Source organism: Miscanthus floridulus, chromosome 4 (genome assembly GCF_019320115.1).
Source record: "Miscanthus floridulus cultivar M001 chromosome 4, ASM1932011v1, whole genome shotgun sequence".
Lineage (NCBI taxonomy): Eukaryota > Viridiplantae > Streptophyta > Magnoliopsida > Poales > Poaceae > Miscanthus > Miscanthus floridulus.
Window position 1 is genome coordinate 91,729,606 of NC_089583.1, and position 59,772 is coordinate 91,789,377.

Here is a 59,772-nt window from a genome sequence, read left to right on the forward strand (position 1 = left end):
GGGTAGGGCATGGGGGACGAGGGCAGTGCTTCGCTGGCAGCTAGCTACCCTAGGGTTCAATTGGCGCTCGGATTTGGTGATTTGCTTGCTCCGTCTAGTGTCTCCATGTCTGGAGGAGTCTAGCTGAGGTTGAAGCCACGAGAGAAACTTTGGGAGTGGGAAACGTCAAATGGGCCGTCGGGTGTGGGTTGGCCTATGGCCCTGTAGGTTGCTTTGCGTTTGGAATGAAATAAGAAGCAAAAAATAATGGCAACATATCAGATGCAAACCAACCAACCTATATAAACTTGGAAACTATCAATCGGGACCACTAGATGCTGATCCAATGGATGGGGTGAGGGGGTTTAAGCACAAAAAAAGGCCGACGGGTGGAGGGCTTAAGCGCAAAAAAATCCCACCTCTCACCCCATCTATTGGATCAGCATCTAGTGGTCCTGATTGGTAGTTTTCAAGTTTACACGGATTGGTTGGTTTGCACCTAATACATTGTCGAGAATAATAGAGTATCAATTTGAGACTTTAATTGTATTATACATGTATATCCATCTGTAAACGACTAATTTTTTTCCAAAAATGTTGGGTATGCCTGGGAATACCCAGGCACAACAGTGGGTCCGGCCATGATTATACCCCTTAATGATGTAACTAATCTATCATGTAAATAAAGAGTAAATGAACGCTCCCCCGATTGACATTTGTCCCTTGTAAACCTAAGTCTTGGTTTCATCATTGCTTATAGTCTCAAGCTCTGGCTTGACCACCTCTCTTGCACTCAGTATCTTCTTAATGAAGGCCTTGGGATCACCATATGCAATTTCAAATGGTTTGATCCGCTCATACTTTGTATTGATCATCCCATCAGTCACATTCACAATTTCCGTTCCAACTCCAAACTTTTGCTTATTGTTGGCACTTGTGTTCAGCATTGAAGGCATTTGAGGAGATTGGGGTTTGTTGACCCAAGTTTTTTTATCTAATGCAGCAAGTATCTAATGCTAGCCAAAAGTGAGGACTCGATCTTAGAGATAAGTAAATTACAAGAATTATGTATATTCATTCATATCGTCATGTATGAACATGTATATATGTAATCCTTGAATGAAAGGAGTATGAGGGCATTAAATTGACTAGGGTTTGGTTGGCAACTAAACTTAGGCAAGATTCTTTTGGGCTCCATATGTTATAGAGTAAAAAAAATATGGCAAGATTTTCTTAGCATGTCAAAGTATAACTCTCAATTTTTTAGCCACACTTTTTGTGGATTGCCACACTTATCTAAAGTTAGTTGTGGTGGATTGTGGCTGAGAACCAAACAACCTCTATATGTTTCTCAAACATGAGCTGCTGTCGACTTGGTATTGTCATATTGGTCAACGAGCTCCCTTAGCTTGCTGCTATATATGTCACTACTCCTTTCAAATCCCCATAATTTCGTCCTCCTGCACAAAATATCAAAACAAAAATGGTGTTGCATGAAACTCTACGATGACGTTCACGGTGCCATTGCACGAATTCACCCAAGAAAACATGCGGGTAGGAAATGATTTGGTAGAATTGAAGTTTTACATAGGTCAAGACTTACATAGCTGGTTACTCCCATATCACTTTCTTTCTGCAGTGGAGGCCCGAGGGAGTGAAGAAGACCCTCCTAAGAGCATCTCCAAGAGTTCTAAAAAACAATTGGGAAATCCATGAGTTTTCCAAGTAGCACACAAACATCGGATAATTCATATAGAATTTACGGATAATCCATATCTGCTGGATTTTGCCAACCCCGTATCTTACCACCATCCGCACATAATCAGATCCAAATCATTCGTATCAACATAGACATTAAATGATTTTCTCCGTATCTCAAAAATCGGATTTGGATTGGATCGGATCGGATCGGTACCCGCACCACTTTCACCCTACTCCTCAATCATCATTGCAAAGTCTATCGTCTTACAAGACACTAAGCTTGAATGTTCAGATTGTTCGTAAGACAGCTCCTAGTTGCATTCGCAACTATTATTTTCTGCAACTTCCCTCAAGGAACAAAAGAAGACGCACTCACACACGCCCTTGTACAGATGGTGGATGACTTTACTTCATCGCCAAGGAACTCCCCCACCGACCTACATAGAAAACTAGAAAAGAACCAGTCATTAGTGCCTAGAACTGGGCCTGAACCTGTGAAATACGTGCTGTCTGCATTTTCTAGGGCAAAAACTGGGCTCTAGGCCAACTGGACCGGTCGGCCCACCTGCCCAACGCAGTAGAACCATGCCTGGACCGCGCCACTGCCTTCAGGCGCCAACCAGACGCCGCCACCCATCCACCTGGCCGGTCAACGAGCCGCCCCCGCGCTCCTGCCCCAAATTTTTTACTATTTGGCCCTTTTTTCGAAAGTTTCTCTCAAATAGACCCCTGGCAGAAACAATTCCGGAAATGGACCCTTGGCTCGGCGCTAGAGTGAGTGGCGCCGAGCTCGGCGCCATAGTGACTGGCGCCGAGGTCCTGGGCACGGGCAAACGGCCTGCCAAGGGCTCGGCGCCAGCCACTCTAGCGCCGAGCTCGGCGCCGTAGATCTTGGTGCCAGAGTGGCTGGCGCCGAGCCACCTACATTTAACCCCGGCCCAGCCTTCTTCCCCGAGCATTCTTCCTCTTCTTTCTCCTCGGGTTTTTTTCTTGCCACTTCATCCTACCTCACGAATCGACATATTAGACCTTGAAAACCTTGATTTGATCCGTAGATCTTTGAGAGCAAGGTATACTCGCTCACCTCCTTGTTTTTCTCGCATCGATTCGGTACATAATAGTCGGATTTTTGAACCTAAAAATCATCATCACTTAGGGTTTCATTGTATCCCTCAATATATGTATTATACAACCGTAGGTTCATTGCAAGGCGTGGAAAAAGCTAGCAAACCAAGCTGCATGTAGTTATGTTATGGGTTTATTGTTGTGGATGAAATGAGAAACCCTAGGTTTAGGGTATAATGTTAACTGCTTTTGGTTCTTATAACGAAATTGATTGTATTGTAGTTATGGTTCTCATTGATATTTTGTTGTGATGTTTTTATTTATGTTTGTTAAATTACATCCTATTTGTTAGATGCAAGAAATGTTTCGGGAGGAGTTTTGGTGAAAATGGGGTCGTCCTCGAGAATTATACCTCGATGCGTCTAGCAAAGATGCCCCCGTTCCCCTGACTTTCCTGTCCCTAACTGTGATTGTGGTTTCCCGGCCCATGTTTTTCAATCGAAACATCCGGACACAGCCGCGTGTTCCTTCTACACATGTAGTCGGTTTAATGTAAGAAATTATTTATACTATCCTTTTTCTTTATTTGTTTAAGTATGGTACTAATATATTATTGTAATCTCAGTTATGTAGGACCATGAGAGGTGCTTTTTCTTTCAGTGGATCGATGGTGTAGAAAAGTTTGATCCTAGGTACCTCTTTTTCGACGATTGGTTTAGAGGGAGACATCCACGTGAGCACTTCAAGCGGTGGGTTCCACCCCCCCTAACCCTTCGGCAATGACGGCTAAGGAGAAGCACCTAGCCGCAGTTAGACGACTCGAGGAACCTCCTCTGTACGATTACAGAGATCGAGCTATGATAAACCCCGAGAATACATTGAAGTTTGTGTGTCCAAACTAGCATGAAGTAAGTGCAAAGTGTATGTGTTAAAATCTTGAGCCATATGTGTTTATGTACTAATGTCTCATTATTTAGGTGTATTCAATGGCGAAGTGTCATTTCAAGGAGTGGTTGTATAGTCCTAAGAACCAATGGCCAGAAGAACCGTGGAGGGTTAAGGAAAAGAAGAAAGAACGGGTAATCTACAAAGCACCTCCTGTCATGTGCGAATGTGGTGTAAAATCCAACTATGGCCTAGTCCCTTCGGAGCTTGGAATAGGTCATTTTTGCGGCCATATGATTGAGTATGATGAGGTTCGTTATATTTCTGGTAAACATGAAATCGTATTTTGTTTGTTTTCCTAATACATATATGATATAATATTTGTTTTGAACAGAGCACTAGGAAATGCAGTTGGGAATGTTATGATGGTCAAGCTAAGTTCTTGGATGAACTGAAGAAGAGGCAAGTAATTGCACTGAAAGAGGGGATATGGACCTGACTACTGTCAACCTATTCATTAAACATCACAAAGAAAAGATACGTGAGTTTGCTAGACAGCGCGGTATTTATAACCCGATCGATGTTGGGCTTAATAAATAAGATTGGAGAGGCGGACAATGTTAGAGGAGGAGAGGGCAAGGAATGAGGCAAGGGAGGAGACAAGAGTACAGATGCAGGTCTTGAACGAGCATGTTGCTACATTATGTGCCAGTGAGTGCTTGAAAACCTTTTTTCAGTTGCCTAGTTTTAAATGTAATATTATCGAGTTGCTAACTGATTGCTATTTTATACATCAAGGGATTGGTTGCAGCGGGGAACATGCTGCTAGAGGTGGCTCGTGCAAGGTATGAGGAGAAGAAGTTAGATGCCCATAGATCACGAGCTGGTCGCACCGTTCAATCACCGATTGTGCTGTGTGATGATGGAGACGAGGATGAGGACGACACTGGCAGACTGAGTGAGCTCATTGCTCTAGTAGAGGCGAGCATACAGGCGCAGGAGGCTGAGGACAACATAGACAGACTGGGCGAGCTCATCTCTCTAGCAGAGGCAGGCATTCAGGCGTAGGAGGCTGACGACGACATTGGCAGACTGAGTGAGCTCATCGCTCTAGCAGAGGCGGGCTTATAGGCAGAGGAGGATGACGACGCGTTCTTCACTCAGGACGCAGCGGCCACAGATGAAGCGGAGGCCGCTTACTACAAGCGATAGGCAGGTCAGAGTAACGCAGTTGAGCCTAGCCGCAGCAACAGGGTTGTAGTAGAGGACTGGTACTCAGATAATGAGTTGCTTACTTAATACGTTTCAGATTGAGGATTTGGAAGTGCATTTGCCCCTTTGTCTACTGTCGGCACTTAGTTATACTATTAATATGTTATGTAATGTGACATAGTATCGAACTTTTTATTATATGGTTGTTTTCATTATCAATGGTCTTAATATTCCGCTTAATGATACAGACTTATTTCCATATGAACACGTGCTGCAAAAAACAGTTAACGACATAGTTGTCCCACTGATCCGCACAATCCAATTGAGATCATTCGCCTGAAGATGTTCGGAGGACAACCTAGGTGCAGTACACCATCAACTTGCAATGTCATCATCTCCAAAGCAATGCAGCTCCTCCCGAGCCCTTGCAACCATATCACTAAATGAAGGCCTATCATTGAATAGCACAGGCATGCTTTGCATGTCAAGAAACTCAACATATCCATAACGATCGCTTTCAACCGTGCATCCATGATATATAGTCACTAGGTTGTCCATCTATTTCAAAAACGTAACGAAACTCATGTCCTTTAGTCTAAATTAGACGATAGATAGTATCTAACAAGTACTTTCTAACTACAAACTAAGTAATCATGATAATAACTACGTATATATTTATAGTGTACTCACTAAATAGCAAGATCATATGTAATTAACTACAAATATAACTACATATCTAAGTAGCTATCTAACTATATCTATTTACCAATGTATCTATGTTTCTATCTATCTACATATATATCTAACTAAATCAACTAACAAAGTCATCACAGTATAAATAGTAAATAACATACACCAACTAAATAGATACATTGCATATTCATATTTTTACCTTTCCGGGTCGACGGACGATGAGCGTAGGTCTAGACGAATATCTGGGCGGGCGCGCGTAGGTCGACGGACTATATCTATTTACCAATGTGCGGACGGGCGCGGCGCGGCGCGGGCACGCGCGGCACGCGCGGCGCGGGGCGGGCGTGGGCACCGTCGGGCGGGCGTGGGCGCGGGCGCGGCTTGTAGGGCGCGGGTGGGGAAAATATATTTATGCGCTCGGCGTCAGACGGCAGCTCGTCGCTGTCGCGCGATCTGTGCGCTGGGGCGGCGCCGAGCCCTGGCAGGCGTTGCCATGTGGACACGGCGCCCCGTGGCGCCGACTGCGACGGCCACTGTCGCCGGGTAGAGAGCACCGGACCGTCTCCTGCCCGTCGACCGCCTGCGTTCCCGTTGAGCCGCGGCGTGTCAGGAGCCTCGCCTGTCCCCGTTGGGACAGCAGGGACCCGCCTGGCCCACTGGCAGTCACTGTCTGGGTCAACGTCCAGCGCCTGCACTGCATGGCGCTGTTACGGTGGGGCCCGCCTACATGGTACTGTGCATGTGGGTGGGTCCCACCTAAATATGTTGATTTATTTGCGAAATAAATATATTTTCATTCCGAGCTTCAAATATAGCAAATAATATATCTGTTTCGATCATCTCGACGAGCTCTTTCGCAATGGTGCACTCCAACTCATCATTTGAGATAGTTTTATTCAGTGAAAAATTAAATATTCCTACAAGACGAAGTGAGAGCATCAAAACTCGTGGAACTTGTTAGAATCAAACCCTACAACTATAGTTTGTGATTCATTTCATGTCAATTTATGCAATAGTTGATAGTTAGATTTAGAGTTTAATGACCGTCAACATGTACCCGGGTATCATAACCCCGACAATGATATAAATGATCCTTTTTTAGGTGAATGAAGTGGCAAGTAGTTTTTCTTTTTTTTTCGTGCTGGTTTTGAATGTCGGTATGCCTAATGGGTCTGCCATCCTGACACGGCCCATCAAGCTTGATGTGGCCCAGGAAATTTCTTCTCTCTGTTTTTCTCTTTATTTCTCTCTTTCTTACTTTGCTTTGCCTTTTTTTCAAAAATCCATATGAGAGGATTCGTTCGTATATAGGGCATGTTTGCATGTCAAGCAACAGTGACTCCAGGCTGACGAAATCGTGTGTCTGGGATTGCTTGCTTGTGCCTAGCAACAAGTTCTCAAGGCTGCAAGCAAACACACCCATAGTCTTTTCTATGCAAGATACCACTCAAAGTTTATTGTGTTCATAAGCACCTATTACCCAATCTATAGTGTTCTTAACCATTAGAGCAGCCAAGTGTTTCTTTAGATTTAGGGGTTTTGTCATCAAACTCAAAAGGTATGAAGCTTCTTTGCTAAACTTTACGATAGTTTTGAAATCGACATTGTCTAGATAGAAAAAAAAAGATCGCACAACATATTTTGGTGACATAATGACTATGGCCCTGTCCGTTTCGCTGAAAAGTCAGGCTAAAGAGTACTGTTCGCTGATTTGTTGTGAGAGAAAAACACTGTACCATGGCTGATAAGTTCAAGCAAAGAGGGCATATTTTGAAATGCTCAAGTACCTTACATGTAACTGCCCAATAAAAACATATCAAATAGCAAATGGACAAGAAACCTTGATTTAACAACAGTGTATTCAAACAGCAAACACAGGGTGGACAAAAGTCTGTATATCTTCCATGTTTACATCTCTATCAATCGTGTACAATGTTAGAGCAATTCCAGCGGGGCCCCTACTTGAGCCCCAATAGCCAAATACGGGGGCTTAGGACAAAAAATGTGCTCCAACAGGGCCCCTACTCGAGCCCCGAAATTTGGCTGGGCACCCATATTCCCCCTCCAGACCCCATTCCTGTTGGCTCTCGACCTAGCCCCCAAATCCTCCCGCGCGTCTCCTCCAGCCCCGTGACTTCCTCCGGCAGGCCGTGACTCCACCTCCGCGTGACCTTCATCGATCCCCCCGGCCACAGCGAGTTGGCCACGACTCCCATGCCCGACTCCCCCGGCCACCACGAGTCGGTCGCGGCTTCCCGGCGAGCGCAACTCCACAGGGCGAGTGCGACTCCATGACGACGATCGTGGCTTCCTAGCGGGCGTGATGCCACAGCGGTGCTCTTCCCTCGGCGGGGCGGACGAGAGCCGGTGACTGCCCACAACAAGCTCCAGCTGCGAAGCTCGGCGACACCCTCCCCTCTGGCTGCTCCGCCACGCGAGCGGACCCACCCTTCCACAGCACGCGAGCGGCCCTAGCACTCCGCCAACCGCCACACGGGTGTGCTACCCCGTCGCGCAAGCGGCCCCGGCCCTCTGGCGCATGGGTGCAGGACCGCTGCTCCAGTTGAATCTATCTTCGGTCCCTGTACAGAGGAGGAAGAAAGAGGAAGAAGAAAGAGACGATGACGATCAGGTCCCATCTGTCATTCTCTACCGAAATATATTTGGGGGTCAGATTTAGGTGCTGCTGTTGTAGTTAAAGCACAAAACTGGAACCAACAAAAGTAGGGGTAGCACCCAAATCAGATTTGGAGGCCTGATTTGGGTGCCCCTGCTGTAGTTGCTCTTATAGTTATAGATCAGGCACTATCATAGATTTTAGGGCTCCTTTGGAGAATGCAGGAATTTCATAGGAATTCTATAGAAATTTTACAAGGATTTAATTCATTTTTCACGGAAAAACACTAGGAATGGAAAAAAAAAAACCCGCATTGCAAAGGGGCCTTAAACTGATGTGAGACTGAGTCTATGAGTTAACCTACGAACGAGCGGTCTAATTTTGAAGCCCTCCAGCATCAGATGGAGATGCCCGGACGTGATGTCACCCGACCAATGGGAGGCGCCCGAACACGGATCTCCGGGCCCACTCGCATAACCTCTGCAAAGTCATCCCTGTAAATGTTTAAAATTTGAGATAAGTACCTATCAACATGGAAATCAGATCCTAATTAAAATACTTGAAAGGCATGTACTTACCCGAAAAATCATTTCCCGAACCATATAAATCCACAAACCACCCCTGTGATTTCGAAAATCCAAATCTCGAGCTCCCTTCCCTCCCCCTTCCCCTCTCCACTGCGGCTGCTGCTCCAGTCGACTCTCGAAGCCTCTGTCCATCTGTCGAGCCATGGCGAAGGGAAGAGCACACCCTTCGAAGCGACCCACCCACCAACTACTCGTCGCGGCTGTCCTATCCGTCTCCATTCTCCTCCCGATGCTCGTGCCGGCGGCGGCAACCGTGGCGGTGGCGGAGGGGGACGGGGTGTCGGCGCTGGGGGGCGGGAAGCAGTTGGCGGTCGGCAAGGACGAAGGGAAGCTGGTCGCGGAGGGGGATGCTGGTGGAGGCGGGTCGGTGGAGGAGGACGAGTTCGCGGGTGGCTTCGGCTCCCTCGACAGCATGCTGCAGTGGGCGATCGGTACGGAAAACCCAAAGCCCCCTCTAATTTTGTTGTGCAATCTTTCGATTTGCTTTAGACATTTCAATTGGACAGGGAAAGATCACGTTAGTGGATCCTGCAAATCGCTGTATAGTGATAGGATGGCTTCGAGTCGATGTTGCATTTTCGGTGTACAGATTGGTTGGGTTTGGGCCTATGAAGACATGTCTGTATTTTGCTGAATTCTAATTTCTATCTCGTCCTGGTGGGGCAGGAAATTCTGATCCAGAGAAGCTGAAAGAGGAGGCGGCTGATGCGCAAAAGTTATCTGAAGGTGAACTGCTCAAGCGGCGTCAGGACATCAAGGTAAAAAAATGCTGCTTCACTGCTTCAGCGTTCTGACCTCTGGTAATTTATTATCAGCTTTATGGCCTGTTATATTGCTTCATCTTAGTTGTTTTGCTAGTCTGCATACATAAGACTCTGGCATGTTTTTCTGGAGCACTCTGGTGTACTGTACAGCTTATACCTCTAGCAGGTGACTCAGTTCTTTTGTGGTTGGACCTTGGGACATGATTCCTCTTGTGGTTGCTCTGTCATTTGGACTACCACCACATCGACGAACAAACTTTGATCTGTCACGATTGTTGTATAATTGTATTATTTCTGAATTCTCAACATCCTTATTCCTGGAGTGTCTCCAAGTTATTAGCATGTTCTTGCTAGTTGTAAAACTTTGTATGAATTGAATTTTGCTCGAGACATTTGTTTGACCGCAGGCGGTTATTGGCCATAGAAAATATAAAGCTTTTGCTATTAGTCTTTATTTTTGTCAGGACAAATTGGGCATGCAGTCTAATTGTGCACTGTCATAGTCAGGCAGCTGGTCCTTCTCTATTAAGATGAAAAACAAAGCTTAAAGCATGGTTGTACATTATGCTGATTTTTTTTTTTTTTGCAGGAGTTGATGGAGAAGTTAAAGATGCCATCAGATGCTGACTTAATGAAAATTGCAATTGATGACTTAAATAATTTTTCCATTTCACTGGAGGATCGCCAGCGTGCACTGCAGGAACTTTTAGTTCTTGTGGAGCCCATTGACAATGCTAATGGTAATTCTGCCTTTTTTTTCAGTCCATCTGTGTGCTAATTGCTGCTCTGTATATCAACCAAAATATATTTATATTCCACAGAAAACTGAGACATCTACTGTATCACCTTTAGAGTCTAGGGCTCTAGGCTGCTAACATAATGTAGCCGACTGTTTTAGACTTGTGTTAATTTTTTCCCCTAAGATCACCCATGCTTGAAGCATACAATTCACCACTTTCCAGAAAAGGCATTCTTTGAAGTGGTCACTTGCATTGCATTTCTGAAAATGGTTAGCATAACCATAACAACTTGCAAATATGTCTTTCAGGAAAGAAAACAAGGCATGACAGCATGCTCTCCTGTGTATTATTTGATATTTATGAGTGTAACTTCTTCTAAGATTTTCTGATACTATATGTTGTTCCTGCACATTCTTAGATCTTGACAAACTTGGGGTCCTCCTTCCTGTGATTCAAGAGCTTAATAATGCAAATGAAGAAATACGGACCACCACTGGCATGGGTCCTTGGTACAGCCAGTCAGAATAATGAACTTGTACAAAACCAGGTAATTGCATACATCATTGATCATTCAAGAATGCATTCTGATTCCACTATTATGCCGTTTGTATACAGTCATTATCTTGTACAAGTCTTCTGAGTAGATTCTTTCTTAGAATGCAAAATTTGCAGATTCTGATTTGTTTGGTTGGTTGCCAAGCTTTGCTATGGCAAACATTAGCCATGCCATAGTTTCTTAGGTGGAGTGTTTGGTTCACTACCACAATTGTGGTTTGCTGCTTGTTACACTTTGCCACATGTCATAGACATGTTCTTTGGCCAAATCTTGCCTAAGGATGGCAAAGAAGTGTGGTAACATGTGTAAGACAACAAAAAACCATGTTACTGTGATTAGCTTTATAACTTAATTACATGTGTTTGAAAATGATGTTGAGCCTGTGTGGCATTTCGCTCTTGCAATTGTGAATGCTTTCCCTTTTCAATCTTTTTATTGGTAATAAGGTGATCGGTAGATTTCTTACTAGCAATTGTTTCCCTCCTGTGTTTCTGCTCAGATCACAGTGGTGCCTTTCCATTGAAAGTACTTTTGAATTTTGATCATGACTTTCTGCTTGTAGCTGTGCAGTATGTCCTGATGTTACATTTAGGCATTTAGCTAATACTGACCGCTTTATCCTTGGTTAGATCCTTGGTTACTGGAGCTTTGGTGAGGTTGGTGAAGATGGGTTATTCCACATCTACAGAAGAAGCTGCAAAAGCATTGTATGCTATATCATCTTTGATCAGAAATAATGTAAATGGTCAAGAGGCATTCCATTCAGAAAATGGGAGTGCAATGTTGCAGGTAATGACAATTTTTAACTTCAAAATATGGACACAGAATTGGCTGACATCTGACAACTTCACCTGTTCTGCAGCACATATTGGTCAGCAACAATATTGATGTTAGGTTACAGAAGAAGGCAGTGTTTTTAGTAACAGATTTGGCAGACTTTCAGCTAAATTCCGGAATCGCGCAACTTCCTTTCTTGAGTGACCGTCTTTTTCTGAAATCAATAGTCGATATGTTATCAAGGTTTGACCTAGACCTTCAGGAAAAGGTAAGATTGGAATTGCTTCCAGTTCCTATTATTCTGAACATGCTTGTTGTTACCATTATTTAGCTGCGCAGTCACATTTTTTATGAAAGTTATTACTTTAGCATACTAATATTGTCATTTTACCTAAAAAAGTCTGTCAAGCTGATAATCTTGGCACTACATGCTTAAATAGGCATTTTTGGTGATGCAACAAAATTGCCTTGTCATTGGTTGTCGTTGAAGTCTTGAAGATGTGTATTGGTTTTGGAGTTATTGGCATAGGTGCATATGTTACTACTAAACTACTAGTACCTATAACACTTTGTTCATGGTTTCTGTTTTTACCAGTCTATGCAAACAACTTATTTTCTTAGGTTGTCATGCTATTCTCCTTCATTAATTTGTGCCTCAGGCACTCATTTATATCTGAAGCTCTGATTGGGAAGGTCTAGGCTACAAATGTGTCTGGGTGTTCAGAGATCGAGTGGCTACTGCACTTCATGAGATTTATACCGTCCATAAAAACTAGCTTGTTTCACCTACTTAGTTATCTGATCCTTTCCGTGCAGGTTTTATTGGCCATTAAGAGTCTACTGAAACTTTCCTCAACTGATGTGGAGGATTTTGAGTTCTATGATCTCAATAATGTACTGCTCAGACTAGGGGTACAATTGGAGGACTTGACACCAGAGGATCAAAAGGAGTTTGCTGTGGAGGTTGATGCCCTCCGGAGAGAAGTTCAAACGCTCTTCCAACAGAAGCTCAAGCAGGTACATAGTTGACCTTGTACCTTAAACTGAAGTCCAGCTCCAGCAATTTGCTAAGCTAACTTGCATTTCTTCTGCTTACAATCAGGGTAAAGCGACCGTGGCATAATATTCGGATGACCACCACAAGATTTGCCCTTCTAGATGGAAGTATAATGGATCATCTTTTGTGGGATACTACAGTTAGATGGTGGGATTGGGTTTTCTCCTTGCAGTTTTCAAGAACCATTCAGTCGGAGGGGTACGGTGGATGCACTTCGGCAAGGTTGTGTAGCATATGATGGCATGATACATGATAGGTTAGGAAGTAAGGCACGTGCTTATGATGACTCCATTTTGGCAAACTAATTATGACTCTCACAAAGTTCTGTGATATGGGCACTGCAACGAAGCAATTTTTTTCCCTTGTTCCGTTGCAGCAGTAGCTTCGTTTTGAGAACGATTGAACTTGTTGATCAGAACATTTGCGAGGAAGCTAAATTTGAGATCTCTGTGTAAATGTCTTAACAGGGGAGCAGGAGGATTGGTTCTGAATCCAGCCTGTTCGTTTGGTCGTTGTTGGTTTGGTCGTAAACGATCGTAAATTTTCCAGCCTAGAACAATATTTTTTTTTTCACACCAAATCAACCAAGTAGTAAATAATCCATGATCGTTTACGGCTTGTTGAACAGGCTGTGAACTATGTAGCTTCTGTTTGCCGTTTCACACGTGTCATATTGTAGCTAGAAGCCAAAGGGCCTTTAGAGCACCTGAGTAGGCCTAGGTTCGACTTTCAGTGAAGAGCGAATTAAAATGGTCTGGAATAAAAAAATTATATAAAAAAAACAGGTTTCGGTCATATTGTAGCTAGAAAGTGAGTCGGACAGAAGCCCGCCGCCGACCCCCCTGAACTCTTCCGTGAATCTGAATGCTACGAGCGCGGCCCACAAGCAAATCTGGCCCATGCACCGTACGAGCGAACGAGCAACTCCGTTCCCCGACGTCCGTCAGGTACGTAAGTTTTCTCTTCTTTTCTTTTTTTATTATTTCCTATTTCATTTTTTATTATATTTCTTTTTCTTTCAACGTACATTTCTCTCTTTTTTTATTTTGACTCTGAGATGCCGTTCAGGTATATTTTTATTTTTGTCCTTTCTTATTTTTCTTTCTTTTTATCTTTTATTTATTCCTTTTAAAATTTTCTTTTTGTTTCTTCTATTTCTTTTTTCCTTTTCTTTCTTTTTTCAATTTTCTTTTTCGGTGGTCTTTTATTATTATTTTTGTTTCCATTTTCTATTTTCTTTTTCTATTGTGTGTTTTTACTTTTTACTTTTTTTATTTCCTTTCATTCATTTATTTTTCTTTTCTTTTTTCTATTCTTAATTTTATGTTTCACTTTTTTTATTTACAGATACACGCGATGTTCATAAAGTATACATGTGATGTTTTTATTATGTATGTTTTGATGTCCGCGAGTTGAAATGTGATGTTCTACAATGTATTTTATGATGTTCAGTACGCATACATTGATGTTCTAGGATATATTTTGTGATGTTCGGTAGCTTTTTTCTTCTTTTTCTTCGACTCTAATTAATTACTTCATTAATTTTATTATTTTATTTTATATTTTATGATATTTATGATGTTCACGTAGTATACATATGATGTTTCTATGCTATATTTAGTGATGTTCGTGTAGTGTTAATATGATGTTCTAAATATATTTTGTGATGTTCGATAGTATTTTTTTATTTGATTATAATTAATTACTTCACTAATTTTATTTTATTTTTATTTTTTTATTTTTACATTTCATTATATATGTGACGTTCACGTAATATACATATAATGTTCTATTCTATTTTTTGTGATGTTCGTGTAGTGTTAATGTTATGTTCAACGATTTTCTTTAAATACGTATTTATCATGGGATAAATGTTCGTTAAAAAATTTTATTGAAATATATCCATGTAGGGTCTTGTTTTGAAGAGTTTATTGCAAGGAACACGATGGTGTAATCGGATTTTAATTAGGATACTTGGTTTATGAGCTACGGTTTTTTTTACTTCAAAAAGCATGAGGTGTGCTGACGTTAGTTTTTTTTTTTTACTTCAAAAAGCATGGCTGTTGCTTTGGTGGGCTGCGCTGTGCGCGGAAGTAGTGAATTCGGCCTAATTACGCGTGGGCAGCAAATTATATTCGGTTGGGGGAGGGGGTCGGCAGGCGGATAGCCGCCACCCGGGTTGGCACCTAGACGCTGGAACAAAACAGCAGGGTGATCCTTTCTGACCAAGATATACTATTCGCTTTGGGTCTTGTATTTTCACACGTTCGACGAATAGTATATGCGGAATGCACGGTGTATCCGTACGTTCTTTTGGAAGGGAGACCATTTCTCATGCACGCGCACTCAGCCTGTTTCTGAATCTCCTACGACTAAAAAAATAAAGCGTGAATATTTTTTTTATGGGATATTTGTTTTGGTTCGTGTCCTGCTCTCGAGCGTGCGATACCTCGATCGCTTCGTCCACAAGCCCGCCGTCGACGCCTCCCTGCGCCGGCTCGGCGTCGAGCGCCTCAGCATCGGCGACGTCCAGCGCCTCGAGTGGGACGCGCTCGAGGCCAAGATCCGCCGGTGGATCCGCGCCGCCGTTCGCGGCGTCTTCGCCGGCGAGCGCCGCCTCTGCTTCCACATCTTCCACGACCTTCCCATCTCCAGTGCCACCATCTCCGCCGCCTCAGCGCCCGCCACGCACGACACCCCCTTCGCCGAGGCCGTCAAGGGCGCCGCGCTGCAGCTCTTCGGCTTCGCCGAGGCCATCAGCATCGGCCGCCGCTCCCCTGAGAAGCTCTTGAAGATCATAGACCTCCACGACGCGCTCTCGGACCTCCTCCCCGACATCTCCGACATCTTCGCCGCCTCCAAGGTCGCGGAGTCCATATACGTGCAGGCCGTTGAGATCCGGTCGCGCCTCGCCGATGCCGTCAGAGGGATACTCTCGGAGTTCGAGAACGCCGTGCTCCGCGACCCGCCCAAGACGGCGGTGCCTGGCGGTACCATCCACCCGCTCACTCGGTATGTGATGAACTATAGCAGCCTCATTTGCGACTACGAGGTCACGCTCTCCGAGCTGATCATATGGCGCCCATCAGCTAGCGCTCGTCTTTCTGCTGAGGGCAATGAGCTCGCGCCGTCCTTGGCCGACCTCGAGCTCCCTGAGCTTGAGAACCAGTTGCCACTTGCCTCTCACATTGTCTGGATCATTGTTGTTCTTGAACACAACCTGGAGGGCAAGGCCGCACTCTACAAGGATCCAGCTCTCTCGCATCTGTTCATGATGAACAATGCACACTACATTGTACACAAGGTGAAAGATTCGCCGGATCTCTGGGGCATGATCGGTGATGATTACTTGAAACGGCTTACTGGCAAGTTCACAGTGGCGGCCACAAACTACCAGCGCACCTCATGGTTGAAGATCTTGAATTGTTTGCGCGATGAGGGGCTCCATGTAAGTGGTGGCTTTTCGTCAGGGATATCCAAGTCGGCGCTGCGGGAGCGGTTCAAGTCCTTCAATGCTGCATTTGAGGATGCACATAGGGTGCAGTCGGGGTGGTGTGTGCCAGACAACCAGCTGAGGGAGGAGCTCAGGATCTCAATTGCTGAGAAGCTGCTGCCAGCATACCGGTCATTCCTTGGCAGGTTTCGACATCATATAGAGAATGGGAAGCATCCAGAGCTGTACATTAAGTACTCTGTTGAGGACCTTGAGATAGCAGTGGGTGATTTCTTTGAGGGTGTTCCTCCTTCCCCACATAACAGGAGGAGATCACATTGGATGAAGGACTTGTACCTCCTCAGGTATTCAACTAGCTGATGTTGCTATTTATTCTTTTATTCTTCACAAGGAAGCTGGCCTCTGGGCTCGATTTCTGCTGTCCTGATAGATGTGAGTATAAATTTGGTGATCTTCAATCAAAGATGGCAAATATGAATACATTTTGGGATCTTTCTGAAGCTGTCAATCGGCCCAGTGGTTCCTACTCTGTAAGAGAAGTTGTTCATTTGCTACACTATTATTATATAAATTTTGCAAGTAGCATGTCCATATAGGAAATTCTTTCAGTAACATTGGATAGTTGGAACTCATGGCATTCCTGTTTTGCACCATTTTGTTACCCTTTTCATTGTTAACAATTATCCGAAGATCTATGCTTTGTGGATTTGGTGTAAAAAGATTTATATGACTCTCGTGTACCACATGATTTTGTAATATGGTAATATCATGCTCCCTATTTTTTGTTTGTTATTAAATTTTTAGCCATATTCATTCTGGTAGCCTCAGATATTTAAGCTGCTTCTCATATTGCTTACATCAATTGTCTGACAGTGAACTTGGCTTTGAGATCGAACCTGAATGTCTCATTTAGTTAGGTATAGGTTACTTGGATGCATCTTACAAAGTTTAATAGATTCATGGTCTATTTTTATATTTTTGGGGTGCAGTTCAATTTTATTGTTTTTGTATTTTTGATGCTCCTATAAGAAAACTTACAAGATTAAGTTGCTTTATAGCTGGCTGCTTTCAGCACCTATTATTGTACATGTCAGTCTGTCTACCACAACTCTGAGTACCTTCCACATTGAACTTCTGATATGCAGGTATAGGTATATGTGCATTGGATGAATGATTACATTCTATGAACTTGTGATTCACATGTGCTCTATGCTCAGCACACCAATGCTTTTTGTACACTAGGATAAGACTTATTACAAAGAGATGAAATAAGCAGGTACAGTGAACTCAACTCCAGACCCACTTACCATGGTCCTTAGATTTCAATGTGACATTTTTAGATTATATGCGCCTTCTCTATTTATCATATGGAATATCTGCTGGTTTTGAAATTAACATTTTGCATTTTGGTTTATTCTAATTTCATATCAAAGGTTGTTTTGCATTTCAGTTTATTGTAATTTTACGCCTATCACTTTAATTGGACACCATGTATACTATATGACTCCCATACATTTCTTTCTTTAATTAAATGCTATTTTTGGCACTTACTTTGAGGTTTAAGGTCCCATCAATCGTCTTCCTGGTAGTTTTTGTCATGCAATCTACATGTCGTTGCTCAAAATACCAATTAAGTCCACCTTTGCAGTGGTATAGGAAGTTAATCTAAGTGATTTTTTTTGTTACCTTACAGCCTTGTGATCTGATTTCTTCAACTCAAGATTCCTAAAATTTCATGTTCATTTTCTTCAACTCAGCTTCCAAAACTTGGAGATTTATGACATTCCACAGTAGGTGAATTGTACAGTCATGACAGTTGCAGTTTGTCAATGGTACCAACATTACCACCACTACAAATAAATAGGTTCGTACAATACACTTGATTATATATTTTGTTTTCCTGATATATAAAACAATAAACTTGGCTTCAATGTATAATAGTTACTTGAAAAAGCTCTTGAAATGAGTTACCCTACTATCTATGATCACTTTTGCGACTACTACTTATGATTGGTTATAACGCTTGGCATGTAATTCAAAACATCAGATTTATTGTGCTACCTAAGCTGAATCTTAGCTATTACACATTAATTATAGGTTAATCTTAATTACTGATTGATCGTGCCATTCTCCTTGATTGAATATTGTCTGTCATGTGATAGAGTAATCACGACAAAATAGGAAGTAGAAAATTATTGTGCTATCCATATACACATTTCATGTTTGCATGCACCAGCATACATGGCAACGAGCAAAAGAAAAGAGAATTAACATAGAAGGAAAGAGAATTAAGACAACAGAAAAGAGAAAGACTGCTATCAATCCTCTGCTATGAATCATGTGGTCTCGCCATAGCGCCCACCCTCGCCAGCTGAGCTCGCCCTCGCTCGCACCGGCCTCCGCCCTCGCGCCCTCCCTCGCGCACCGGCTATGCTTCGTCATAGTGCAGTCGCCATCGTCGTCGCATGCTGCCATCGCCTTCGCCGTCTTGCTGTGCCCTCGAGGAGGACTGCGGACTGTATAAAAATACTTTCTGCCCATCCAAGCGGTGAACGCATCCAGGTGACCACCACCATCCCCTTTTTCTGCTCTTTATTTACGTTCCTGCGCATCGGCACAAGCAAGGCAACAAGGAAAATGATTATTTTCAATACTTGCTAATTGGAAGAGTGAAAAAATACTCAAAACCGAACTGAACTGCTGCTATGCCAAACCGAAATGAACTGCTGCTATATAGCTACACATATATGAGCTGAAACACATGCATATATTTTTAATCGGCAAGAGCACGATAATGAAGTACAGGATGGTATGGAGATGCGACGGAACTTATTCATGAATTTATTGGCGCACTGAAAGAAATGGATATCGGAGATTTCTTCCTACCGATATAAAACATTATCTTAGGCGCATCACGGAAAGGTCTATAAAGTAGAGTTTGTACGCCGGTGACGCCGCGCTCTCCGTGACTTGTTAATTTCACAAACTTTGTTTTTTTTGGATTAACTGTAACTTTAACGTTGGTATTTAATTTTATAGTATTGTTATCTTATCGTGCGATCCATGTGTTTTTAGTATAAAAGTTTAGTTGTCCCGTAGCAATGCACGGGCACACTACCTATCTCTAATGAAAATTGGACCCAGAACCGGTGAGATCCAGCAGCGAAAGCAGAAGCAAAAATATTCACTAATTACAGATTAATTAGATTTAATAGATTCGTTTTGCTAATTAGTCTACCTCTATGCAATTAGTTTTGGATCCAGGGGTTAAAGTTTAGTCGTGTCACATCAGACGTTCGGATGCTAATTAGGATGACTAAATATGAGCTAATTATAAAACTAATTGCACAGGAGTAGACTAATTAGCGAAACGAATCTATTAAGCCTAAGTAGTCCATAATTAGTAAATATTTTACTGTAGCACCACATTGTCAAATCATGAACTAATTAGACTTAATAGATTCGTATTACAGATTACTCTCCATCTATGTAATTAGTTTCATAATTAACCTATATTTAATACTCTTAATTGGTATCTAAAGATTCGATGTGACATGGACTAAACTTTTGCCAACCGTAAACAAACACAGTTCCCTCTCCTTAAACTTTAGTCCCTGTCACATCGGGATGTTTAGACATATGTATGGAGTATTAAATATAGACTAATTAGGAAACTAAATGCGCAGATTGAGACTAATTTGCGAGACAAATTTTTTAAGCCTAATTAGTCCATGATTTGACAATGTTGTGCTACAGTACATGTGCTGATGGTGGATTACTGTTGATTTCTTTAATTTATTTTATTATTACTATCCGAATACTCGATGTGACACTCCTATGTAACCTCTAATGTGACACCTCTAAACTTTAGCCCTTGAATTTAAACACTCTCGTCTAAAAGTTCACAACCTGCCAAGTCAGGCACACGTGGTTCCCAGGTCAACTACTCAACTCACCAACACCATCAAGTAGTGGAAAGATCAGATGGCCACGGCCTTGTCACATTCCCGCACCCATCCGAACACGCCACCTTTCTCGGTAGCTTGACCGTGACTGGCGACCGTAGATCCCACCGGCAAACTCCACCAAAATGGCAGCTCAACTCAATCCACCACCTTTGCCACCCAACCTGCACCAACCCCCGCGACGCTTCACACTGTAGCAGGTTCACGCCCAGCGTGGCAGCGCGTACGCGGCTTAGTTGGCTATGCACGTCATGGCCGGCTCCCGCGCGTGACCCACGCACGCGCCCACCACTAGGATGATTTTTTTAATTTTAACATTTTTTTATAACTAATTTTAAATCTAACACTATTTTTTTCTTCAAAACTAACACTTTTGACCACATCTATTGCCATGGCGCAGCGAAATGCCTGTGCCGCGCCATGCATGGTGGTGCAGTAGGAGGATGACGTGGCGATGACCGGGGTTGCTGACCGGTGACGTGGCAGGGTCTGTCGCCACGCAGTAGTCCCAGGTAAATATCGCCCGTGAGCCACCCTCCCTTTGTCTGCCTGCCGCTGTCGTGCACGCCCGCCCGCCCGCACGCCGCGCAGCGCTCCGCCGGCAGCGCTCGCTGCCCCGACGACCGGCCACGCCCGCCACGCAGCGCCCGTGTCGACCGCGCCACGAATGCCGACACATCACGGTCGCCGGCCGCTCGCTCATATCAAGGTAGCTCCCTCTTTCAATTTCATGTTATTATGATTGATGTTTTAGTTAGGGTTAGTGATTTAGGATGGCCCCTCACACGCAGCACCCATTGTACCCCCTTCTTGAGGTGGAGTACGACGAGCCGTACCGAGCACACATCTTGAGTGACATCGACACAGAGGTGCCATCGCCTCCTTTGAGGCCCCACATGCACACCAGTGGGACGAGCGTTACGCGTCGTACATACGGCGTGTCGGTTTCCTCGAGCTTGTCCGTGTTGTTAACTATGGTCTTCCGCCCCTTCACCCAACACTACTTACTGCAGCTATAGACAGGTACGAGTGCCTTCATTGTATGTAAACATTCGTATAACAAATTTAAGGCAACTAACAGTCGTTCTATTCTTATAATAGGTGGAGGCCTGAGACCCACATGTTCCACCTACCTTGACCATGCAGGACATAAAGGCTATATTTGGCCTTCGGTTAGGGGGACTTTCAGTGATAGGTATAGTTGACAACGATCACTGGAGGGAGCTGGTGGCTTAGTTCACTGGCTTTCTTCCACCAGACGATGATGTTTCAAACAAAAATAAGTGAGCAATTCAAGCCTATTTAATACTTGTATTGCTTTCCTACAACCATCGGGTCTCATTTTTTTGGTGAATTTCAGGAAAAGTTCTGGTGTTTTGTCGTCGTGGATCACAGAGCGCTATGATTACTTGGACCCACAAGCTGATGAGGCTCAGATCGATAGGTTAGCTAGAGTGTGGCTCTAGCACTTTCTTGGTGCTTTCCTCTTCCCAGACGTCTCGGACAACACCATTAGCTAGATCTTCCTTGACATACTACGCCAGCCGTGGGATAACATAGCTGAAAGGTCCTTGTGTGGTTTTGGTAATTGAGTGACAACCTAGGTGGACTAATTGTGTTTATATGAGATACACAGGTGATTAGTCCATAGGTACATATGCGAGCAACATATGCCATGAAGGTGAAAATGGCTTGGAGATGTTGCAAAGCTCACACATATGATGATGAAGGAGCTCATTGCAAATGAGATATGACATTGAGTCATGTGATCAAAGTGGAGAAGATTAAGACATGACTTGGCTTGATAGACCAGTTGCAAGCGTGAAGGGCAAGTCGGAGGCTTTGAAGCGATAGACCGCGTGGCGGTGAAGCTTGAGCAAGACTTGGCGCCAATGGATGAAGGCAATGGTGAAAATCAAGTGAAGTTAAGATCGATGAACCAATATGATCACGTGATGATATGAAGTGGATCATATCATTATTGATCATGTTGGTGTATGTGTTGCATCGACATTGGAGGAGATGGAATGAAATGCACAAGGCAAAGGTATAACTTAGGGCATTTCATTTCATTGGTCATAGGTGTGTAGAGAAGTTGATGACCAGGTTTAGGATAGATGGTCGTACTATTAAGAGAGGCAAACTTGTTTGCATATCGGTCATCTAGTGCCACTCGAGTGATCTAACTTTGCACCGTCGCTAGGATTGAGTGGCATGGCAAGTTGAGTGGCTAATCCTTTGGAAAATGATTGTGAAAATACTAACACACATACACATGATGGTGTACACTTGGTGGTGTTGGCACATTTATAAAAGAGATAAAGTTGGAGTTGATGTGGATCAACTCGGCGATGAAACGGAGGCGAGAAGGGTTAGGAACTCCACCGGTAGAGTTTCCGCCCGTAGAGTGTGGACAGTCCGACGGTACCATCGACGCCCTACACAGAAAAGATAGGGTCTCATAGAGTGCGGTAGAGAACATGCAGGCGTCGGTCTTCGACCGGACGCTGGCACTAAAAGTGACCAGACGCTGGCAGGGTGCGTCCGGTCAGGCTGACGAACGGTGACGTAGGCGATGCAGAAAGGTTGGAAAAGGATCGGACGCTGATGCTACGTCCGATTGTGATTTATCAGACGCGTTCGGTCACAACTGGTACCTTACTGGAAATGATCGGACGCTGGGGTTGCTGCGTCCGGTCACTTTGAGCAGCTACATCCGGTCATCACTTGACCGTTGAGATCACGTGACTGAGGTTGAACAGAGGCGATATGTGGTGAGCATCCATTGATCGGACGCTGAGGTCATGCGTCCGGTCGATACGACCGAAGTGTCTGGTCGTCCCGAGTTTTGTCCAGTGAAGGAGTAACGGCTAGTTTAGCTCATGGGACTATAAATAGAAGGTGGTCTCAGCCATGGCTGGCACTGAGCACCTCGAGGGACTTTATGTCCATGCTTGAGAGTGTTTGGGAGCCCTCCATCTCACATATGCTTGATAGTGATCATCCGATTGTGTGAGAGAGCGTTTCTAGTGCGATTACATCATGAGGTTGTATCGAGTGGCACTAGGTGATCGAGTTGCAAGCCGGTGGTGATTGTTACTCTTGGAGGTTGCCACCTCCTAGATGACTTGGTGGTGGTCTTCGTCGAAGCCCGCAAGAAGCTTGTGCGCTGCTCTAGAGAAGAGCTTTGTGAGGGGCATTGTGCTCGCCCCGTGGGAGCCACGAAGAGCAACTCTAGTTGAGCGTGTCATTGAGCTACCCTTACTTTTGGGGTAGGTTCTTGCGGTGCTCGACGTGCGGGCTTGGCGGGTGATGCCAATTAGCCACCGAACCACCAAATGAGCGGTCGACACAACAGGGACTAGCGTGTTGGCAAGCACGTGAACCTCAGGAGAAAATCACTATGTCAACCTTGTTCTTCCCGTTGGTTTGCATCCTCGTTACACAAGCTTGTAATTACTTTCATATACATTGTGCTTGTGTAGTTGCACTTGTAATTAGTTAGCTTATGTAGCTTACTTGTTACCTTCTTGCTTGTGTAGCATAGAAGTAGCTCCCTTACGTGGCTAATTTGGTTTGTGTAACCTTGTTAGTCATATTGCTTAGTTTGTGTAGCTAAATATTTGCGCTCTCTAATTTGACATTGGTTGTCTTGCTAGTGAGCATTGCTAGTGAGCTTAGGTGGCTTTGTGCTTTTGCTTACTAGCTTGTGTAGGAGATCCTTTGTTGCTTCAAGTACTAGTGGCATAGGTTTATGTGACCTTGCTTCTAGAATTAGTTAGGTGAGCTCTAGCTAGCCCAGCACCTTTGTTGCTTAATTAGTATCTTTGGAAGGTGCTAGAGAACATAAATAAAGGGGTGTAGTCTTGGCTAGACCGATAGTTTTAATTTTGTACTTGTTTTAGTTAGCCGACGCGATTAATTTTAGAAAGAACTATTTACCCTCCCCCTCTAGTCCGCCATCTCGACCTTACAATAGCGGCGTACAGCTAGGGCAGCGTAGCCCTGGCATGGATATATCAACAGCTATGTGTTGCCTGTCATCGCACCTCAGGGTATGTGAACCTTGGGGGTTGCTCCTACCTACTCCAGGTTTGGTGTTGGGAACGATGGCCCATTGGGAGGCCCCTTAATATTGGTTTACCGGTAACTACTTTGGTTCACTATATTCTTCGAAATAGTTACATATGATTAAATTATTAATAGCTAATTCATTATTGTATTCAATGCAGCATTGAAACGGGCAGGATGCACTCCCTATAGCTCTGTATATTTAGACGCAAGTAGAGTTAGTTGGAGGGAATACGAGGCATAAGTACAGGGAGTACACGGGTGGTCTCGACGTCCTGACACAGCACCTAGGTTACGCTCTCTTAACTATCATACATGTGTCTTGTTCGATGTATATTATATCACAACCTAACTCAATTACGAAATGTTCAGGTGCATTGATATCCTTGGGATGCTTCGGGGCTCGAGTACTATCTGAGTCCTATCATTAGGGATGAGTCAGACGAGTATCTCTGCAACGTCCTCATATTTTCTTCCACGTGGTCGAGATTCACTTGCCCATCAGGATTTACAGGTAGTTTAGAAGAATGACATGCTACTCATCACCGTTTTACTCCACCAACCATGAATTGCACGTGTGCGTTATCGATTAATAACAAAGCTATAATTTAGAGGTGTGTATGGTACAACTAACAATCAGTTTTGTTGTAGGTATGACCTATAGGAAGAGGTACAAGACTAAAGATTGGCGTGTGACACAACTGCGTACATCCAGTTGTGGTAGAACAGGGACTGGCAGCCGGTCCATGCGGGTCCCCCACACGACCAACACACCTTCAACGAGTATCTGCGGTGGCTTCATAGGTCTACGAGGACACATATCAAGCCCCCATACACTCAGGAGATGATTGACGAAGACTCAGAGGAAGATGTGATCGAAGATGTGTACGACTATTGCCACTAGGGACGACACACAACTACAGAGAGCCTCGGTTCAAAGATACGTGGTAAGATACTCGAATGGTATAATTTATTATCCACTTGGTATTAAGTATATGTACTAAAACTGTTCAATAGCGTTTCTGTACCCAGACGACATAATTGTCAAGGATGTCCAACGAAGCAGCGTTTGGGCTTCACGAGTCTAGAGGGCAGGGGCCAGACAGTTCTCGAGGCTTTTATAGAGTTAAACATAAACTTGTCTGTTTCAAAAATGTTTCTTTAGTGTATATGCATTTGGAAAATACACTAACTTTAATGTTTATTTATGCAGAAGGTGAAGCGGAGCTGCAGGAAGCTAGCTCAGAAACTGAACTGCATGGACACTCCTTGGGTAGAACCGGCTGTCCCGGTGCGGTTGGGTGGCACGTCTTCTGGCTCTTTGAGGACACCAGCCGGCTCTTTCACAGTACATACACCACCACATTATAGCGCTGGAAAGAACCCTACAAACGAGGACGACGATGACGACGACGACGACCCCTCAGGATTTCACAGACAGCACCACCAGTGGGACGATTGGCCGTAGGACGAGATCGGCATGTCTCAGCTAGATGATGCCCCGTTTGATACCCAAGGAGCCTCACATGTAGTAGCAAAGGTAGTTTCTTTAAATACGTAGGCTCCATAAACTAACGATCATAAAGATTATAAGTAATCGTGCATATCATATACTTACAGAGTATGAGCCGTACGCACCGGCAACATGACCACACCGACGTTGGCTATACTCCCAATGTGTTGCCAACAAATTCGAAGAGACAGAGGCGTCCGAGGGATCCTTACACTCCCGGATCTTAGTTTGTTAGGTCGAACGAATATTGTCGTCTGAAACTTGCAGACTTAGTTGGTTATGTTATGTCGAACCAATAAAAATGTTATGTGGCAGCTTGTCAACTTGCTCACGGACTTCATTTATTTGCTTTATATTCATTTCAATGCATCGCGGCAGCACTGCCCGCGAGATTAACTAGCAACTAGTTTGGGAACCGACAGTCCCGGCGTATCTCGCCGCCGGTGGCCGGCGTCTTGACCCCGATCCTCCCGAGCTTTGTCATCGCCGCCACGAAATCGTCGAAGAAGGCACCCTGATTGAACGCGCAGTAGTCGACCGTGCTGCGCAACCTCATGTCGAACTAGAGCACATGCTCGGAGCCCACCGGTAAGGGGTCGAGGAAGGCGAAGGCGTTGGGGTCAGAGCTGCAGGTGCCGTTCAGCTACGACGCGAAGCCGGGGTCTATGGTCGCGTCGCTGTCGATCCTCACCGACAGCAGCCGATCTTCTGTCTGCGTCCAGGTCCTGCTGCGCCGTGTTCTATGGCGCGGTAAGACCCTGCCACATCACCGGTCAGTAGCTCCGGTCGTCGCCACGTCATCCTCTCGTCGCGCCACCATGCATGACGCTGGTACAGGCGTTTCGACGCGCCATGGCAATAGGTGCGGCCAAAAGTGTTAGTTTAAAAAAATTAAACAGTGTTAAATTTAGAATTAATTTAAAAAAGTGTTAAAAATAAAAAAAATCGCCAGGACAGGGACCAGGCCATCCGTTCTCGTCCGGTCCCCCACAGGCCCCGCGCGCAACACAATACCGCCGCCCCCGCGCACGGCGGGGCTGGCGCGCTCTCTAGGAGGTTTTTTTTTTTTGGAGATTCCATAGTCAGAATCATCTATGCGAATTTGCAGCTATTTAGCCTGTTGATGGGCGTAGGTAAATTGACGCTGAGAGGGTGTTTAGTTGGGTGAATTTTGGATTTTGGGTTACTGTAGCACTTTCGTTTTTATTTGGTAAATAGTATTCAATTATGGGCTAATTAGGCTTAAAACGTTCGTCTCGCAATTTCCAACCAAACTGTGCAATTAGTTTTTTTTCGTCTACATTTAATGCTCCATACATATATCACAAGATTCGATGTGATGACTACTATAGCATTTTTTTTAAGTTAAGGTGAAAACTAAACACGCCCTGAGAACACGCATTTCATGGGATGGAACGGCTTTGCATTGAATATATATTGTGCGCATTTCATGGGATGGAACGGCTTTGCATTGAATATATACGGTGATATGTCATAGGATTCCAACTGTAGCATTAACTACTCCGTAGGTTGGTCAGCCTTCTTATCAATCACTAGTAGCTGTAATTTGTCGTACCATCCTTCTAAGAGCACGTTTGGTCAGGTTGATGGTGGTGTTGATTGCTGCTGTATTTTCTGCAGTTTCAAGGCTCCATTCCAATGGATTATCAGAAGTTTCCTGTATAACTTGTTATTCCAATAAGTTTTTTTTAGAGAACATGTGCGTAGCCAATGGTCAACTGTTCCATAGTACGTTGAATGAGTTCTGAATTTTAAACAGGTTGGCTGTTCGGTTGGTGTCGATGTTTTACCACCGATAGCCTGCCACAGGGGTATCTGGGACAGTTGTTCGGGCTTCGGCGAATAGCGGAATTCGGCGGTTACGCAAAGAGATTCACGATTTATATTAGTTCAGGTCCTCGACTTGGTCGAGTAATAACCTTACGTCCAGTTTTGGCGTTAGCCTGTTTGCGTTGTATTGCTTTGAGTATCGGGTATGCGTTCTCCTCTTACAATGGGTACCCTCACCAGCCCTTTATAGTCCAGGCGTTGAGAGGCATTGTTTATGTCCTATTCGGATACAAGGTCAGAGTCCTAAGCTACGCTTCAGGCGTCTTTCCTTGTATAGTTTGAGTTGGAGTTTCGGTTTTGCACGTTGCTTTACTCCGCGTTCTTCTTGGCGATTGGGTTGTAGGCCTTGTTACCAAGGCCTACCTCCCTGCAGTATGGCCTATGGGGGGCCCGTAGGGTTCCCCTTCGACAAGTCCCCGAGCATTTCATGATTGAGCTTCAAGGGCTGAGTTGTTGTAGTCTTGATCCGGGTCCTTCTTGAAGTGAAATCTTGAGATGGTCTTCTTTGATTCTTCTTTTGGCTTATGTGCACTTTTGCTTGATGTCCTCCGGGTTCTTTTTCCTTTGAGTGCAGCGAGTGCAATTTTGCAAAAATTGCACTCATTGAATGTAGCCCCCGAGCCTCTTGTTTTTTGGTACAAAAAGCTAGAGGGTCAAAAAATTTGAAAATATGTTTTTCTGTGGTAGGTACTTGCAGCCTCCGAGCCTTCTCTGGGTTCTTTTCTGTTAAAAAGAAGCCAAAAGAAGGGTCTCGATTTGTACTCCTTTGATCTTTGTCTTTTGCTGGTCACGGATGGGTCTTGTATAGCCATGAGTGAGCGTCTTATTTTACTTTTTGGCAGGAATCTTGCTTTTGGGTACTATTCACCTTTGTTGCTTTGCTCTTTTGTTCTTTTCCTCTTTCTTTCTTGTGATCTTTAGCCTTGTTTACATCTGGTTTGCTATAAATACCTTTTTTTGTTGGTTGTGGTTCTTCCTTGAGTAGAAAATTTCTTCTTCAATTCTTTCTTCATTCGTAGATATGCTGGTGTGTGAGGTTGAGCAGCCCTCGGGCTTATGCTTGCTTGGTAATGAACATGCTGCTCTATCTGTTCTTCTGCATCCGGGCTGCCGCTGCTGTCGCCATTGGGTTCCTTGTTGTAATATTTAAGAATCTTGTCTCTATCTTATGTCTGAGTTTATCTGGTCCTGTTTGGCCATCTGTAACCTTTGTATTTGTCTTCGATCAATGAGATTTATAATTTTTCTTCGTTCGAGTTCTTTTTCAACTGTAATCCTTTGACACTGTAATTTTGTATGTGATCCTTCACACGTCTCTGAGTTGTTTGTTCAGCTGCTTATTACTACTGTCATTCTGGTTGTTAGAGAATTCAATGTGTCTTCACGGGTTGTATTGCTGCTTGTGGAATATTCTCTTGGATATGCTAGTCCTTGAGTGCCGTTCTTTCACGTCGGAGTCCTCTTTCATTGAATTCTATCTTTTTATTGTGTCCTTTGTTAGATTTCTTCTGTTGGTGCTCCTAGTCCATGTGCATCACTTCATTTGCCTATAAATGCCCTTTTGGAGTGCTGTTTTGATTCATCAAGCCTTTTGTTGCCTGTTCTGAAGTCTCTGTAGTTACGAATATAATAGTGTGTGAAGTAGAGCAGCCCCCTGGACAGTATTTTATAGTTCTTGTATATTTTATTGTAGTTGGAGGAAGTCTTATGATAGGAATTAGAGGTAGACTAATTCCGCAGTGGCATTATACTTGGAAGTACGTGGTGGTAGTTGAAGGAAGTCTTGTGATGTGGGCTTCGTTCCTTTATCCGGCAGTTCTAGGTTGATCCTCGCCATCTGTCTTGAGACTGTCCGGTGCAGATCAACACCTGATCCTGCATCACATCAGGCTTGGGTAGACAGATGCCTGCCAACTTCCCCTGGTCTATGTTGTCCCGTCGTGCTGCTGATTTCCGCCTTGAATGCACTACATCCATTCTTTGAAGAAAACAGTGTAGCCGAGCACGATTTGTTTTACCGAGTAGCAAATTGGAGCACATAGTCGTTCCAGAGCCTATTTGTGTCCGGGCTCCTTTTTGCTACCTTGCTTGTCGTAATGCTGAGTTTATTGAGTCTTGTAAGATGTGTAATCTTCTATTTTTGAAGCCATTTGTAATGGAAAGAATCTTGTCTTCAGAGTTGTCATTCATTTTTTTGTTGTAATCCTAGTTATTTATGAGGCTCCTGAGTTCTTTCTTTAATAACCGGGTTCTTTTGTTCCTTGCGAGGTGGCCCTTCAGTTTCTTCATGGTTGACGGGTTGTTCTTGTAGTAATCTGAAAAACTCTGCCGTGGTGCTGGATGGATAAGTCTGAAATCTGCCCGTTGGATTGTACCATTGTGTAGATTTGTGCCTTCCGTCATTTTAGCTGTGTCAGTAAATGGATCGTCGCGTGGTTGACGGTAGAAGCCGAATCGCCATATTGGTTTTGATGAAGGAATTAACTCCGCACTTAACCTTTTATGAAGAAAGTTTTAACTCCATCCTTATCTCGAGGAGGCTGTTGAACTGCCTTGGATGGTGATTTGGTCTCTATTTAACTGGCCACTCCGTAATTGTTTTGCCATAGCCACAATGACGAAGAAGAAGTTCATCCATAGGCAGAGTGTCCATAAGGTGTCGCGTTCTTTGCTTGTTTGCTCTCTGAGGACGGCCGTGGTGGAGTTATCGAGCGGAAGGTCTTCATCGTCGCCTTCATTGCTAGCCCCTCCGGTGGTGGGGAAGGCTCCCCTTGTTGGGACATCAGCACCGGTTGTCCCTCTGCAGAAGGAGGATCCCTCGGCTGCTCCTGTGGTCACTCTTGTCCCCCTCTCTGCTGCTGACGCTACTTCGACAAGGGCAGATTTGATCATCCTTAGTAGTGACAGTGAAGATGAGGTTGATTAGGAGGCGCTCGCCGCTGAAGATGAAGTCGACTGGGGCACCCTTGCTGTCGAAGATGACGATGATGTTGAATCTGTGGGTAGCGGGTCTCCGGCGAGGAACTGATGATGGCTGGATGTGTTGTCATTAGCCCTCGCTTTGATGTTGGCATAAAGGATATCGAAGGGCAGGTTGTCCGGTCGTAGATTTATCTTGGTAATTTGATGTATGTAGTAGTCGTGTTCTTCTATGATCATCATAAACTTTGTTTCCCCAACTTCTCTTTTCCTTTTCTTTTGATGTGGCTTCTTTTGTTTCTCTGTGTGGATGTCTCTGCTTTACTTATTCGTCAGACGAATTGTGTGAGTGATCAGGATTTCTTCTGAGTAGTTGCTTCGTGGTACATATCCATAGCTTTGAGTAGACGAGTTGTTTCCATTTGTCGTGAAATGACTCTTTGATAGGTGGAGTGCTTTGTCTGTCTTTCGTTTGCGCCATGTAAACAACTCGGTATGTGTAGAACGTCGTCTTGAGAGACTGTCTTCGAGTGCTTTGTCTGGCTCTCGTGCAAACAACTCAGTATTTGTAGATTATTGTCCTAACAAATTGTTTTCGAGTGCTTTGTCTGGCTCTCATGCAAACAACTCGGTATAAATTGTTGTTTTGTCAGACTTCATGTTCTTGCTAGTACTAAAAAGACTTAGGATCGACGATCTTGAGATTGATAAGCCTCTGAGTACTTCATGGTGGAGTTCTGGGAACTTCTTCTTGATCCTTCAGGTCTTTGCCAAACAGGGATTACTGGTGCTTTTTTCCTAGTTTTATGATTTTTGTGAAGGGTGGCTTTTACCGGTGCATCAACAATGTGGTTTCGTATGTTCGGGTTGTTGCCCCTGATGCTCCTTTTGAGCGGATTACTGAAGCTTCTGTAATGGCTGAGTTTTCAAGACACTGGGAGGAGGCCAAAGTATAGCTTAGTGGTCTATCAGACCAAATTCTTGATCAAATGAATGTACTTCCTCCTTCTCTTCCGTCTTCTTGAACAGATGTGAAAAGTCAACCTTCTTTTGTTGTCATTGTAATATACTTTGTCTCTGAATTTTTAAGATGTGAGCAGGCTTCGTCCTGTCTTTCTTTTCTTCTTAGATGTCTTTGAATAATATGGACAAGTTTCGCCCTGTCTTTCCTTGTGGCTTTTCTCTGCTTTGCCATAGCTTATTTCGCTCTTTGGGTCGGCAACCGAGTTGTTTGGAGTGTTTGTGCCGCTCTTTGGTCGAAGTAGTCGATTGTACCACTCTTGGGGTAGACGATCGAGTTGTTGGAGTGTTTGTGCCCCTCCTTGGGCAACGTAGTCGATCGTGCCACTCTTGGGGTAGGCGACTAAGTTGTTGGATTGCTTGTGTCCCTTTCTAGGTGAAGTAGTTGATCATACCACTCTTGGGGTAGGCGACCGAGCTGTTGAAGTGCTTGTGCCGCTTCTTGGGCGAAGTAGCTGATCGTACCACTCTTGGGGTAGGCGACCGAGCTGTCGGGGTGTTTGTGCCGCTTCTTGGGCGAAGTAGCCAATCGTACCACTCTTGGGGTAGGCGACCAAGCTGTTGGAGTGCTTGTGCCGCTTCTTGGGTGAAGTAGTCGATCATACCACTCTTGAGGTAGGCGACCGAGTTGTTGGAGTGCTTGTGCCGCTTCTTGGGCGAAGTAGTCGATCGTACCACTCTTAGGGTAGGCGACCGAGCTGTTGGAGTGCTTGTGCCACTTCTTGGGCGAAGTAGTCGATCGTACCACTCTTGGGGTAGGCGACCGAGTTGTTGGAGTGTTTGTGCCGCTTCTTGGGTGAAGTAGTCGATCGTACCACTCTTGGGGTAGGCGACCGAGCTGTTGGAGTGCTTATGCCGCTTCTTGGGCGAAGTAGTCGATCATACCACTCTTGGGGTAAGCGACCAAGTTGTTGGAGTGTTTGTGCTGCTTCTTGGGCAAAGTAGTGGATCGTACCACTCTTGGGGTAGGCGACCGAGTTGTTGGAGTGTTTGTGCCGCTTCTTGGGCGAAGTAGTCGATCATACCACTCTTGGGGTAGGCGACCGAGCTGTTGGAGTGCTTGTGCCGCTTCTTGGGTGAAGTAATCGATCGTACCACTCTTAGGGTAGGCGACCGAGCTGTTGGAGTGCTTGTGCCGCTTCTTGGGCGAAGGAGTCAATCGTACCACTCTTGGGGTAGGCGACCGAGTTGTCGGAGTGTTTGTGCCGCTTCTTGGACGAAGTAGTGGATCGTACCACTCTTGGGGTAGGCGATCGAGTTGTCAGAGTGTTTGTGCCGCTTCTTGGGCGAAGTAGTCGATCGTACCACTCTTGAGGTAGGCGACCGAGTTGTTGGAGTGCTTGTGCCGCTTCTTGGGTGAAGTATTCGATCGTACCACTCTTAGGGTAGGTGACCGGACCCGTATAGCACAACCGTTTCTAGGTTGGCTGTTTGCAGGGTAAGTAAGCAATCGTACCAGCTCTTGGGGTAAGCGATTGTGCCCGTATAGCAACAACCATTTTTAGGTTGAGCTGTTTGTAGGGCTACCCCTTTTTCCCCAACCTGATTACGGGTTGGTTCTATCCATTGGATAGGGCTGTCAGTCGTACCATCTCTTTATGGTAGAGTGACAAATGCTAGCTTGGGTCTCCTTACCCAATAAGCTATTTGGCTGTTAGTCGTTAGTCAGACCATCTCCATATGGTTGAGTGACAAGATTGCCCATGTAGCGCAACCATTTTCGGGTTGGCTGTTAACAGGGAAGCCCCTTTTTCCCCAACCTAATTATGGGTTAGTTCTGTCCGTTGGACAGGGCTCATATTTGAAGCTGTTCTTCTTGAATAATCTCTGTTTTATTTCTCTTGAAACTTGAGTACAATCTATTGTACTTAATTGTAGAATCTTTTGAGCTGGCTGATATGCCAAGTGTTCTTTACAGGTATTTCATCTGGAGTCATCAACTCGTATGTGCCGGGTCCTGTTGCTGTCTTCACGATGAAGGGTCCTTCCCATAGACTGAGTAGTTTGTGTCGTCCATCTTTCTTCTGGATTAGTCATAGTATCGAGTCCCCTAGCTTTAGTGATCAGGGTTGAGTACTTTTGTCATAATGTCTTCGTAACCCTTGCTGATATCTTGCATTTTGTATGATTGCACTGTCTCTTATTTCTTCTATTGAATCAATTTCTAACTGCCTTGTTTCTTCTGCTTTGCCTTCTTCATATTGTTCTATTCTTGGAGATAGCCATATTAAGTTGGCTGGTAGTACTGCCTCTGATCTATAGACCAGAAAGAACGGTGAGTATCCAGTTGCTCTGCTGATCTAGGTTCTTAGACCCCATACTACTTTTGGTAATTCATCAATCCATTTTCCACCATAATCTTTCAAATCTTCATATAATCTTGGTTTTAAACCTTGTAATATGAGTCTATTTGCTCTTTCGACTTGTCCATTGGCCTACGGGTGTGCTACTGATGCAAAGTCGATTTCTATCCCATAATCTCTTGCCCAGTATTGGAATTCTCTTGCTGTAAATGGTGAACCAAGATCTGTGATTATTCTGTTGGGCATGCCGAACCTATGCATGATGTCTTGTATGAATTCCACTGCCTTTTTTGCACTATATTTGACCAAAGGTTTGTATTCAATCCACTTTGTAAATTTGTCGATTGCCATAAATATGTATTCGAAGCCTCCTTTTGCTTTTTTGAGTGGTCCGACTTGATCCAGCCCCCAGCATGAGAACGGCCAAGCTAGCAGTATGCATATTAAGTTGTGAGCCGGCACATGTGATTGCCTAGCAAACATTTGTCAATTCTTGCATGTTCTGACGAGCTCTTCTTCATCTTTGAGTGCTATTGGCCAATAGAAACCGGTTCTGAATGCTTTGCCGACTAGTGTCTTAGAAGCTGCATGATTTCCACAGCATCCTGAGTGGATTTCATCCAAGATTTCCTTTCCTTTGTCTGTTAGAACACATTTAAGCAGTACTCCTGATGATGCTGCTCTTTTGTATAGTTTATCCCCCACCAGAACGTAGTTTTTGCTTCTTCGTACAACCTGAGTTGCTTCTGTTTTGTCTTCGGGTAGTTTCTTCTCTTTGATAAAATCAATGTATGTTTGTCTCCAATCACTTTGTATGACCATGATTTGTCTTGACTGGTCTGGTTCTTCTGCTTGATTTGTTTGTCTCCTTCTCTTTTTCTGTCTTTCTGAGTTGTTTGATGGATGGGGCTGTGAGTTCTTCCACAAATATACCGGGTGGTACTTTTGCTCTATCTGATCCTAATTTAGCTAGCACATCTGCTGCAACGTTGGAATCTCTTAGTACATGATGGATTTCGAGCCCTTGGAAAATTTTCTCCAATTTTCTGACTTCTACACAGTACGCATCCATATTATCTTTTATACAATCCCAATCCTTGTTGACTTGATTGATTACTATAGCTGAATCACCGTAGACAAGTAGTCTTTTGATCCCAAGCGAGCTTGCAACTCTTAGACCGTGTATTAATGCTTCGTATTCTGCCTCATTGTTAGTTGCCTACCAAAGTATTTGTAGCACATATTTTAACTGTCTCCCTTTTGGTGGTATGAATAGTACTCCTGCTCCAGCTCCTCCTAACTTTAGGGAACCATCAAAATACATTTTCCAATGATCAAGTATTGGTTCGGATTCTTTTTTACTGATTTCTGTCCATTCAGCAATGAAGTCGGATAATGCTTGAGATTTGATTGTTGTTCTTGGTTTGAAGTCTAGGTTGAGAGCACCGAGTTCTACTGCCCATTTTGATATCCGACCTGTTACATCTTTGTTGCGTAGAATGTCCTGAAGTGGAAAATTAGTTACCACTGTAATCTTGTGTTCATAGAAATAATGTCTCAGCTTTCTTGATGATATCAACACTGCATAAAGTAGTTTTTGCACGTGTGGGTATCTCACTTTTGATTCTGTTAGTACTTCGCTTATGTAATAGACTGGTCTTTGCATTTTGTATGCGTGTCCAGGTTCTTCTCTCTCAACCACAATTGCTGTGCTGACAACGTTCTTGGTTGTTGTAATGTATAGCATCATGTCCTCTTTGTCTTTTGGTGGTGTCATTACTGGTGATGATGCCAAGTATTCTTTTAACTTTTGGAATGCTTCTTCTGCCTCTTCTGTCCATTCAAAATTTCCTACCTTTTTCAATAATTTGAAGAAAGGTAGCCCTTTTTCTCCTAGTCGGGAGATGAATCTATTGAGTGATGACATGCATCCTGTAAGCTTCTGTATGTCTTTAACTTTCTTTGGAGGTTTCATATCCATGATGGCTTTAACCTGCTTTGTACTTGCTTCAATTCCTCGGTTACTAACTAGAAACCTGAGTAGTTGTCCTGATGGTACCCCAAAAACACACTTTGTGGGGTTTAGCTTCCACTGCCATACTTTTAGATTCTTGAAAGTCTCCTCGAGGTCTTCTATCAATGATCTGGGTTCTTTTGTCTTGATTACTACATCATTAATGTATGCTTCTACATTTCTTCTGACTTGACTCCCCAAGCAAGTTTGAATTGCTCTTTGATATGTTGCCCCAGCATTTTTTAGCCCAAAAGGCATTGATTTATAGCAATACGCCCCAAAGGGTGTAATGAACGAAGTCTTGCTTTGGTCTTCTTCTCTTAAGAATATTTGATGATAGCTTGAATAGCAATCTAGAAAGGATAACAGAGCTGATCCTGCTATCGAGTCGATGATTTGATCAATCCTTGGTGGGACATATGGATCTTTTGAGCAATGTTTGTTGAGGTCTGTGTAGTCGATGCACATGCGCCATTCTTTTGAATTCTTCTTCTCTACTAGGACCGGGTTGGCAAGCAAATCCAGGTTGATTATTTCTCTGATGAACCCTGCTGCCATGAGCTTGGTGATCTCTTTTTTGATTGCTGCTTTTCTGTCTAGAGCGAATCTTCGTAACTTCTGCTTAACGGGTTTGGACCTTTTGTTCACATCAATTATGTGCTCAGCCAACTCCCTTGGGACCCCTGGCATGTCTGCTGGCTTCCAAGTGAAAATATCTTTGTTGTCCCAAAGAAAGTTGGTGAGCGCGAGTTCCTATTTGGGGTCGAGATTTGCACTGATGATTGTCGTCTTCTTTGGATCACCAGTCAGTAGGTCAATAGTCTTGGTAGCGGCTTCTTTTGGTGGTGCGAAGTTGCTTGGCTTCTTAGCCGGTATCTTAATCTCATCTGGGTTCATTTCGTTGGCCAGCATTGCAATCTCCTTTCCTTCCTTTATATCTTGTAATCTTTCGGATATTTGTACTGCTTGTATGTCGCAATCATGTGCTTTCTTTAGATCTCCTTTCAATGATAATACGCCCTTTGTTGTTGGCATCTTGAGCAGTAGGTATGGATAATGTGGTACTGCCATATATTTTGTTAAAGTTGGTCTCCCAAGTATTGCGTGGTAGCATGATTCAAAGTCTGCAACTTCGAATTTGATGAATTCCATCCGGTATTTGTCTGGTGTGCCAAAGGTGACGGGTAGGGTTATCTGTCCGAGGGGCATAGCTGCTCTGTCGGGTACTATTCCATAGAATTGTGTGCTTGTGGGTGTCATTAGACCTTCATAATTCAGATTCATCCTTTTAAGAGTATCTGTGAAAATTATGTTAAGCCCGGCTCCTCCATGGATGAGTACTTTAGTTACTGCTACTCCTGCGATAGTCGGACCCAGTACCAGCGGGTAGCATCCTGCGTTTGCTGCACTAGTCCATTGGTCTTCTCTTGTGAAGTGGATGGGGTACTCTGACCAATCTAAATATCTTAGGATGGCTGGTTCAACTGCCATGATAGCTCGGTGAGCTAGTTTCTCTTGTCTTTTGCTTCGTGTGTTAGGAACACCTAAAAATATCACCGATAATTGGCATTGGGGTTCTTGATAATCTCCTTCATATCTCTTTTCCTCCTTCTTGGATTCTTCTTGCTTTGGCTCCGAGTTGTTTTGATTCATGTTTTCTCTCTTCATGAATTGCCGCTAAAAAGTGCTGCATTCAACTAACTTGTGTCTGGCCCCTGGGTGTATGTGACACGGTATGTTTTCTATGTTTTCCGGCACTCTTCCTCGGTAGTTGTTACTCTGATAGTTGCTATTACTGTTGTAACCGCTGTTGTTACGGTTGTTGCTATTGTTGTAGTTGCCATTGTGATTGCTACCATTGCTATCATTGCCGTTGCCATTGTATCTTCTTTTGTTGTCTATGGTTGCCACCATATTGTCCTACCTTGGTCTTTTGTCTTGTTGTCTGTAATCAGGTCTTCTATTCTCTGGGTTGTCCCTAGCAAATCTGTGTCGAGTTCTTTCTTCTGATGAAATTAGCTTCTCAACAACCCTCTTAAAGTCTTCATTTATTCTTGGGTTCTCATTGAAATAGTCCTTGTATTGCCAGTTTGCCCAGATTCCTTCTGCAAAGGCCTCTATCACCTCCCTATCAGTAATGTCGTGGACTTGAGCCCTAAATTCTCCAAATCTTCTATAGTATTCCCTTAGACTTTCTCCTCTCCTTTGCTTTACTCCTTTCAATTCGGCTGTAGTCATTGGATGGGTAATAATGCCTGCGAAGTTGTTGCAGAAAGCTTCTTGCAAGTCTTCCCAATACCTGATTGATCTTGGCCTCAATTTGTTAAACCATTGTAGCGGCATTGCTTCGAGGGCCATTGGGAAGAATAGAGCCTTGATATCGTCGTCTCCTCCAACTAATTCAATAGATTGGGAGTAAACCCTTAGCCATTGTTTTAGTTCGACTTTGCCATTATACTTGGAATAATTTGCTGGTTTAAACTTGTGCGGTAGCTTTAAAGTTTGTAGTCTTTCTGCGAAACAAGGGAATCTATCGTATGGTTCCGTTCTTCCATAATCTGGCGATCTTGCCCTTCTATAATAAGACCTGTCTTCTTTTAACTCAGACTCTCCGTAGTCATCTTCTTTGTCAAATCTTCTTGATATTTCTTGGTAGCGTTGGCTCAATTCTGGTTTGTCTCTTTCTTGTTGCTTTGAGTAGTGTTCCTTCCTTCCATTGATATCAGCGCTTTCTACTGGTCCTATCCTTTGAAAATTCGATTTTTTGGGTGGCTACTGGCTCCTGTGGAATTTCTTCGCCGGGTTGTTTTTCTGATCCCCTGACTTCTTTCTCCTGGTCTTCCTTTGCTTTCCCGTTATTCGTGAGGGTGTACAACTCCTTTGTTAATTCTTCAATTCTTTCCCTTTTTTATTTTTTGTGGCTTCTTTTTCCGCCTTCTTTCTGTTGTATTCCGTTAGCTCCGCTTTGTATTTATTCTAGACTTGCTTTCTTTGTTTAGCCCGGTTCCTCCTTCCAGCTTTCAATTTGTTCTTCTTTAGCCTTCCTAGTCTTTGTTCATCATTTTCGTTGCTGTCGCTTTTCTCATCTGGCGAGATGTTGCCTTCTGATTCGTCTGAAGATTTTATATCTGGTATCTATGGTGGTTCCAAAGGTTGTTCTAACTACTCCGCCATGTATACAGTATACCTCTTCTGAGCTCTTCTTGTATGGTATTCCATCCTTCGTTTGGTTGAGCTGTCTGTAGCTTCTGAATTGGATCCGAGTTCTTTTCCCTCTTGATAAGGTAGTTCTTCAACGCGCGTGCCAGTCTGGACTTTGCTTAAGGTGAAAGAACCTGGCCAATGCACCACACAATCTTGTGGGGTCACTGTCATGATCATCCCTTCTTGTGCTCCCTGCAGGAGTATTCTTCTTGCTGAGTTCATCTTGTTTTGGGTAAAGTGTTGATAGACTGATGCCGCGTTGCGCAGTCCGTAAGTTCCCAAGTTCTTCTTTGAGTTGTACGGGTCGTATCCCTTTGCGATCGTTGTTGTGTCTCCGAGTCCAATTAGGCTTGGCTCTTGTGCCGTGAAGATTGTCTTGGAATTGGATTATATCTCTTTTTCAGAGTCGGTTTCGTATCTGCTTTCTTCCTTATTCCGAGTTGTATCTGAAGTTGAGAGTTTCGTTATCTTCTCGGCGAGTTTGTATTGAACTTCGTCATCGAATTCTTTTTCTTCTTGGAGACAGGTACGAAGCTTGCCGTAGCCGTCAGCCTTGCAGATCCAGGATCCGAAGACAAAGGTCGATGTTTTACCACCGATAGCCTGCCACGGGGGTACCCGGGACAGTTGTTCGGACTTCGGCGAATAGCGGAATTTGGCGGTTACGCAAAGAGACTCACAATTTATATTGGTTCAGGCCCTCGACTTGGTCGAGTAATAACCTTACGTCCAGTTTTGGCGTTAGCCTGTTTGCGTTGTATTGCTTTGAGTATCGGGTATGCGTTCTCCTCTTACAATGGGTACCCTCACCAGCCCTTTATAGTCCAGGCGCTGAGAGGCGTTGTTTGTGTCCTATTAGGATACAAGGTCAGAGTCCTAAGCTACGCTTCAGGTGCCTTTCCTTGTATAGTTTAAGTTAGAGTTTCGGTTTTGCACGTTGCTTTGCTCCGCGTTCTTCTTGGCGATTGGGCTATAGGCCTTGTTACCAAGGCCTACCTGCCTGCAGTATGGCCTATGGGGGGCCCGTAGGGTTCCCCATCGATAGTTGGCTGATTCATATCGTTGCTGGTTCGTAAAAAAGTACTGCTAGCTGGTTTGTGTGAGAGAAAAATACTATTCTGACTGAAAATTTACGATTTTTTACGATAAACCATGGCTAAACGAACAGGCAGTGCTGGGTCGCTGTTCTTTTGTTTAGTTTATTAAAAGGGATCTCTCTGACCTTGGAATCTATGCCTGGTCATATCGACCTTTTCAAATCAACCTACCTCGATTGAAGCTGATCTTTTGGGGTTGGTCTTAAAAAACCATGTCTTCATTTTTTTCACTGTACAAATTTTAATGTGGTGCCATATATAACTACACAAGCCTAAAATTAGCTTGATATAAACTGTCCTACTCAGTTCAACCTCTTTATCATTGGTCTAGCCATCGATCTCTTCAGCCAGTAAATAAAATTAAATAGTATATGATTCTACTTTCTTCCATTTCATAACACATGGATAAAATGTTGTTAATATGTACATCCACATTCTCCATGCTGAACCAGTCGTCCTGTCTACTTGTGTTACATCATAGCATTTCTTCTGTCATGAGTGTGTATTTGCTGGATGCATAATTACTTTGGTCATCCAACACTGCTTCTATTCTCTTGATATGCAAGGCTGTAGGTATATATGTCCTTGGTTGTGATGACAAGGGACTGTTCAAGAATGAATTAACACACAGCACAATCATTTACACTTGACACTACTTGTGCTAAGTATTAACATGGTTTCTCTCTTTACATACAAGAAGGTTTTTCACTTATTTAAGTATTTGTCTGATGCTTATCTCTCAATTAATAGGCAAGAATGTGCCATGCTCAAGGATACTGATACTGATTGCATCTTGATTGTGCAGGTACCATGCCAACAGAATGCTTAGCTTTTACGCACCAGGTGAGTTCTCTTTAGGATTTGAAACCGTTTTATGATTTGTTTTCAATTAGCAGAAATTTGATTCCCCCCTGCTAATTTGATTTTAGAGTAGTTATTAATTGCTCGCTTATGGCTTAATCATACAACACTGGTTCTTCAAGCTTGTGTTTTGGATGCATGTTATTGTTATTTAGTGTGTTCATAGATTTCGTGCTCAGCTGTGCAAATAACTAGCTTATAGCCTTATACCATGCCACACTTGTTTTAGAGAACTGAAGATAGCTTTCTCCACTTCACAGTCATTGTAGATGTTTATGTAATGTTTTACCCCATTAAGTCATTGCTTGTCTAAACTATTGCTTAGATGTTTTAAATGCATGTCTGTTGGATATCTGAACTGTTATGACTGGAGACAATGGAATAACAAACATATGTGCTCTCTCAAAAAATTGTGCAGCTGTATAGCTAGGTGCTGGTTTCTTGCAAAAGCACCTGTCTGTGTTCAGAGAAGTCACTGATAATTCCTATTTTCAGGTTGGTGTGGAGAAGTTCGTGACGTTATTTATTCTGAGAATGGAACTGTAACCGTGGTATATCGAGTGATACTTAAAGGAACTGATGGAGAGGTACCCATTTGTTTTATCATCTTTCATTGTGGTCCTGTTGTACTGATGCAAATTTAAAGTGGCAATTTCAAGTTACATGGCCTAACTGCGTCATCTTTTTTTCTTTCTTTTTAGACCAACTAGAATACATTGGAAAAAAAACATCTTTATCAACTAGTGTACTTGCATCTTTGTGGGTGTAGGCATACAGAGATGCCACGGGTACAGCACAGGTCCATGAGGGGCGCAGGGAAGATGCTGTTGCCGCCGCGGAGGAAGCTGCATTCTGCAAAGCCTGCGCGCGGTTTGGTTTTAGCCTGTACCTGTACCACCAGGATGATACTCATCACGACGACCACTTCCATTGAGGCTCAGTCTGCATCAGAGCTGGTCATAAGTTGCAACGTGCGCAGGATATGCCCCTGGAGAACTTCGTGTCCAGAATCAATTTTTGCTCTTTGCGTAGTATCATATTCATATCACAAGCGACAAGGCATGCTTCCACCTGAATGTGATTGTAGGTAAAAAGAAGGCCGTAACTTGTTTCTGTTGTTCTCGTTGGTGGCTCGATGCCATCCTACAAGAACCTATCAGCGTGATGGGTTGTCCGAACTGGGTCGTTATATGGCCCATCCCGTATCTTTTGGTGCATTTCGCCCGTGTTTGGATGCTCTACTCGTACTTTTCTCCTGCTTCCTCTCGTGCAGATGCCCTCCTCCATCCCGGACGGCGCCGTCTTCTCGATCCCCACTTCCCTCTCGGTGCAGGCCCGCGCGGTGCTTGGCGGGAACCTTTTCGGAGAGCGCGGGAGATGAGGTTGTCCTGGCGATAAAAGCGCGCGCGCGGGTCGCGGCTAGGGTTGCCGCCCTCACTCTTCGCCTCTCCTTCTGCCATAGCTCTAGTGCGAACTCCCCTCTAGCTCCCCCTCGACCTCGGTAGCCTTACCGAGGCGATCACCGCCGGCGAATTTCTCTCGGTCCTCCGGCGCTTCGATGGTATATGCCACCTGCGCTCTTCCCCTCCTTCTTCAGTCTCAATTTTGTTGATTTGTCTGTGGATTTTGCTTGCAATGCCAAGAAATTAGGGTTCTTGGTTTGACATCCTCAGATCAGTGCGATGCTATACCTGATTTACCTGTTTCTAGCTCAGATCTGTACATGATGCTTCGTATTTGGTGTATACCTCATATTTTCTGTAGATCTTGTACATGCTGATGCATATTTTGTTGTACACACTGAGCAAAGTGCCTAGAGGTCAGTGATGTTGATTGTATAATAATATACGCTGGAGGAGCACCCTTTGGTGTGGCAGCCGCGTCTTTCATAGTTCATTTTGTCTGATTTTTGCTTGCTAAGCAGTACACACCTATGTTGCATGCCCCCTTTCTAATGTTGCCTCCATCCTGTTGGTAGACATGGTCTTTGAAGCTAGGCGCAGGGCTGCCGCTGCTGTGGTTGTTGCAGTGGCTGCTTGGTTTTTCATGTGGTTTAGGAGGAGAGTTGAAGATTCCCGCTCAGTCACCTATAATCCCATGGCTAAGAGGGACAAATAGAGGATGAACAACCTTAGATACATCTATGAATCTGATGATGTGCACTGTGCCACTTGCACTTATGTTTTGTTGATTTAGGACTACATAGGAGCAAATGATGGTACTCAAGTCTTGCTAGAGTACCTGTGAAGATGCAATCTGAGGTGGCTGTGCTTATTATTCATGTTGCTGCTTTATTGTGTTCCACGCTTCCATGGCAGCCATGAACTTGCCTCTCCACATTTGTGTTCTTATTTGCGACATGGGATGATTGCATATGTTCTCAAGTTTGTTTGCAGTTAGTTGAGGCCTGCATTGTTTCTAGGCCCCGTTTACGTGCCCTTAAACCCGGCTTGATCCGCTTCTTTTTTCATCCGGAACAGTGTTTTTCTCTCACAAATTCCTCCAGTATTCCTTCAAACCATCCAAATTCCTCCAAGCGATAATTTCTATCTTGACTGAGGCTGGTACAATTGTGAGATTTTTTTTCATGCCTATGATGATAACAGTGCCGGTTTGAGTAATGGATTATAAAAACTAACGACCTTGGACTTGTGAGGTACTAGAGGATTATTTCTTCTATCTTCTACTTATGGTTCCTTGCCTGTCATGATGTTGGGTTTGTACTATCTGTTTGAGATTTGATGTTGTCTATGTTCCTTAAGTTCCAAGTGCAAGGTCAAATGAGATGGCAATTAAATCTGAGGTAAATCGATTGGTATATCGGTTGAACTAACCCTCATCTTATCAACATCTTATACTTGGTTTTATGTGTTTTTTTAAAGAGCACATGGCTTGGTACGTTGTCTATCGGGGAAAGGAGCCTGGGGTCTATGCAACATGGCCTACATGCCATGCTTAGGTATCTGGTTTTGCAAACTGCTGCTACAAGTGTTTGTGAAACCTCCTTGCAGTGCTTCGGGCAACCAATCAAGCCCTAAAATACCTTGGTTACTGGCTATTGCTTTGGTTCAGTCGTTTCTTTTGATGGTGCTTGTCTTTTTCATTGCTAAGCATTGTTGTAGGTGCCTCAAATTATTTTATATTGCCTGTGGTGGTTTCAAAATATCATGAACACGTGTAAAGACAATGACCTTGTGAGGAACTGTGACTTTTGTTGCTCATGATTTGCTGGGAGTACTATTGTCAGGTTTACTTATGTCATTAGAAGCTCCAAGGTCATTGTCAATGCCAAGCTTGTTGAACTGAGGCAAAGTTATCTCTGTTTCCTTCTATTGTTCTTCATTCTGCAATAGCTGGTGGTAACCACACCAAAACGGTACACGGGTGCTCGCACCTCAGGCCGTGCGCTCAACCAAACACAAACGCTACCACCACTTCATATAGTAAAATGATCAACGGGGGCAACCAAATAGAATCAATGTCATCCAGGACAGCTAAGCTAAACCAAACCAAACAAGGTGGGTGAATGCTTTTATGCCGGCTCGGAAGAGCCTGGACAAGGCCACCATCCCGGACCGCCGACCTCGGAGCAACCAATCACGCCCTATGAACCCAATCCAGATAGGAAATCAGTATGGAAATTCTGCTGTTGCCTACTTACCTGATTGTAGTATTCCTTCATCTCATGAGGTGTAGCTGTGTAGGTGCATTTGTTCCTTCTTCCATGGTGCCAGATTCTATTTGCTTGTCTCTTTGTGTGCACATGAGACGATCATATTTAGTTAGCTGTTAATGTTGCAGACTCCTGCCTTTTCCTTATCGGCGGTCATATTATATTATTATGTGATCGCCGGGCACCATTGTCTTTTTGAGTATGATGAAGTCTGGTTATTATTTAAATGAGTATATTAGTTTTGTGATTATGATATTTTACTACTCTCTCCATTCCAAATTATAAGACGTTTTAATTTTTCTAAATACATTGCTTTTACTATGTATTTAGATATAACGTATATCTAAGTGCATAGCAACATCTATGTATCTAGAAAAACAAAAACGTCTTATAATTTAAAACAGAAGGAATGATGTTGAATTACAACACGAATGGATGATGAACATTAATCCATTTTTGACGTCTCCAAAAGCATGCTCTTTTTTTTCCCTTCTGTACAGTTTAACTCCCTTGGAGACCAAGGCAAATGACACATTGCTATCACACTCTATTCTTCTATAAATGAATGCAGAGCTCTCATGCTTCTTTTCATTTTATTCTTTAAGAACAAACTGAAAGGAATAAACCGTTGCGAGTTCCACCTTTATTTAGTTTCAGATGGCTAAGGGTTAGGCGCACATGCTGTTAGAGTTTCTCACGACTAGAGTAGAGTTAGTTGGGAGTATGATCTTGCGTACTAGCTTAACCCCAAAATCATGTAAACTTTTTGTATACCGCTCGAGAGGCTCAGTAATGCAATTATATTCCTCTTACATAGTATCACAAATTCAAGTTCTAATCTAGGACACAATATATCGCTTCCATATATACCTTATGCCGTGGGGGAGATTGATCTCCATTGTCGGCAGCATCCCGTGGCAAAGTGCTTCTGCTACACTAGTTAATAATGGAGGTTGGGTGGAGAATCTTCCATGGATGAAGATTGGCAAGGTGGATTTAAAGTGGCAGCCCATGTATGCGAAGAATATGAATAGGTGGAGTGGGATGTGGGAAGAGAAATTCAAAGATAGTGGTGGCACTTAGGAAGGGCTCTTGATCGAGTAAATAGGGAGATACACATATATGATTATTGAGCCAAATAATAGACGATTAAAATGGAGATACTACTTGAGATCTGGTGGCTAAAATAATAGTGATTAGTGTAGTAATTAATGATTGCTGTTTTTTGAAGTACATGTTTATTTGAAGTAAGTCTCCATTCATATATGTATAGTATAGGAATTATGTTTGTAAGATGAATGAGTTTGGAGGGTTAAAAAATTGTTGGTGATCCCATCGTCGTTCCGTAAACCGTTTACATCTATCTTTTGGCTTTGCTCAAAAGATTGGAGACTTGTTTCCTATAACTAACTCTTAGAAATTACTCAATCCTCATGTATTATCCATCATTGAGCCTAGATGGTTACCTTCTCCTAAGGGTTTGTTTGTTTGCCAAAGATTTGACAAGCCATGACTTTGGCTAGTATTTGGTTTGATATCAAAACTTGACAAACTCTCACATTTGGCTCGCCAAGTCTATGTTAATTTTTTTGTCCAACTTTTGGCTTGCCAAATCTTTAGCATGACAAATTTTGAGAGTCAACTAAGCAGACCCTCAGCTTTTTGCCGGCTTCTGTAAGCTAGAAACCCGAAGCTGAAACAAACAGCCTAGCTAGATTTTTTTTTACAAAAGTCTAGCTAGTTGTTGAGTGATTTTTGAAAAGCTAGAAAGCTAGCTACCAGAAAAATAAACTAAAAACAGAAAAAAAAACCATATTGAGAAGAGCTTTTCTCACTTTTAGTGTACTGAGAAATTAAAAATTTATTACAAAAGTCAAAATCAACAATCAGAAGTCAAAACAAAAAAAAACAACTTCTAAGCTAAGCTTAAAAGAAACAAACAGACCTGATAAACATTAGAGCTTACTTCACTTAACTGTTTTTTAAGCATCTCCTCAGAAGCTTTATAAAATCTACTCTAATGTGAAGTAAGCTAGCTACGAGTCGATTTTATTGAGTATGGATCTAGCCTTTCACTGAAATTTAGCTTATGTTGATGCTTATGCTGAAATATTATGAGAGAAAAATAATATTCGTTCGCTGGAAAGTACTGTTGAAGAAGTACCGACGAAGAGGACATAAATCTCCCAAACAACCCTGGGTGCAGCGGACGAAGCTGCAGTGCGAAAGCTAATACTCCATCCATCCCACAAAATATGTAAATCTCATTTTTCAAGGTCACACTAGTGAAGGTGTGAAATTATGTCTATGCCCCTGTTGTCTCCTTCTTGATAGGTGCCTGGAACTCAAAAAACCATCTAGAATCTTCCACGAAAAGTGTAGAGTTAAGATGGACTAGTCCATTACGCGCGCCATCGCACACGCCGGCAAATCACCTGGTTAAGGCGCAAGTAAAAAACATGTTTAATCTTTGCATGGAAGCAATATTAGGAGTTTAATGTAGATATGTCATGCACAAAAACTGAAAGACAAAGATCGTCAAACAGAAATCCCACTGGCCGCTGGGAAGAAGGCCTAAGCAATAGAAAACAAGGCAAGATGACCTAAGAAGCGGTGCATCAAAGTCAAGGGGCAGCTTCTTGGAATGTTCCAACTCGCCAAACGATAGGAGAAACTCCCTGGAGCACACTATCCTCATCGTCATCCTGTCATGGATACAAGGGTAGACCCAGTAAAGGATATAGGTGTACACATGTACACCTGAAAGTTCTGCAGAGGAAAATTGGAACCGGTAACATATCGAAAAAAGAGCGTACATATATGGTGGTGAAACAGGATGTAAAACAGAGCCATCAAAAAAACTGAAAGAATCGTCATAAGGGATCCTAAGACTTTGACAAGAACGACATCTCATTTCTGTGCCATCTCATGTATAATAAAACAAAAGGTTAATGTTGTGGTGCTTGGATCTCCAACTTCTTGTCATTTGTCCTTTATGACATTGACCTGCAGCAAACTTGACCTCATGTACTAATCAGTTGTTTAAATAGAACATCAGTAAACATGTTGACCAAATTATATGAGTCTAGGAATGAAAATTAATGGAACCTAGCAGTGCAGATTGTTTCTCTGCCAAAAGAAAGTGCATAGTAACACAATATGACAAAACATATCCCCTTAAAAATCATTTAGGCATTCCCTTGAAAAAAAAACAAAACTATAAGGCAACAAAGAACTATTAGATTATTTCTTATTGTCTAGTACAATAAATGGAGGGAGTGTGTAGATTCATGTTGATCACTGTGAATTCAAAAGAAAACAACATACCTGACTAAAACTACAAGCGATGCAACATTCTCGATTGCCTATCAAAAAATTTATCACCTGAAATCCCCCTACTACAGTTATCCTACTTTTTCCCCATCTTAATTTGAGATGACCCGTTGGCATGTTACACATTAACATGCATAATCAATAGCTCGGCAACTATTATGAATATATATGTTGCTATATATAATAAATCAACAACTGAACTATGCGAATCAAGATTGTTTTACATCATGCCTCCAAGTTAAGCTAAAGAATTAACTTTAGCAATTCAGTGGAGGAGGAAAATAAGGTAGTGTAATAGTGTTTTTGATCATAGGTCGATCAGAAAGGATACTAAGGTGCAGAAATTGTTAGGAAAGGAGCACTAATTGATTTAGATTCAGGGAATGACATACTCCTTGGATCTTCTTGCTCAAGTCAGGCTGTGTGCTGTTCCTGCTCTCCCCACGTGACAGGTGGCTGAAGATGCCCGCGTGTGCCCCTGCAAGAAGCAGCAGGAAGGACCACCTAGACCTAAAAAAGGTGGCGTGCAACTGACTTGCCCGACGCACCTTCTCCATGGTGGTACCCCGCTGCACAGCCAAATAATGTGATGCCCGTGACTTAAAACAGGGAGATTACAATTTAGTTCCACAGTCTAATACTGTCAATCTTCTATTTCGAAGTTGTAACTCTACTACAGTCAAGCAATGAAACCTAAATAAAGCTACTACACATGTTGCTCAAAATCAGGTCCATGAAATGCAAATCATATAGTACGCATCCAGCTCATACAATCAATTCACAAATCAGAAGGCAGTGGCACAACGTAAAGAGAAACCAGCTGATAACATTCCGCAAACATTGATTCGGAGTAAGGCTGATCAACACACGATAGGCAGATGATATGAACAGACATCTGAAGCAGACATCAAGATACAGGTGCATTCATGGTAGCAGCAGCACACATTTCTTTGACTCTATGAGCATCAGAATGCATGAACAAAATGAACCTCACATGAGTAGTAGTACCGGTACCACATGGAGGAAGAGCACTAAGCCGATATTGTGACAGACAAGGGGTAACGAAAGAGAACGGCTAGCAAAATGGGAACAAACACATGAGAACATATGGTGTGGATGTACACACTAAGGCGCCAGCAAATACACAACTACATCGAACGGCATTAGCATACAGACAAACGGAAGCAAAACCTATGGATAAAAAACAACGCTGAAGGCCACCAAATTAACGATACCACCTTAACAAATGGGAAGCACCTGTGGCCTTGCGCAAAGGCCAACCATAGGTGAGCACACAGGGCACGCACGCAACATGTGTAGCCGCGCACAAACAGACCAAAACCCATAGCTAAGCGTGTCTATTGTAAAGAGCAGTGAACTGCGATTACCCGTACAGCAGACGCGGAACCGATACGAGGCGTGGCGGTGATAGGTAGACGACCGCAGCAGACGGTACACCTGTGGCCATACACGGTGCAAGCAAAGGCATCAACACGGAGTAAGAAACTAAACCCTGACGCCGAGGGACGTTCCTGGATGACGCCGGCGCCACAAGAAATTACCTACATAACCGCTCCGCGCCGTTGAACCGACAGCACCGAACCTGTCAATCAAGGCAAACATCAACAGAGCAGTGAACATGGCGTCGCATGTGGAGCACGAAGGGGAAAATGCGTAAGCAAAAAAAGGGAACGCAAAGAATCAGGCAAACAAAGCGTCGAACAAGACAAGGGCAAGCCCAGCAAAAAAAGCAGGGGAAACACGATGGGCGGAGGCGGCGCAGCGGCGGCGCGCACTGTAGTGACGAACCCTAGGAGGCCAAAATAGACGCGGAGAGGTAGGAGCACCGCGAAGAACCGGCGAGAACTCAAGAGAGGACGAAGGCGCAGGGCAAAACGGAACCATAGAAACGAGAAAGCAAGCAACGGATGGAGAAGGACGAAACCACGGCGGCCAAGAAAGGATCGACCAGCAACAGTAGAAGGAATCGTAGACGGAAAGGAAGGCGAAGATGACTGCAGCCTACCACGCAAATTGAATGGGAGAAGGAAGAGGCCCGGCGGCGAGGCGAACGACGGCGACGATGATGAGGACGGACGGAGCGCACGAAGACGCGACACCGAGGAAAAGCGAAGCGGAGAAAGGGGATGGGGAGGGCGAGACCTGGCGGCCCAATCGGCCGGCCGCCGCCGAGATCGAGAGGGAGAGGGAGGGAGAGAGAGGAAGAAACGACGGGGCGGAGGCGGCGGAGGCGCGGTTCACATGAGGAAGGGCGGCGGCCTCGGGAGAGCCCGAGAGAGGGAGACGAAGGGAGGCTTCTTTCTTTTTTTTGCGATCTGGGACGAGGAGGGGAGAGACGGCGATGTTTTCGTGGAGGGGGCTCTGCGCTGGAGCGAGCGGCCAAGTGAATCTGGAGCGTCGATTGCAAAATCGAACGGCCGAAGGATTTTAGGTGACGTGGATAGCCTGGTTGACGGCCAAAGCTTCCTGCTCTGATAATAAGAGATATGGTTGTACGGTAAGATAATTTTTTAATTGCATGTATATTTTTTTATTAGTGGGTCTTACCATAAGGTTGATCACTAACCTAGATTTACATGTTTTGTGACCGCATGATCATATGTTTTTTTGTACGGAGGGATTAGTTGGATTTGGGCCCAACTGGAATGCTCTGGCCCCTGCCAGAAACCGAACCCTCCACACAAACCCAACGCGCACAGGTAGTATAAAGCTAGGTCAGCTCAACGCGCACGCGTCCAGCCAACACAGCGCGACGCAACCGACCCCACCGTCCCTTTACGCGAAGCATCACCGCGGAATCTAACTCGCCGCTGATACGCGAGTCGTCCTCTTCGTCTTCTCTCGGCGATCGATCGAAGAGGGGGAGGGAGAGATGGCCGAGAACCCGCAGCTGTTTGGGAGCGGGATGCCGGTGCCGTTCTACGGCGAGACGTTCGTCCTCGCCCGGGACGGCGTCGAGTTCCACGTCGACAAGATCCCGTCGTAAGCAACCTCCCGCCTGCTGATTTTGCGATGAGGATTTAGGGATTGCCAGACCTAGTTTTCTAGGTTTTCTTGGGGTGGAAAATAGTCGGTTACAATGGATTCCGGTTTCCGGATGGGGATTTAGGGATGACCGGAGACTATTTAGTCAAATACAATGGATCGAAGGGGACGTGGAGTCGGCCCAGCATCGAGGGTGGTGCTGGATGGGTACGCTAGAGGTGGCGTGGTGGCCGGCCTGAATTTAGCCCCTCGGAGGGGTTTTCTGCTTGGCAGGTCCTGGCGCGGATGGCCATTGGTCCTGCTTCTGGCCCTTCGTCTGGTGACGAATCTGGTTGGTTGGTATATTTCATCGATATGTTTATGCAAAATAAAGCTACGATGTGAATTTGAGTATGATCTGTACAATTTCATCTATTTACTTTTTTAGAGAATTTGGAGCGCCGGGTGGGAAGAATTGTTGTTATATGAGAAAGGGGAAACTGTCTATCCTCGTATGGTTGATATTTAATTAATCTTTCATAGGCTACAACAGAAGTACAAAAAACAGTAGTAAAATAGTTTTTCTTCTTACTTGTAAGATTGAGCATCATTTGCCATCTCATTTGCCCATTGCCCACTTTACTTGATAGGTGGATTTAATCTCCGGATAAGTCTTAAACCTATGCTTATGTTGGAAGCTTCGTCTTTTTAATAGTTGCTCTCGGCAAACATACCTAACCATTTGTTCCTAATGCTGCTTCTCTTGTTATTATCAATCAGAGCTCCTGGCGGTCAAGTGAAAACTAAAGGCACAATTTACCTGTCTAATATAAGAATGGTGTTTGTTGCCAACAAGCCTGTTGGCAACTTCTTTGCTTTTGATATGCCACTGGTAAGTAATGCCATTCTAAAAGTTGGTTCTTTGTTTCTGCTCTTAGAAGGGCGGGCCTGTTGCAAGCGGTAGAGTCTTACCGCCTATGACCGGAAGGTACCGGGTTCGAGTCGCGGTCTCCTCGCATTGCACAGGCGAGGGTAAGGCTTGCCACTAACACCCTTCCCCAGACCCCGCACAGAGCGGGAGCTCTCTGCACTGGGTACGCCCTTTTTGTTTCTGCTCTTATATTATTTGAACAAAATGCAAAGGGCAAAAGCACAAAACAAAAAAGGATAGAAAAAAAAGTGCAATGGTACCAAAGCTAATGTTGCGCATATGACGATATGACGATTCACCCTTTTGTCGTATGTAATGCTGTTTTAGGAGAAGGTCCCCAGCATATGCTAATCTTTGTATCTTGATGACTTGTACTATTGACCTCATTCTTAAGTTTTACTGCATTTTTCTTAATAAAATTTGCTTGATAGTGGAGGCATTTCACTAGTATGTTATTACAAAGAAAATAGTCTCTCCAATCCTGTCCAAAGTGCCTGGAGGCAAAGCAAAACCTATAAGACAGATGCTTATGTGTGCTCAAACATCTAGGTGAATGTAGTATCTTGCTAGCCAAGTGAAACAAAGAAATGGAATGAGCTAAAAGAGTAAAAAGAAAGGCCCTGTTGAATCTAGTTCAAATCAGTTTTTAGCTATAAAGGGCTTTTCCTTGAAGTGGTGCCTGCTAATATCACACATTGTATTGCTACATGGATAATCTCATCCACTGAGATCCAAAAGACATTCAAGGACATTGTAGCGATCAAGCATTCATCAAAAGTAATATAATTTCCTCGAATGCTTAATGGATTTTATTGGACAACAATTGTTTATATATCAGTGCAATGTGGGGTTTTACCATATGCTTTTTAAATGAAATTGCAAATGGTATGGCACTTCTTTACTAAATTTAGAAGGCCTTTTTGGCTTGTTGCTTCCTTATCTTGCAACCTGGCTTTTGTTGAGCACGTGAGCTTGTGGGCTGTTACTGTATTAGGTGATTATCGAGCAACATGGGGAATATTTGGTCTACCGATATGGTGATTGTTGGTGGTTGTGGTGTCTACCGTGTGTCATGGTGGCTAGCCCATTTTATTAGGTGCTCAAGTGCTGGTTCTTTTTTTTTTAAAAAAAAGCCTAGGTGCTTTTGCTTGATTCAGGGTTACTTTACATGTTGGGACTTTTAAGAAATGGTTTCTTCACAATATCAGTCTAAATGCTCTTCCTTGCTTAATTCTGCAGTTGTTTGTGCACGGTGAGAAGTTCAACCAGCCCATATTTCACTGCAACAACATCTCTGGATTCGTTGAACCAGTGAGTATGATGGAATGCTTGGCAGAGAATACAACTGAGATTCAGTCACTAACATCGAATGTTCCAATGCAGGTTGTTCCAGACAATCAGAACAGGGCCCTGTACTCAACTCACACCTTCAAGATCTTGTTCAAGGACGGAGGCTGTGGTACTTTTGTTCCTCTCTTCCTGAACCTGGTTGCATCTGTGCGGCGCTACCACCAGTTTGAAGCCCAGTCTGCTGCTAACATGGCACCGCGTGTGGACCCTCTGCAAGCGGCACAGACTCCTGTTGATGACATGATGCGTCATGCGTAAGTGCTCACAATCTAACAACTTTTACTCTTGGCTATCCGCTGTGAACTCATGTTAGTTGATATATGTGCGCAGGTATGTTGACCCAAATGATCCTACCAAGATTTTCCTTCAGCAACCTGCGCCTGAATCGCAGCTGAGGAGGAGAAACTACCATGGCCCAGCTGATGCGAATTAGCCCTTGGCTGGGTTGGCAAAACTCATGCTCAATTAACTGTTGTGTCCATTTGAGCATTTCACCTATCCCTGCCGTTTATCACAACTGACTTGCATATTCGGGTGTCCCCGTGTCCAGTGACCTTACATCGTACATAATGTTGTGAGTTCTCTCAATAAGTGATGTACATAAGCAGTGGCGTGTTGTCGTTCAAATATTATTGCTGGACGGATATAGTTGTTGCTTGTATTTTGGCCGTGGACTTGGATATTGCTGAGGCAACAACTATTGTGCTGGTGCTTCATGTTTCTCTGAATCTATCCTTGTTCGGGGCTTGTTGGAAACTAGGAATCGTATATGTGTATATGTTGATATCGTGGTTTGACAAACCAAAACTGTTTTTTCATTCGGTCGCTAATGGCCAGAAACAGGACATGCATGTTTTGTGATCATCATCATCATATTACTGATACTGACCATCTCGGTTTAATCTATGCGAATGTTGATCACCTGACGAGGCTGGTGGAATGCTGGCCAAATGGCCGTTGTGCCAGTTCTTCCGCTCCTCGGTCCCTAACGCTATCGCCCCTAGTGCCAGTCCCGAGTGGATTATGCAGTCTTCGAAGTCATATTTGGTGAGGGTGTTTGTAGGTGTCATATTTAGCGAGAATGTTTGTAGGTGGTTATTTTCTTGCTGTTTTTACAGTGCGATCGTAGGTGCCATATTTAGCGAGAATGTTTGTAGGTGGTTATTTTCTTGCTGTTTTTACAGCGCGATCTTTAAGGCTCTGGCCCGCAGCGGACGTCCAAAGAAGAAGACCGACCAATTTGGTGTTTGATATACTCTTGGTTTTGTGTCCTTTTGTCCATCGTTTGAACTAGCCTTTATTTTTTTTTTAGATATATTAGATCTGAAACACTCTTTTGAGTGTTTTTATATATATATATAAGTTTTTTTTTCTGCTCCTCCTTCCCTCGTGGTCTGAGCACGTTCGAGGGTCTGAGCACGTTCTTCCACTCCTCTCCCCACCATTGTCTGCGCGAAGGCCGTGGGCGTCATTGCCTGCCTGGACCGAAGCGGGTTGGGCGAAGGCCGTGGGCGTCATTGCCTGCCTGTCCCGCTTGGTTCGCTACCAAAAATTGCCATGCCAAAGAATTGATAAGAAAAACATGCTAAAATTAGGGCAAAAATATTTGCCATAGATTTGGCACACTAGATGTTAGTAAATTTGGTAGGAAACTAATAGCTGCCATGGTACAGTCCGCCTTATGCCTTATCAGCCATGGTATGGTGTATAATATTTTTCTCTCGTAATAAAACAATCACAGCCGGTTTATTAGCCGCAAAAACCATCAGCCAAACTGCTGCTCGGCTTGCCTAAGTTTTGGCTAGCAAAATTTTGGTCGTCAACCCATCAGGACCTGCAGCCCGTACGCTCATGGAGGCCCGTTCTGGGGTGAACGGGGCCTGATCTGACACAGTCCAACTTATTTACGTTGTTGCACAATTGCACGAGCCCAACAGGTAATTAGCCCATCAATAATCATCTGCGTCTAATAAAAAGGAAATACCCTGAAAAAAATAAAAATAAGCAAATTGTACTGTAAACTAATCAGTCCTCGTCTTGTCGCCAAGCTCACCAGGGATTTCCTCTCCGAGTCCTCCCTCGCCTCTCAATCTCTCATCGCCCTCGCAAGGATCCCCTCTCGCCGGCCCGGTCGATTCCGCCATGGCTTCCGGTAACTGCTACCCCCGGGCGCCCCCAATCCACCTCAGCACCGCTAGTCCCCGCAGCTCTCGCTGCTGTCTGTTGTGGTGCTTTGTTTGGTCGCGTTATTTGGTTGTCCGTGTGACTCCTTGGCGCGCTGCCTGCAGCTTAGATCCGCACGGGGCTCTATTTTTTAAGTTCCTTCTTTGCTTGTTTGGGGCATTTGATTTGTATGGATAGGTTTAGATCGGTGCGGCAGGGGAGGGAATTGCTTGCAGGGGACAACGTTTCTGGGCCGGGGAATTAATCTGCGTGCTGAATCAGTACGAGGGACCGAGGGAGGGTAGTTGGCATCTGGTGGTGGATTTGGGATTTACCTTGGTGCAAATTTCGTAGGTCATGTATCGGTTTTCTTACATTACCACTGTTCCGTTCACTGATTGCTTTATGAATAATGAGCGATTTATATTAGATGATGCGTACACAGAAACTTATCAGTGTGCTTAGTGACATGGAAGCTTAATAAAGGTGCTTATATCCTGGTCCTCAATACAGGCCTAGTTGGGGAAAAAACTGAACCATTCTGTGCTGTTGCTTGATGCGTCTTAGAGCTTTTTGATCAGGGGAACTATAGTAATTCTATGCGGGCATTGTTTGCTACAAGTTAGGATTGTCGAGTATGCGATTTTGGCTGTGTGAATGATTAGGCTACAAGAAGTAATTATCGTATGTGTATTGTTTGTAATAGATAATTTTGTGATCTCTAATATTCTCCCTTTTGGTCTACGCAATTATCTTTCAGACGAGAGCAAAAATTCAAAACCAGAGAAGCCGTCTTCAGCAGCTGGTGCAGGCCTCCCCAATCCTTTTGATTTTTCTTCTATGAGCAGCTTGCTCAATGTAAGCTCTCTTGCTATTGCCTTAATATGTTTTGTTAAGATGTTTATGTTGTAGGTGTACAATATTTTTTCTCCTGGCCGAGTCACATTCCTCTTAATTCATTTTGTTAATTTTACTATATACTAATATGCTCGTCATGTGCAGGACCCATCAATAAGAGAGATGGCGGAGCAAATTGCAAGTGACCCTGTGTTCAACCAGATGGCTGAACAACTTCAGAAAAGTGCTCAGGGCGCTGGAGAACAGGATATCCCTGCATTGGATCCTCAACAGTATATGGAAACAATGCAACAAGTCATGCAAAATCCTCAGTTTGTGTCAATGGCTGAGCGTCTCGGGAATGCTCTTATGCAGGTACCATGCTTTGATTTCCCCACTTGCTGCCAGGGTTATACCCAGATGGCGATTTCCCTTATGTTTTCTCCTTTTGTGACAGGATCCTGCTATGTCCAGTATGCTCGAGAACTTGACCAGTCCAGCTCATAAGGAGCAGCTTGAGGAGAGGATGGCCCGTATCAAGGAAGATCCATCCTTGAAGCCAATTCTTGATGAGATAGAGAATGGGGGTCCATCTGCAATGGTGAAGTAAGTGTTGTACTATTGTCTACTATTGTTATCCACGAGATCTGGTAGCTTTAAATTGCTGATATAATTTTCTTTACTAAATTGAGGTATTGGAATGATCCTGAGGTTCTTCAAAAGATTGGCCAGGCAATGGGTGTTAACCTTCCCGGAGATTCTAGTGCATCCACTGTGCTCTCTGGACCCGAAGAGACTGAGGAGGAAGGAGGGGACGACGATGAGTCCATTGTTCATCACACTGCAAGTGTTGGTGATGAAGAGGTAATGAGTTAAAAGTGACTTTTGATCTGACTTCTAAAAGGATTGAACAGCGTTGACGTATGTGAGTTGGGGCCTGTTTCTCTTGATAGATTTATGTTATAACTGGCTTTCTTGGGCGTTTATCTCTTTGAGTCTTGCTTGTAAATGAGCAATTGAAACTGTAGATCCTGCTTATTTGGTATGGATCCTGCAAGTCAGTCTTCATTCCTTGAATTAAAGTAGATCCTGCTTATGCTTGTATCTGATAAATTCAGTTCTTTCCTCTCTCTTTTTTTGAATTAGGAAAATCTGTGGTTAAATTATGAAAGAACTTTTCATCTGGTTAGCAGTATTTGGGCCCATTTGGAGAACGAATTCTCCGAAACTCCTAATTGCTGTTTATTTTCTAAATGGATATTTTCCCTGAACATTTTTTTATATAAAACAACAATCTTTTATATGCCCGGATGCCCTTTAAATGCTTGCCACTAACACCCTTCCCCAGACCCCGCACAGAGCGGGAGCTCTCTGCACTGGGTACGCCCTTTTTTTTTATGCCCTTTAAATGCTTGTACTCGTTCTTTCTTAAGGCTGCATTTACAATTTCGATAACACAACAGGGTCTGAAGAAAGCTTTAGATGCTGGAGCAGACAAGGATGAAGAAGATGCCGAGGGAAGAAAGGCTTTACATTTTGCATGTGGCTATGGTGAGGTAAGTGAATCTGTTAAACTTTCTTAAATGGGAAATGGATTATGCAACATGCCAGCTAATGTGAATATACTTATGCCGCAGGACTTCCACTATTTTTTTTCTTATTTGTCACTACTATTTGTATGTTCCATGAGTTGATCAACAAACATTGTTTGGTTGAAATTTTATTTCTACCAGTGCTTCTTGTTGCTGCTCAATTGTTTTACTTTGTGTTATGCAATTTCTTCATTTAACAAATGTTTTATTTTATTGCAAGGAATTTTCTGCACTTTTTGATCCTTTGTTGTGATATTTCTGTGCTGTTGTATAGTTTTAGATATATGTAGTGTTCTGATTTAGTGGCCACATGTGGTTATATCATGACATGTCTAATAGAATTAGTTTTCAATGTGTGATCACAAATACAATCTGGAGCATGCTGTAGTGCTGCATTTCTGTTTGTTTATTTGCATATTTTAGATGTCTTTATTAGTGGCAACTAATTGAGTGATGTTCTGTATATTTAGTTGAAGTGTGCGGAAATCCTCCTGGAGGCGGGGGCTGCAGTTGATGCGCTAGATAAGAACAAGAACACTCCGTTGCACTACGCTGCTGGGTATGGTCGGAAGGAATGCGTGGATCTTCTGTTGAAATATGGTGCCGCTGTGTAAGTCAACCATCTGTTTTTCTTCTTTCTTAACATTGGTGATTCCAATCTGCCATTTGTGCTTAACTTGTTGAGACGATTACAGCACGCTCCAGAATCTGGATGGGAAAACCCCCATCGAGGTTGCCAGGCTCAACAGTCAGGATGAGGTTCTCAAGTTGCTAGATAAGGACGCATTCCTATAGAGAACCGCCAGGCTAAAGTGTATCAAGCCGTCAAACTATTGGTGTTACATTGGTTTATTTATCTCGGTTTGGTGTGGTTGCGTCTGTAACTTGTGATTTTGATGTTCTTTTCATAGCGAATGCCGTGTTTCAGCTAGTCCCATGTGTCTGAAGTGCCTGGGCCTGTTCTTGTGCTCCATATGGATCTGTCGTCACAGTTGTTCGTTGTCTCAAGAATCGATTCGATTACAACCATTACAGTCATTCTGAAGGCTATTTTCCTCAATGTTTTCTTGGGGTGGGACCGTGGGGGGTAAAGGACTGACTGTAGTAGCCCCGAGGTCCTGAAATCAAACGGTGCAGTACAGCCGCAGCCTCCGGGGGCAACAGTTTTTATCAGGTATAGTACAGGCAGAAATGGTGCTTACAGCTTGGTGCTGCATCACCGATCAGCGATTTTGGATTTGTTGCGCGTAACTGATGCGTTCTCCTACAGAGCTGTCAAGCTGCACCGGTATGCAAATGGCGACGGATGTCCTACAAGCTGTATGTAAGCTAGCGAGATCGTACAGGCCGCCACCACAACACCAGGCCCGTCCGTCGTAGTAGACGACAGCACTCCCCTGCGGCTGTCCGAGAATCCGAGATGGAATTGCTAGGCCTGGCCGCCTGGGCAGTGTCGTCTCCGTTAACGACGCCGTAAACAGATAGGCGTATCGGTTCTTCGTCGCAGGCACGTACGTCGCCTCGCTAGTCGCTAGGCGTCACCTTCTACGCAGATCAGCCCAGGCAGTCTCCTCAGCTGAACGTCGAGCCGCGCCTGCTCTCCGCTGCTCGCCTGCTCCGCTTGCGCATCGGTGGTTGCTCTCCAGGTAGACTTGCCATGATCGAGCTGCCTATTGCTCTGTCCATTTTAAATTACAAGACACTTTACAGAAAAAGTGAATGTGTTTACATGTTTGTGTTTGCACCGTGATTCACAATTTCAAAAAAGGTCAAATAATCCGCTTTGAATTATAGATAATCCAGAACAACAGATTCCGTTAATGCCACGTCCTACCTCACATCTGCGTATAATCAGATTTTGATTATCCATGTCATGCATGTCTAAAGATTAAGAGCATCTCTAAATCATTTTGTAAAGCTAAGGGCTTGTTTGGATGGACTAGAACTAACAACTAGTCATATTAGCTCCTATAAGTAGACTAGTGAACTAACAACTAGTCCAT

General features: G+C 43.8%; 4 protein-coding genes and 1 pseudogene across 5 annotated transcripts; all 5 read left to right on the forward strand.

Moving 5' to 3' along the window:
• Window positions 1-8,809: 8,809 nt before the first annotated feature.
• Window positions 8,810-13,102, forward strand: LOC136552109 (hsp70 nucleotide exchange factor FES1-like; annotated as a pseudogene).
• A 1,812-nt stretch (window positions 13,103-14,914) lies between these two features.
• LOC136548817 (exocyst complex component EXO70A1-like) lies at window positions 14,915-16,734 on the forward strand. Its single transcript, XM_066540202.1, has one exon. The coding sequence runs from the start codon at window positions 14,915-14,917 to the stop codon at window positions 16,445-16,447; it is 1,533 nt and encodes a 510-aa protein (XP_066396299.1). The 3' UTR covers window positions 16,448-16,734.
• Window positions 16,735-40,395: 23,661 nt separating this feature from the next.
• On the forward strand, window positions 40,396-42,039 carry LOC136552110 (DNA repair RAD52-like protein 2, chloroplastic). Its single transcript, XM_066543653.1, has 3 exons — window positions 40,396-40,887; window positions 41,401-41,492; window positions 41,675-42,039. Exons 1-3 carry the CDS (start codon window positions 40,866-40,868, stop codon window positions 41,837-41,839), a joined length of 279 nt encoding a protein of 92 aa, XP_066399750.1. The 5' UTR covers window positions 40,396-40,865; the 3' UTR covers window positions 41,840-42,039.
• An 8,615-nt stretch (window positions 42,040-50,654) lies between these two features.
• LOC136552111 (UPF0664 stress-induced protein C29B12.11c-like) lies at window positions 50,655-53,905 on the forward strand. Its single transcript, XM_066543654.1, has 5 exons — window positions 50,655-50,914; window positions 51,677-51,788; window positions 53,067-53,138; window positions 53,211-53,431; window positions 53,508-53,905. The coding sequence occupies exons 1-5, from the start codon at window positions 50,805-50,807 to the stop codon at window positions 53,608-53,610; spliced, it is 618 nt and encodes a 205-aa protein (XP_066399751.1). The 5' UTR covers window positions 50,655-50,804; the 3' UTR covers window positions 53,611-53,905.
• A 1,270-nt stretch (window positions 53,906-55,175) lies between these two features.
• Window positions 55,176-58,801, forward strand: LOC136552112 (ankyrin repeat domain-containing protein 2A-like). Of its 2 annotated transcripts, none has more exons than XM_066543655.1 (8): window positions 55,176-55,329; window positions 56,101-56,198; window positions 56,343-56,552; window positions 56,635-56,783; window positions 56,870-57,041; window positions 57,641-57,733; window positions 58,240-58,379; window positions 58,465-58,801. In XM_066543655.1, the coding sequence occupies exons 1-8, from the start codon at window positions 55,320-55,322 to the stop codon at window positions 58,562-58,564; spliced, it is 972 nt and encodes a 323-aa protein (XP_066399752.1). In that variant the 5' UTR covers window positions 55,176-55,319; the 3' UTR covers window positions 58,565-58,801. The 2 variants fall into 2 exon arrangements, with proteins under 2 accessions (XP_066399752.1, XP_066399753.1); XM_066543656.1 differs by having other exon boundaries at window positions 55,185-55,285; window positions 56,099-56,198.
• The last annotated feature ends 971 nt before the right edge of the window (window positions 58,802-59,772 follow it).

Excerpts from the sequence above, each read along its gene's own strand:
- LOC136548817 (XM_066540202.1), top strand. The coding sequence starts at position 14,915 with ATGCGGAATGCACGGTGTATCCGTACGTTCTTTTGGAAGGGAGACCAT.
- LOC136552112 (XM_066543655.1), top strand. Across the intron at positions 56,784-56,869 it reads GGTCCATCTGCAATGGTGAA|GTATTGGAATGATCCTGAGG; the intron begins GTAAGTGTTGTA and ends TACTAAATTGAG. Across the intron at positions 57,734-58,239 it reads TTGCATGTGGCTATGGTGAG|TTGAAGTGTGCGGAAATCCT; the intron begins GTAAGTGAATCT and ends CTGTATATTTAG.
- LOC136552111 (XM_066543654.1), top strand. The coding sequence starts at position 50,805 with ATGGCCGAGAACCCGCAGCTGTTTGGGAGCGGGATGCCGGTGCCGTTC. Across the intron at positions 53,139-53,210 it reads TCTCTGGATTCGTTGAACCA|GTTGTTCCAGACAATCAGAA; the intron begins GTGAGTATGATG and ends GTTCCAATGCAG. Across the intron at positions 53,432-53,507 it reads GATGACATGATGCGTCATGC|GTATGTTGACCCAAATGATC; the intron begins GTAAGTGCTCAC and ends ATATGTGCGCAG.
- LOC136552110 (XM_066543653.1), top strand. The coding sequence starts at position 40,866 with ATGCTTAGCTTTTACGCACCAG. Across the intron at positions 40,888-41,400 it reads GCTTAGCTTTTACGCACCAG|GTTGGTGTGGAGAAGTTCGT; the intron begins GTGAGTTCTCTT and ends TCCTATTTTCAG. Across the intron at positions 41,493-41,674 it reads TTAAAGGAACTGATGGAGAG|GCATACAGAGATGCCACGGG; the intron begins GTACCCATTTGT and ends TTGTGGGTGTAG.